At 42.4% G+C, this 72,089-nt stretch overlaps 2 protein-coding genes across 2 annotated transcripts; both read left to right on the forward strand.

The window, feature by feature from the left end:
• Nucleotides 1-5,524: 5,524 nt before the first annotated feature.
• Nucleotides 5,525-13,007, forward strand: LOC102908958 (BPI fold-containing family A member 2). Its single transcript, XM_006997436.4, has 7 exons — nucleotides 5,525-5,645; nucleotides 7,740-7,881; nucleotides 8,449-8,556; nucleotides 9,548-9,700; nucleotides 11,773-11,854; nucleotides 12,444-12,507; nucleotides 12,970-13,007. The coding sequence occupies exons 1-7, from the start codon at nucleotides 5,525-5,527 to the stop codon at nucleotides 13,005-13,007; spliced, it is 708 nt and encodes a 235-aa protein (XP_006997498.1).
• A 20,540-nt stretch (nucleotides 13,008-33,547) lies between these two features.
• Nucleotides 33,548-44,019, forward strand: LOC102928414 (BPI fold-containing family A member 2-like). The gene is made up of 7 exons (XM_076568737.1): nucleotides 33,548-33,820; nucleotides 35,192-35,273; nucleotides 37,524-37,665; nucleotides 38,232-38,339; nucleotides 39,329-39,481; nucleotides 41,527-41,608; nucleotides 43,858-44,019. The coding sequence occupies exons 1-6, from the start codon at nucleotides 33,794-33,796 to the stop codon at nucleotides 41,546-41,548; spliced, it is 534 nt and encodes a 177-aa protein (XP_076424852.1). The 5' UTR covers nucleotides 33,548-33,793; the 3' UTR covers nucleotides 41,549-41,608; nucleotides 43,858-44,019.
• The last annotated feature ends 28,070 nt before the right edge of the window (nucleotides 44,020-72,089 follow it).

Genomic DNA, 72,089 nt, shown 5'->3' on the forward strand with positions numbered 1-72,089 from the left:
ACCCTAGTCCTTTGCAAATCAGTAAAGGCTCTTTACTGCTGAGACAACTCTCCAGCCCCAAGGGGCAGTGTTTTATGTATACAAATAATATTTCACCATGAGAGTGTCAGCATTGCTGAAAGTGAACTGAAAATCTTTAGACTCTAAGATTATAGAGTTTAACTAATTGCTACTTTTAGCTGTGATAAAATTGCATGTGTTTGAATTTTTGTTTTTTACTTTTGTTTTTCTAATGTGTAAAGACTTCCCTGCTAGTGGTTCCAATGTGAGAACTGGGGTAAAGTGGATGAATTCTCTTTTTGTCTCTCTGTCTCTGCCTCTCTGTCTCTCTATCTCTCTGTCTCCCTGTCTGTCTGTCTCTCCCTCATTCCTAAAAACATTGCAGCTGGGTTGTAGCTCAGCAATGGAGAACTTGCAAAAGTGCAAAAGGCATTGCATTGGTGAGTGGTGTTTCAGATTAGTGTATTCTGTCCTGTGAGGAGGGTCTGGGGGCTGTTTGGTCCTTGTGGGTAAGGGAAGTCTAGGGAGCAGCGCCCCTAAGCTGTGTGACCCCAGCCCCACTGCTTGGCCTCTCTGGTCTCAGTAGCCTTTTACAAACAGGCAACTGAGTTGTGTTTGGGAACAAATACCAGCTCATTGCTTAAGTGCTGGGTTCAGTGGGGTCAGGAAGTTGCCATGACTGGGATTAGCAGTCATGTCAGGGATAAGAAATCTTAGTCTGGGACAGATAATCCTTAATACCTCACTGAATATTTTTCATGAGAAATTCATCCCATGACCATTATGGGCCCAGCATTTATCCACAACAGAAAAGTACTTTACATTCTAGGAGACTTCCTGTACACAGAGAGGGATGTGCTTTCCCAGGTGATGCAGAGAAGCCAGCACAGACCTGGGATGGCCTCTGACAGCCTGGCCTCTCCCCAACAAGAGGTCATTATGTGTGCTATGTGATGTAATCACAGACATTACTGTCAGCTGTATGTGAGGACAGTGCTATGCAATGTAATTGCAGACATTACTGTGGGCCGTGTGCACAGCCTGCCCAGTGTGAGGACATTCACATGTGTTTCCCACCTGTTTTCTCTGCACATGGATAGCAGGGAGGTGGGGAGCAGTTTCCAGTCTCACTTCACAGAGAAGGAAGAAGCTCCACCCCAGGTCATGCAGCCAGCATTGGGAAGAGTGAGGATTTGAACCCAGGTCTTCCTAGTCCCAGTGATAGGCTCTGACCTGACTCCTTGAAGTACCCTCACCACCTTCATGATGCCCCAAGCACTTCCAGGCCCACCATGCCAGTACCATCTAGGTACAAGTTGTTAGTTGACTTATTTAGCAGCTGGGGCAACTAGGACAGACCCAGCACCAGGCCTGAGGCCACCACCTCCAACTCCTACACCCCCAGGCTGGTCCTGGGGTGTGAAAACCCCTCTTAAAAAGATTTCAGCATGGCCCTTTTCCTCTGTGTCTATAGCTGGGAACAGGGTTTTCATGGGTTTGTGGGACATGGTGGCAGGCAGTCAGGAAGAAGGTTTGCATACAGAAGCAAGCCGTGGAAAGGCCATAGCAGAGATCTGCCTTCCTGAACTATCAGAATCACAAGGTCATAATATCCTTTGCTATTGTCTTCATTGTGAGGGCTGTCTGCCATCTCAAAGCCCAGCTCCCACCTGTTTCTGTGCTATTCTGGCTTGACATGGACTCTGGGCTTGGTAGTGAACTCAAACAATGGGGCCTATGGAAAACAGGATGTACAAACCTAGGGACAGTCCTGCCCTGCCAACTGGCTGGGGCCTGATGTAGGTGGGAGGACCCAGGCACTGGATTTTTACCCTTGTGTGACCTGGACACCTGTAGGCCTCTCAGAAACCTGTTTCTTCCACTGGAAAATGAGGCTTCAAACCTGCGTTTTGATGATTAGCTGGCTCAATAAAGAAGTGTATCTAACCTGAAGCTCAGACAGCAGGCAAATGGCTATGTCTACCCCAAGGGAGGACGAGTACTGCTCACTGCTGCCCTCAAGAGGCTGTGTGTGCTGGAACAGCTGCTCCTGTGTTCTGTTGGGGCACAGACCCTGCCTTCTCATCTCAGCAAAGCCCCTTCCTGTCTGAACCTCCTTCAAGGTCACTGGGAGAAACAACAAGACAAAGAAGGACAGTTCCTGGTGGCAAATAAAGGACACTGGTCATTACCAGTTGTCTGCTCATAGAGGCTTGTGCTTCTGCAGTGCACACTGTGAAGGGCTGTGCACATGAGCCCCAGGGTTTGGAGGTGGAGTTGGGGCTCTGAAATGCAGAGTGGGGCGAGCTCACCAAATGTGAGATGGAGGTCAACCATGAGTCCTATTGTTCAACTGTTTCTGTCCCTGACATTCTGGGGAGGCTGTATACCAACTTCGGTCAGAGTCCAAGAAACATAAGTCTTTTATTTTTGTTTTTAGTATTTTGTGTTTGTGTGTGTATGTTGGTCATGTGTGAGTGCAGGTACATCTGTGAAACAGTTACCAGTTGAGGTCAGAGGATAACTTTCAGGAGTTGCTCCCTTCTTCCACTTTTCTGTGGGCTCTGGAGAGCAAACATGGGTCATTAGCCCTGTGAAGCAAACGCCTCTCCCACTGACCCATCCTGTTGACTCAGGAAGAGACATGGGCTAGCATGAATAAAACATCCATTATCTGCCTACGAGATGGAGTCTCCACCATAGGATTGCTTTGGCTTCTCACTGATGGAAATAAGCCACCTTTCTACCCACACAGGAGGTGGGTTTCCACACACCCCTTATCTGTTTTCATCCATAAAAATTTTCAATTATGTTTATCTGGCAAAGTCCACCAGAGAATGAATCCAATATTAAGAACATGGAAGCATTTGAGGTCCTGGATCCAGCAATACCCAGAGCCAGATAAAGGTTATGAGTTTTTCACCTCAAATCTTAGTTCTTACTAGCTTCTTTGGTCTATTCTCTTAAAGCAGGGGAACTGGATTCCTTCTTTTCAGCCTACAACCATCCTGACTTGTACATTCACACATCATATGCCTCCTTCCCAATGGTAATGTGTGGGTCACACAGCCACACTATAAAGATGGCTGATATCAAGGTAGGAAGGATGTGAATCATTCAACAAGCCTTATTGGCTCCATAAAGAAGAAGCACTCCTCCATAGCCATGAATTAACTTATTTTCCTCCTTTTAATTTACTGTTGCTGGGATTTTCTACTCTGAGAAATAATCACCTGGGGGCAGATTAAACAAAATCACATAGGCAGCTAGTTTATTATACAGATGCTTCAGTCAGCGAGACTGCAAGGGGGCTTCATTATCACCCCCTAACAGAAGCTGTCACAGTGGCTGACTCTGTCCAGGAGAGATTATTAGAGCACTTAGATAGAGGGAGAGTGGATGGGAGGATGGGCAGAGGAACCTGAGAGCCACAATTCTACCCTATTCACCGGACAACCAGAAGCTGGTGGCTTCTCTTCTATGAGTTCTCAAATGATGACCGGGCTAGCCTTGGCAAACACTAGGAGACTTTGCAACAGAACATTCTCCCACTGACCCATTCTGGGTCTTCTTCCCAGCACTTACTGAATGGACCCCTTGTTGGCAGCCTCAGGTTCCACAACATGGGGCCTTAGTCTTGGCACAAAGTCTGTCATTGCCACTCAAGCATCCTGGGTGACCTTTTGGGTTAGAATAACTTGGCTAACCTTAGGTATTTTCTTTGGAGTCTCCTTGGAACATCCTGGAAACTGGGCTTGCATCTCATCCTGTCATTACAATATAAGGGCCGCTGTCACCTCCAGCATCCCTGTAGAGAAGCAAGCATTTCCTGTGCATCCTTCTCCAACCTGTGAGTATGAGTTCCCTTAGAGTGACCCCTACCAGGGGCTTCAGGAGGCTTTGGGGCAAGAGGCAGATGAAAGGTGCTGTTTGTGTTGGGGAAGTTTGGACTCTAACAAATTTGAAGACATAGATGATATTATGTCAGACTAACGACAACCTAGGTTCATGTGGGTTCCATTGAGTGTTCTGATTTTATTCATCAGTGAATTGTCTCAGTGTATGGACAAAGGCTTCTTACTGGCATCCAGGCTTAACAGTGACACAAGCCATAGCTATTTCCCCAAGGCAGTGATGCCCTAAGCTTGGTGGAGTCATGGTAGTGGGATCCTCAATCTGGTCTCTGGGAAGGGACCTGGAGTTGGCTTCATGGAAGGTGTGAAGTTTCACTGAATCTACAGAACAGATTTAGGTTGCAAAGCGAAGAGGAAATATATTTCAAGCAGAGAAGGCAGCAAGCATAGAGGACCTGAGCTTATAAAACTTAGCCTAGAGTCAGCTTGTCTTTCCAAGCTCTGTCCCTCCATTCCCTGACTGTGTCCCATAAGTTTCTTTACCTTCCCCATCTTGCCTGCTCATTTTCTTAAGTTATAATTGTATTTAATTATGTTTATGATTTTTAAATTTACCATACAAATTAGTGGGTTTGCTGTGGTATTTCCCTACATACTTAGTTCCTCTCCCTCTCCCTCCCCTGCTGTCCTTCCCCATCCCCCCTTGCTAATGGCTTCCTCCTTTTTACTTCCAAGTCACATGCATTCCTTGCTCTCTCTTTCCTCATCTTTTCTTCCCTTAATATTTTTCTTCTCCTCTCATGATTTCCTTGCTTTATGACCTCATACACATTCAATAAATTCATATATATGTATGTATATATATACAAATTGGAATCTCATTTGCACTTGGCAGAAACTAGGGTATTTTATCTTTCTGAATCTGGCTAATTTTGCTAAGCACAATGGTTTCAGTTCTATCTGATGTAGAATATGATTTCAAGGTGTGTTACTTTTGTTTATGCTCTGGAACATTTGTTTAATGATGCAAAGATGTGTTTGATTAAATAAAATTCACCTGCAGTCAGGAGGCTGAGTCAGCAACTAGCTGACAGGAAGTGGTAGGGAGGAGCCAGGTGAGAAAGGGTTTATACAGAGGGCGAGGAGCCGCACAGGGGGTTTTTGGAGGTTGTGAGCAAGGAGAGGAGGTGAGCTACTTGTTATTCAGCCTCTGAAGAGCAGATTTCTACCTTAACCTTTGAGTCTTGGAGGTTCTTTGGAGGGACAGAGGTTTAATTAAGTTCTCTTTGTAGCATTGCGAGAGTTGGAGCGGAGGGAACAGATTTTCCTCCATCTCCAGCCCTTGAGGCCTCACTGCTGCTGGTAGCCTCGGAGTTGCAGTTGCTGCTTCAGACAGCCGTGGCTTAAAAGGCAGCAGCCATTTAAATAAAGGACAACATCTATTTATTTCCTGAAATGTCATGACTTCATTTTTTTGTTAAGACAGAATAAAATTCCTCATTTTCTTTATCTACTCCTGAGGGTGGGCATCCCTGCTGGTTCCTTTTCTTACCTATTGTGAACAGAAGCACGTCTGTCTTGTAGGAAGGTCAAGTGTGAGAGCGACAGGCATTCACTGTGGGTTCTTTCCTCTTCTTCCTCCTGTGACCATCCAGGTGTCAGGACCAAAGATGTTCCAACTTGGGAGCCTTGTTGTCTTCTGCGGCCTGCTCATTGGGACCTCAGAATCTCTTCTGGGTAATGTTGTCAGTGCTGTGGATAATTTGAACGTTCAGAATCCTGTGTCTGGAGGTGAGTCAATATGGGTCCCACCTGCTTGTTGGTCCCAGAAGTAATCTTAATAAACACTATGACTGCAATAGCAAAGGCTGCTGGGAGGGAACAGTGTTGTCCTCTATGGGCAGCTTACTGAGAAATGTGCAGTCATTCAATTCCTGTCTCATTTACTTATTTTAGAAATAAATAGTACCAACATTATATCCTAATAGAGTCTTGACAATATATGTACAGGATAGATTTATCAAAGTGAGATTTCAAAATTTTAATTAATATGAATATCTTAAATAATGGCATCTATCCCACTTTCTCTAGTAGTCTGTGGGAGCGTGTCCCCCAACCCTGCTTCCTTTTAAGCACTAACATGGACAGCATTAACTGGTTTGCCATTATCAGAAATGAGAGGATGTAACTCATCTCACTTTGCATTTCTCTAATTCTAACCATCCTCTCATTTTTCATATCTTTAACACTGGTTTACATAATTTAGCTAAAGTGTTGTGTCAGAATTATTAGCATATGTTTCCATAGTTAGTTTGACCTTTTCTTACTGATCTGTGTTGACTGGCTGAAAGTAATATCAACCTACCTGGCTTGGATGTCTACAAACCACACAACTTTCTATTTAATTGCACCTCTGTTTTTTGCTATAGAGCTGGGCTAACTGACAAACAGGTATTATAGAAACAGGAAAGCTCTGCACATGCTGCCTTCAAACCTTGCCAATGTTTAGGGAACTTTCAAAGATGAAGAAAGGAGCCATCCTCTCATTCCACAGCTGGGGAATCAAAGAAGAGAGAAGGGGGTGTCAGGTTCAAAGTTACTAGGGAGTTATATTGCTTAGAGATGGAGATCTCTAAGCAATGCTTGCTGAGGTGGCCTTGTATGCATTGTTATAACAGGTAGATCCTGTCCATCACAGGGCCAGCTTGCAGTATTGTGATTCTATCTATTTGACTAAAAGTGTTCTTAATATTTTATTTTCAGTTGTATGAATTTATCCCTCTTATATATCTGTGTGTGTGTGTGCCCCCAGAAGCCAAAAAAGGGTGTCAGATCCCCATGGGAAACACATGGTTATCAGCCATCCAACATGTGTGCTGGGAACTGAACTCGAATCTTCTACAAGAGTTGCAAGCACTATTAATGCTAAGCCATCTCTCCAGTCTCACGACTGCATTGAGAACACAGGTAGTATGTGGTCGGTCATGCACTACTCAGTACAGACAGGAAAGCAGTCCAGAAACAAAGGTTAATCTTCACAGTTGTGTGATTTCAGTAGCTAACGCTGGAGGATGGACTAAAACACCACTGTACAAATGGGACAAAACATACATGACAGCAAGTTTCTAAGCGAAAATGCTTTACACCCAGAAAAATGAAACAGGGTACAAAATGTGGAAAAATTAACAGGCAAAACCTTGTTACCATAAATATTTTAAGGTAGCATTTTAAGCCATGTGCCCTTTTGAGAATAAGGGATTATTGTTGTTTTGTTTGGTTTGTCCCTGAGTTAATAATTGCTTTTTTTTCCACAGTAGAGATATTTTCTACACAAACAACCCTAACACTTCACACATTCCTTCTGGCACATGGCACTTATTCTGTTAATTCCCCAGTTATTCTTCGAGATCCTCTGTTAGGACACTCTATCTCCTCCTCCAATGTCAATTCATTTTTTCTTGGCCTGATTGCCAGCTGTCATTTTGGGACCCCTATTTTCCACTTTCACTGGTTGGAGCAATACTTTCCCTCTATACTCTTTCCTTCATTCTAGATTTTTCCATTTCTTGGTTTATTCTCTCAAGTGCTTAACTAAGTTTCTCAGACCCATGTGAGCATCTCATTAAGAGTAACAGATCCTCAAGTTATTCCTGAAAACAGGTATACATAATGAACTTCATCAGTGCACATATTCATCTCTGTAGACATATTCCTTAGGAGTCTTGGGTTCATCTCTTGTATGATGGAGATGGTAGCAATCTTTTCTCACTGAGATGTTGCAGAGACTGAATGAAGCAGTGCAGAAAAACTGACTTCTCTGAGCCAGGAGGATGGGAGCTCATTCCCTGGTGGTGCAAACACTGATTGATGACTGCTTTTTGACAGATGTCCTTCAGAACCTGAATCTAGATGTGGGGTCACTTCAGGAAACCAAGGATTGGTCATCAGCCAGTAACAACATTCTAGGAGTTTTGAACACACTGGACCTTGGCAAATTAAACCTCCTTTCATCTCAAAAAGGTTTAGGGTGAGTTGGTGCTTCTTTGCTCCCAGAAAAGGAACTACCTGTGTACCCAGTTTCAAAGAAAGATGGATAAGCCTTGTCTTCCCCTACAGAGTTGAGGAGTTCTGACATAAGGTTCATTAGAGCTTGAGTAAGTCTGAGGAGGGATACAGGGCCAGTCTGGACAGTTTACACATCCGGGTTCCCACAGTCTGTAATTTCAGGCTGAAAGTGACTGTTCCATTTGTCCTAATATCCACTTGTATCTTGGTACCTAAAGCATTTCTCTAAGAATGACACTGTTCTTCTTCAAATATAGCTAGGAGTAAAAGTACAAGTTCCTTCAAGGGACAGAAACCTGGAATCCACACCCCTTAGTCCCAAGCATGGCTTCATAGAGCTTTGAGTCACACAGTCCTGGGTTCAGGTTCTATCTCTGCTGCCTATTGTTTCCCTGGCTCAGTCCACTGCCCCTGAGAGTGCAAATGCTCACATTTCTGAAGAGGATGTAGTGAGGACAAGAGGGTGATGAGGAGAGGTGCAAGTGCTTCAAGGAAGAATGACAAGAGGGAACTTATGGATTTTGTGCAGATTGCGAATCAACAAACTCAGCCTCCTGGACCTGCAAGTTGGCCTGTCTTCCACCGGCAAAGGCATCGACCTGAAGCTGCCCGTGGTTGTGGATGCCTCTGTGTCTCTGTGAGTATGTGTTGCTTGGATTTAGGAGGTGGAGTGCAATATGGACTATTTGAGTAGGCACTTAATTCCCAGCTACTCTTTGGCCTCTGACCAAATTTCCCAATCTGTAAAAGATGGGATCCTCTGAATTCTAAATCCCAGTCTTTAAAGTATTCTACTGAAAGCATGCCATGTTAAGTAAATGAATGTTGTATACAATATGCTTTTGTGTGCATGCTGCATGTGTGCACTTGTGTGTATAAAGTTTTATGTGCACTCACATGTGTTTGTGGAGTTCAGAGGTCAACATCATGAAACTGCCTCAATACGATGAGTATGCCAGGTTAATTTTTGAGATAGAGTCTCTCACAGTACTTAGAACTCATAGATTGGGGTAGGCTTCCTGGATAAGTAAAATACAATTTTTAAAGTTTTTCAATTTAAAATGAGAGGAACAGAAAAACAACGAAGTCAAGAACCTGTGCAAAAGAATCTCTGGAGATTGGGTGTATCCTTCACAGACAGCCCTTTCTCAGTATGTGTGAGTCTCTGGCCTCAATCACCCACACAGGGCGGAGGGGTGTTTGTATTTGATACATTTATGAAGCCATGAGCTGTGACAGTTACTTTACTTTTCTATGACCAGTATTTAGTGCTAAAAAAATGAGAGTGATTTATGTACTAGCACCGTTATAATGCTTAGATTGATTATACCAGGTATAATACTTTAAATTAATGCCCACAGGTAATTTGTGTTGTAAAATGTTATTAATTAATTTTTGTTATTAGTTTCATGCCAAGTAAAAATCTTGCATGTGATAGAGATGCATGGCCCAGATAAGTCTGATTTAAACATGCAAATTTTGTAGAGTATATGTAACATGTTGACATTACTGTTATGATGTTAACATTGCCCATAGACCCTGAACTGTGTGCACCCACATAGATGAAAACCAGTGCAGCCTACAAAGCTTTCTAGACCTGTGCCTGGTGTGACTCTTGTTTTCTGCAGGCCTATCATTGGCTCCGTGGTCGATGTTGCTATTTCCTTGGACCTTATAACTTCACTCACTGTTGAAACCAATGCCCATACTGGTCTTCCCACACTGTCCATTGGAAAATGCTCAAGTAACTCAGACAATATCTCCATTTCCTTGTTGGGCAGGTAAGGCTCATCCATCCCAGCAGAGCTGAGCTTTCGGGAGACTTTAGGACCCTGACTTTCATCCTGTTCCTACACCTGGGAAGAAGCATGGTGTACAGTACAATCAGGCTAGACTCAAGTATCAACTCTGTCACAACTATCAGCTCAGTCACTCTGCAGCTTCATCTTTTGAGGCCTCAGTTTACACATCTGTGTATGAGAACAGTAGAGATCTGTACTAATCAGTTTCTGAGATGAAGACATGAGAAAATACACATTGTTTAGCTGAGAGCCTGGAACATGCTAAGTGCTCAAGAGCCATGATATCTACACTGGCTCTATGGACTGTTCCTTTCCACTACTGAGGCAGGAGGATGGACATTTCCTGCCATAATCATGCATTTCCCTATGGTACCTTTCAATTGGGTCAATGTGCCTCATGCCATAGAAGATGTTAACATTGCATCTACCTCCACTGGGAGGCAGTTGGTAAATTAGGTGCTAGCATGGGATCTGATTATCCTGAAGTAATCACAATCCTCTGGAAAATTCCTAGAGTGAGATCCTGACATCCTAATCTTGTCATTTTCCATCACTGATTCCAATTGATCCTCAAAATCTACATCTTTAATTGTGCATTTAATAAAGCATGTTTGGCTCAAACAGGGGTTGGAGGAGGTGATGCCATCCAATGTCTAGAGAAGAAACCTCACCTGTAAGCCTTGATCAGAATTAGAGGGATGGCCTCTGTTCCTAGTCTTGATAATCGTGTCTTGAGTCCATCCATCTCCCTGTACCAAAGACCTGATATGATATCAAAGACAGGACCACAGTCTGCCAAGCTGTGGAAACTCTTGTGGAGTTTCTGCCAGGAAACTCATGTTGTTGCACTGGGTCTGAATATCCATGGCCAAGAAGACTCTCATGATGCTGGTCTGTCCTCACTCTACTTTCGATGCATTGGCTTTTGTTCTGTGCCTCAGACAAGCTTTTTCCTACCACAAAACACCTTACCTGAATTGAAGGTATCTTTTCATCTTTCAGGACCCTTGCTAGATTCCTTCTCTTTTCTTATAAGAATGTACTCTTAAACTTCAGATTACCTGTGTCTCTTGTCATTGTGTACTCATATTTTGAGACAAGGTCTCACTTTAGAGCTTTGGTTAGCTTCAATCACAGAGATCTACCTGCTTCTGTCCCTGAGTTTTGGGGTCATAGTGGGTGGCACCAGACTGGGTATGACACTGTCTATTTAACTAGACCTGTTCTTTGTTTATGTTGTGTGTTGGGAGATGGGATGTTCTGTGTGGGCACACATGCACATGTGCCAGTGGCTGGAGATCACCAAGTAGGCTAAGCTGGCTGAAGAATCTACCTGTCTCTGTCTTCACCGCTCTGGATTATATGCGTTTGCTATCAACTGGCTTTTCCTTCTTGTTTTAAAAATATGGCTACTAAAGATGGAACCTGTGTCCTCATGCTTACAAGGCAAATACTTTGCAGACTAGGCTATCTCATTGTCCCACTTCACTCATTCTTCTAGTCAAAAATCTATTTTCCAGGCAGATATTGTTATGAGCCCTGGAGAAGGAAAATATCACGAGGAAAAAGCAGGCAGAGGACTATTTGGTCCATCATAAATTTAAGGAAAAATGAGAAGCCCTACACAGACCACCATACTTAGCACGGCACAAGGAGAGAAAATCCTCCCTTCAGTGAACACTCAGGATGGGAACCTCAGGATAACTGGATGAGAATTGAAGGGGAGGAGGCAACCTCCATGAGACTTGTTTATGAAGGAGGTGAAAGGCTGGTTGTTTTTTGCCCAATGCCCAAAGCTGAGCCTGGTGCTCTGTAAATAGAAGCTGAGTGAATGATGCTGTGTCAGGGCTGTAGTGAGCACTCAGGCACTGAGGAAGTAACTATTAGGAGTGAGATGCTCAGGTGCTCAGTGGTGGTCCATCCTGATATAGGCCACTGGGCCACAAGCTGAAATGAGTCCACAGAGCAGAGTTGTGGGTCACCTGATTTCCTGAGGACTCTCTCAGCTATGCTGAACTCTTGACCAAGCTTTGCAATCCCCTCTTTTCCAGACGAAACACCTTGGTCAACAGAATTCTGGATAGTGTATCTGGTCTCCTTACAAATACTGTAACAAGCCTGCTGCAAAACCAAGTAAGTCCTCAGCTCTTGGCACCCAGAGCCAGGTCTCGTGAGGATCACAGAGGTATCTGTTGGTATGACTGTTTGCTTAGGACACTGTCTCCTGTGATGTCCAGATTTCTCTTTGGGAAGTCTGTGGGCACCTCTTTTCCCCCCTCCCCCAGTAGCTGAACTGCATAGAGAGGAGGCAGAAATCAGATGATGCCTTGAGCTGTTTACCACATCCATGCCCCACCTGTCACTTTAAGATAATGGTTCCTTGTAATCAACACACTTTCATTTAAAGACTGTGTTTGAGCACCTGTGAATGGGAATCTGCAGGGAACTTTGAATTAGGCTCCCCAAATTCAAAGGACCTTGAAATTCCAGGGTTCAAGAGTTTAAGGTTTAAGGAGTCTAGATGCTAGTTCTCAGCAGCCTGTGATATAGCTGGGTCATGCGCTTCAGTTCATAGTTCTAGGTAGCTAAGGTTAACTGTTCTCAGGTCCTAGAAATGAGCCCCTCTGTCAGGAAAGAGTGGTCAGTGTGTTGTCAGCAAAGTCTCATCTGTTTTCTATCTCTCTCCCCCTCTTTTTTCTCTCCATTTCTATCTGGCTCTCAGATATGTCCTGTGCTCCAGTTCCTCCTCAGCAACCTGAACATCAATCTTACTCAAGACCTCCTTTGTAAGTCACAGCTTGGGGACTGGAGAGCCTTCCATGGGCCAAGACAACAGCTGTGGGAGTTGCCCCAGGCAGGGACCTTGAATCCTGACCAAGTTGGGCTCTTGGCTTCTCTCCCCCTCATTGGGGCCTCCTTTGAGGCTTATGCTCCTCATGACTTGCTGGGGCAACAGGAATCAGGCACCCAGGATGTCAGGCCCTGGAGGTGGCCCTTCTGTGGTTATGCCCCTTTACACATCCTTCTGTCTCTTGTATGCACTACCTCATTGGGTCCTCAAGAGAGTCTGTTCAGTCATTACACACTTTTAGGGGCACTGTTACCCACTTTCAGGTGAAAAGTGACATACTTGAGGTCACAGAAGGGACAGAATGATGAGCAGGAGGGAGGTAATGAGTTGGGTGGGCTTCTGTTCAATTTCCCATGGCAAATACTGAGGTTTTAATCTTGAGTTGGTTTTTTTTCAGCTAATGTACTGACAGGACAGTTACCAGTCTCCCTCTGAAGAGGAAGGAGCAGAAGGAGAAATGCTGTGACACCCGGATGGTACAGTGTCCTCGTTACTTTTTTATTGCTGTGAGAGAACAACATGACTGAGGAAAATTATAATAGAAAGGATTTATTTTGGCATTCACAACTCAAGAGGGTTAGAGCCCAGGACTGTCATGGTGAGGAGCATGGCAGCAGATAGGCAGGCATGGCACTGGAGCAGTAGCTGAGAGCTCATGTATTGAGACAAAATCACCAGGCTAAATGAGCTAACTAACATGGCCTTTGAAATTTTAATACCCATCCCTAGTGACACACCTCCTCTAACAAAGCCATACCTCCTAATCTTCCCAAACAGTTTGTCTAACAGGGGACCAAGTAGTCAAACACATGAGCCTATGGTGGCAGTCCTCATGAAACCCCACAGGTAGACTCTTTGTCCTTGCACAGCAGCCTGTCAGGAAGCTAGGGGCAGGCTTGTTTTACTTCTGTCAGAAGACAAGAGAATCTCAACCCTGATCCTGACTCCGGGCTGAGCTCTGAATTTGAGTACACCCTGAAACCTGGGCCTGGATCAATAATCCAAACTCAGCTTGGGTCTTTGTTACTAAATGAATTTGGACTGAGTCCAAATTTTGAGCATAGACACTTGTCCTTGGCCTGCCTCCTGACACTGGCTTTGTGGGCATGGCTTCTACTCAGTCTTTTCCCATCTGCCATTGTTCCAGAGGAAAGGATGAGAAGGGGTCAGGGCCAGGTGGAAGAACAAGACCACAAATCTACAGCTTTCTCTCTCTCCTCTCCATGGGCTAATCTATGCTGGAACTTCAGGAATGAGTGGAAACAGGGAGGGCAAGCTTCTGTGGATCTACTCAATGTCCAATGAAAGCCAGCTCCCACTGCTGCTGTGACATCCAATGTCCTCACACCCTGTGTTCTCATTCCAGGTTAGTCCCCAGTGGCTTCATCTGACTTCCTGTGGCATTTCTCTCTAGAAAGTGCTACCACCATCCACACAAGGTCTGCGTGAGCCCACCTGAAGGACCCTTCCTGACTCCCTTTTTCTCTCAGTGGTCTCCACCCTTGCTATCACCACCCCAGCATTAAAAACCTAACTGCATCCCAGTGTGTGGCTTTCTTTAATCCTTGTGTAATAGAAGTTGTTGGTAGGGTGTGGTGGTGTATGTGTGGGGTGAGATTGCAGCTTAGTGGATGAAACAAACCCACAGCTGGAAGTTCCACCAGTGTACAACTTACAGCTTTATTTTATGCATAGAGCCACAGAAGCATGGAGAGAGTAGCCACACAGCCACTGTGTGACTGTGGCAGGACACCAACCACCAGCTACAAATGCACAAGTGTGTATTTGCACCTGCTGTGTGCTAGCCTGGCAGTGGAATTGAGTTATCTTGGGTCACAACCTTACTCAGAGCTTTGCCATGACACCTCAATGGTCATGAAGACTGGCATAGAATGAGGACCACCCCTGTCCAATGAGGCCCAGAAGCACAGATAGAAAAGCTCAGGTGACTGTGACCTTTCTTCTCTGTCTTTTACTTAGGAGCACTCAAGCTCTTATGCTCTCCAACCAGACTTAACCCTCCATTGATACTCAGTTCCTTGATACCACTTCCAGAGTGATATATGGGAATCTTAGTCTCTTTGGGGATGCCATGGATCATGGTGACACCCAGTGGTTCCTGATACCACCCTAGTTAGGGAGTCTGCAACTAAAGGGGTCTTCTAATTACTTCACTATATCCTAATGCCATGACCTTGAAGTACATGCTCCTGGGGCGGGGTTGCTCGGGGACCCTGAAGACCTGGAATGCACATAAGTGCTGCTTTCTCTTTACTCCCTGGTGGTTTTGGATCCTGGGACACACCAGGCAAATCTCAGGTGGAAGAACAGCATGGCATCATGCCTAACCTTTCCAAGGTCCTGTAACAAATTCCTCTATTCTGTCTTGTGAGTTTTCTTTCCCGAATAAATTCCTTTGCCCTTACAGCAGACTCTGTGGATTTCTCCCATCACAGAGAGAGATGGCAGAGACAGAACACATATTGTTCAGTCACAGATGTACGCTGAAACCTTTACACTCCCTGGATTATGAATGGCATTGGGGCTTAGTCTACTGTTAAATTTTTGCCTCCTCTGGACTCCCAGAAGAATAAAGAAAGGATAAAGAGAGGCTGTCAATAAAGTGGTCCAGGACAGACAGTGGCCAATCAACAACCCCTGCTCTAGGACTTGAGGCTCAACCCCCAGCCCTGCTCTCCTCCCATCGGTCCTGGGAAAAGCTGTTTCAGCCGCTCACATTCTTGCTAGCTTTCAGAACACTAGAAGCCTCTTTCCCATGCTAGGCACATCCTGCAGCAGAGCAACAGCCAAATAACCAAAATTCCCAAAGGGAAGGAACAGTGCAGGTGTCAATGTGGTGACAAACCAGGGCATGGGAAATCTAGACCGGTGAACTCTGACCTTAACATCACTGTGCACGTCACTCCTCCCTTCACTCACCTGTGCTGTTGTACTTAAACATCTGCAAGGTTCGGAGTCACTGCTCTAGATTCTAAGTTCACTACAATGAAGAGCACACACAAGGCTCTCTGTGTCCCCAGGGATGGTGTTCTGTTCTAGTCAACTGACAACCAATAGAGAAATGCAGAGCCCACCACATCACAGAGAGGGCTTGGTATTTTAGGAAGACAAAGCAGGAGGTTATGAGAGGAGGAGGTGGGAACTGGTAGGTTGACAGAAGACAGAAGGCTGTTTGAGGGTGAGAACTTCAGGATGAGCCATGTGGTTTAGCACAGGAGCTGTGCCAGGGCACAGGCAAAGGATGTAGAAAGGGTGTGAGGCAGCCATGAATGAGTTTTCTTTAAGCACAGAAAGCAGGAAAAGTGCTTGGTGTATAGAGGGAAGTCACTGTGATGGGACATTTACAAGAGTGATGTTGGGGTTGCTTCCCCAAGAGGAGCTGGCACTGTTCATCTCTGGGGTCATTTATTTATTTTTGACTTCTCTGTGCTGGTTACATTCTTCTCAGATGACACAATTTGAAATCCCTTAGAAAGACGCATCAAAGCTTGGGATAAAACTTAGCACATAAATTGCTTGCCATGCAAACCTGAGGACCTGAGTTTAATCCCCACCACTCCTATCAAAAAGTCAGGTGTTGTGGTGCACACTTGTAATTCCAATGCTGGGGAGTAGAGTTGTGGGGATCTCTGGGGTTCACTGGCCAGCCAGTCTTGCCTAGCCAGTGAATCTTTGGCCAAGTGAGAGACACTGTCTCAAAATTAAGGTGGATGGGATCCAAGCACCAACATCCAAGACTAATCTCCAGTCTCCATGTGTTCATACATGCCTGTTCACCTGCAAGTACACACACACACACACACACACACACACACACACACACACACACACAAACACCACCACCACCATCACCACCACCACCATACCGTCCGTCCATCCGTCCACCCATCCATCCATCCATCCATCCATCCATCCATCCATCCATCCAGTTTCTTCTGTGGTTTACTGTTCTTTAAAATGCTCATTCTTGTATGACTTCCTACAGTCTCCTCTGCCCTTTTCTTTCTCCTGCACTTGAATATGGGCATGTTTAGACAGAAGATATAAGCCATTTGCTGTTTGATGTGAAATGCCTGGATAAACTCTCAAGCTCTAGACTGGTGAGAAAAAGCATTTGATGCATCTGGTTACAATTAGGTGCCCTGTGCTGGGTTCTGTGGAAATAGATAAAGGAGCCCAGCAGCCATGCCAGGGGCTTTGGCAGGTTTACTGAGGTGGCTGGGTCTGATGGGTTTATAAGGATGACTAGGAGTTCTCTGGAGGAAGTCCCATTGTCACAAGAGGTTACAACATATGCAAAGCCACAGGTAGGAGAGGTGTGGTTGAATGGTGGAGAGATTCTCTGAGGATGATCCTAGGCATTGTGGAATGGGTCAGACTCCTGTGGGGCGTGGGCTTGATTTGATAGTCTTCTGTGCACCTGCTGTGTCAAGAGAGGGTGTGTATCATGATAGATTGTGTCACTAAAAGTATATCCCATGACAAGAGACATAAGAAGCTGAATGTGAACAGCTCAATTGAATCTGTTTTCTTGGTTGCACAGCTCAGCTATGTCATTTTCTACATCCATGCTACCCATGTGATATATAACAAAAGGTATGCATGTCATCTTGATTTTCTATTGATTTTCTAGTGGAACGATGATTCTGGGAGCATAGCTCAATGGAAAACTATTTGACTAAAGGATTTGAGGCCCAGGGTCCAAAAATATATTTTCCTTTCCTAATATTGCAAAGTATGTTCAATTCAACATGTCATCAATATGAAAATTTAAGGGCACATACTACATTCTATGTTTCTGCTCTGGCTTGGAGGTCATGTGCATTTCATGTGTGGTGCACATTTGCATTGAGTCATCTGAAGAGCTATTATCTGCTGTTCATCCTGACCATTATGGACAGTGAGACTCTAACTAAACAAACTAATTTGCTATCATTGGCAAAACTCTGAAAGTCTTATAGCATCTCCCTTTATCCCCACATATACCAGTATCTACCAATGCCATCCCCAACACCTTATGAGCTGTGACTCCTATGATAGATAGCCCACATATGAATTTGGTTTAGCCAAATAAGAATTTTTTCAATGTGAACAAGTTGCTGGCATTAAAAACAAGAAATAGTTGATGGTCAGTAGGTAATTTGGCAATGCCTTGAATACTTGTGTCTTGAAGTAGACAAAGATGAAAGAGAGGGCACTTTCTGCTTAGGCAATCATGGAGAAATATTACCTAGGACTGGATGAGTTCAGCACCTTGGAAAGTACAAGACTATAGGAGTGAGAACAGAGAGGATGGCACAGACTCTCTTGTGGCATCCTGTCTATTCAGTAAGAGTATGATGCTGACTGATTCCTTGAGCTCCATCTCTGGGACACACAAAAAGTCAGATTGCTTGACTGCCATCTGTGATGCCAGCATTCCTACAGTGAGATGAAAGGGAGGATGAGAATAAAGCATCAAACAGAAGCTCACAAGCCAGCTAACCTGGAGTGGAAGAAACTACAGTCCAAGCTCTGTCACAACAAGATGGAAGGAGAGAACTGTGTCACAAAAGGTGTCTAATCTGCACAAATGTGCTGTGGCATGTGTCAATCTATGCCCCCCCTCTCTCACACACACTCACACAGAGGGAGGAGAGGGAGGGGAGAGAGAGGATATTATTAGAGGAATTAGTCAATATGACTCAATGAAATCTTTAGATGGCCAAATTCATTGATAAAATGATGTAAACTGGTTGACTGGATTTAAGAAATAATGTATCAAATTGTCTATTTTCTTTAAGAAACAAAACTCATTGATAATGAGACATACAGAGTGAGAGTCAAAGAATGAAAGTCAACCTTTCAGGCCAAATTTAGTTATAGGAGATAAAGAAATCTGCTTCATATAAACAAAGGAACATTTCACTAGGAAGTATAACAATTGTAAATATAAATGTACCAAATATGGGGGCTCTCAATGTGATAATTTGCAAGTGGCCATAAAAAGTGAGATAGATTCTGATGTGGTAACAGACTGACATCAATATACTACTTTTATTTATTTATTTTTATTAAGAAAAAATTTCCATTCATTTATACACCAAAGATCTCCCTCTTCCCTTCTCCCATCTCCCAGCCTCTCCCTCCCAACCCATCCCCCACTCCCACCAAAAAGAAGGCAAGGCTTCCCATGAGGAGGCACATCCAGTAGAGGCAAGTCCAAGTCCTTGTCTCAAGGCTAGACTTGGATGAGAGGTGTCCATCATAGGTAGTAGGCTCCAAAAAGCCCACTCATGCACCAGGATGGATTCTAAATCCACTGCCAGGGGACCCAGCAAGCAGATTAAGCTACACAACTGTCTTGCCATGCAGAGGGCCTAGCCCAGTCCCATGCAGGCTCCACAGCCATTGATCAAACTTTCATGAGTTCCCACTGGCTTGGTTTGGTCATCTCTGCAGGTTTCCTCATTATCATCTTGACACACTTGCTCATAGAATCCCTCTTCTCTCTCCCTGAATGGTCTCCTGGAGCTCTGCCTGGTGCCTGGCTGTGGATCTATGCATCTGCTTCCACCAGTTGCTGGAGAAATGCTCTGTGATGACAGTTAGGGTATTCACTGATCTGACCTCTGGAACCAGCCAGTTCAGTTCAGGCACCCTCTCCATTATTTTTAGTAGTCCTAGTTGAGGTCATCCCTGGTGATTCCTGGGAACTTCCCTAGTACCCTGTTTCTCTCTTTCCCCATGATGTCTCCCTCTATCATAGTATCTGTTTCACTGCTTTCACACTCCATCCCTGTTCCAGCTTGACCATCCCATTCTCTTATGTTCTCATCCTCCATCCCCTATCTTCCATTGCCCACCACTCATCCCTAATTTACTCATGGAGGACTCATCTGTTTCCCCTTCCCATGGTGATCCATGTGTCCCACTTTGTGTCTTTCTTGTTAGCCAGCTTCTCTGGAGTTGTAGGTTGTAGTCTGGTTATCCTTTGCTTTACATCTAGTATCCACTTATGAGTGAGTACATTTGTCCTTCTGAGTCTGGGTTACCTCACTCAGGATGATATTTTCTAGTTCCATACATTTGCCTGCAAATTTCATGATATCATTGTTTTTCTCTGCTGAGCAGTGTGTATATGTATCACATTTTCATAATCCATTCTTCAGTTGAGGGGCATCTATGTTGTTTCCAGGTTCTGGCTATTACAAATAATGCTGCTATGAACATAGTTGAGCATGTGTCCTTGTGGTATGATTGAGCATTCCTTGGGTATATGCCCAAGAGTGGTATAACCAGGTCTTGAGGAAGATTGAGTCCCAATTTTCTGAGAAACTGCCATACTGTTTCCAAAGTGGCACTCCCACCAACAGTGTAGGAGTGTTCCCCTTGCTCCACATCCTCTATCCTACTTTTATTTTTAAATGAGTCACCCCAAATAGGACACCAATAAAGAAACTGCAGCACTAAGCTGTGCCATAGAACAAATAGAACAAACATATCTGTGAAACATTCCAATCAACTGATATACAATATACATTTTTCTCAGAAGCTTGTAGAATCTTCCATAAAACAGACAATGTTCTAGGCAACAAAATGTATCTTTAAAAGTATAAGATATTTGAAATAATTTCTTGAATCCTATCATATCATAATTGGAAGAAACTTGAAATGTCTAGTCTGAAAAGCTACATAAATACTAAGAGACTGAATACTGCATTCTTGAGTGACCAATGGTCATTGAAAAAATTAATGAGGAAATAAAAAGTTCCAAGAATCAAATGAAAAGAAAACCACAAGTTACCAGAACCCTACTGACCTATCATTTTGATGTTGAAAATGGTGACCACTCTTTTGTTCTTTGCCTGGTGATCTGTTTCAGAGGAATTGTTCACACTGCAACCCTGCTGTACCAATAAAGTCATCTTGGATCAGGGACAGAGTCAGTGATTAGCTGACCAGAATTAACTATAGAGTTGTTGGAAGACTGAGGAAGTGGAATAGAGAGGGACAGGAAGAGAGAAGGGGGGGCGGCTGGTGGGATTTCCAGTGTTTTGGGATGAGAGAAACACAGAGATTAAGGTCAGCCCCTCTACTGTTCTTTGAATTTATCAGGTTTTTTTTTTAAATCTCAATTTCTGACTCCTGAGTTTTTCTTAATGCTAGAACAATTTAGGTAAATGCTATATCTAGTATTCAACATGTGGCCTTAGATGATGCCTAGGTGGCAAAGCTGCCACAGCCACACAAGCTCTGACTCTGATCCCTGGCAGACTGTGTCCTGTAGGCTGGCCTACACTGGAACACGGTGTCCCCTCAGCCCTGCTGCTGCATGATCGGGTGTCTACAGCCCAGGTGTGTGGTGCCAGGGCCAGGTGGCTTGGTCCTCTCCCACACTATGTTCTATGCTCCACTTGTAGCAGCAGGTGGCTTGCTCCTGTCTTGTGCCTTGTCCTCTACCATCAGTTTTAGGTGGCTTGGTCCTTTCCACACCATGTCCTAGCCATGTGGGCTTCTTCTATGTCCCTTTCTAGCCCCACTGGGAGGGATCCCCTTTTCCAAGTCCCCCCGGCAGCCCCTGAAATCCCCGCGCCCTGCCCCCACGCCCATCTGCCCGAGACCCCAGCCACTTCCTGAGACTTAGAGACTGGCCTCCAGCTCCCATCCTGCCCCCGACTTCCCTTCTGGACCAGAGGTGAGTATCCGGGTCCAACCCGGACCCCATCCCTGGGCACCAGCCACTCCAGGAAGACCTGCCCAACTTGGCCATAGGTTCTGGCCACCGGGCGGGTCCCCTTATAACCCCACCGGGAGGGATCCCCTTTTCCAAGCCCCCCTGGCAGCCCCTGCAATCCCCGCGCCCTGCCCCCACGCCCATCTGCCTGAGACCCCAGCCACTTCCTGAGACTTAGAGACCGGCCCCCAGCTCCCATCCTGCCCCTGACTTCCCTTCTGGACCAGAGGTGAGTATCCGGGTCCAACCCAGACCCCATCCCTGGGCACCAGCCACTCCGGGAAGACCTGGCCAACTTGGCCATAGGTTCTGGCCACCGCGCGGGTCCCCTTATAACCCCACCGGGAGGGATCCCCTTTTCCAAGCCCCCCTGGCAGCCCCTGCAATCCCCACCCTGCCCCCACGCCCATCTGCCCGAGACCCCAGCCACTTCCTGAGATTTAGAGACCGGCCACCAGCTCCCATCCTGCCCCCGACTTCCCTTCTGGACCAGAGTTGGACAAGAGAACTCCCTTTTGGACAAGAGAGAGAGACTTCCTGAATCTGTCAGCTCTTTCTGAAACAAGTACACTGATAAGACCAAGAAGGAACCACAAGGAGATGGGCAGACGTCAAGGCAGAAGTACATACAACAAAATGAAGAGCAATACAGCATCACCAGAACCTAGCCTGCCTCCAACATCTAGACCTGAACACCAAAAATTAGAAGAAGCAGAAGAAAGTAGCCTTATGAGTAACTTCATGAAGAAGGTAGAGGCTTGTGTAGAGGAAAAGACAAGAAAATTGGAAGAACACTGTAAACAACTAGAGGAAAGGACAAACAAATTAGAAGAAAACAATCAAGTCCTGGAAGAAAACAATAAAGTCCTGCAAGAAAACAATGAAGCACTGAAAGAAAATCATGAAAAAGTAATGAAACAAACAAAGGAAACAGTCCAAGAACTGAAAAGGGAAATTGAAAAAATAAAGAAGACACAAACAGAGGGAATGCTGGAAATAGAAAACCTGAGTAAAAGATCGGGAACTTCAGATGCAAGTATAACCAACAGAATGCAAGAGATGGAAGAGAGGATTTCTGGCATTGAAGATACAGTAGAAGAAATAGTTTCATCAGTCGAAGGAAACACTAAAGCCAACAAAGTCATGAACCAAAATGTCCAAGAAATTTGGGACACCATGAAAAGACCAAACCTACGAATTATAGGGATAGAAGAAGGTGAAGAATACCAACTCAAAGGCACAGAAAATATATTCAACAAAATAATAGAAGAAAACTTTCCCAACTTAAAGAAGGAAATGCCTATGAAGATACAAGAAGCCTATAGAACACCAAACAGACTAGACCCCCCAAAAAAGTCATCTCGACACATAATAATTAAACAACTAAATGTACAGAATAAAGAAAGAATATTAAGAGCAGCCAAGGAAAAAGGCCAAGTGACCTATAAAGGTAAACCCATCAGAATAACACCCGATTTCTCAATGGAGACTTTGAAAGCCAGAAGGACCTGGACAGATGTAATGCAGACACTAAGAGACCATGGATGTCAGCCCAGACTAATATACCCAGCAAAACTTTCAATCATCATAGACGGAAGGAACAAGACATTCGAAGACAAAGCCAGATTTAAACAATACCTATTCACAAACCCAGCCCTACAGAAAGCAGTAGAAGGAAAATTCCAACTGAGGGAAGTCAGATACACACACGAAAACACAGGCAATAGATAAAGCCACAACAGTAAACCCCAAAGAAGAGAAGCACACACACACTACCACCAAAAATAACAGGAATGAAGAATCACTGGCCATTAATATCCCTTAATATGAACGGACTTAATTCACCTATAAAAAGACATAGACTTACAGAATGGATACGAAAGCAGGACCCATCTTTCTGCTGCATACAAGAAACACATCTCAAATTCAAAGTCAGACACTACCTAAGAATAAAAGGCTGGGAAAAGACTTTCCAATCAAATGGTCTTAAGAAACAAGCAGGAGTAGCCATCCTGATATCCAACAAAATAGACTTCAAACTAGAGTCAATCAAAAGAGATCAAGAAGGACATTACATCCTCATCACAGGAAAGATCCACCAAGATGAAGTCTCAATTCTGAACATTTATGCCCCAAACACAAGGGCACCCACATATGTAAAAGAAACATTACTGAAGCTTAAACCACATATAAAACCCCACACATTAATAGTGGGAGATCTCAACACCCCACTTTCACCACTGGACAGATCTCCCAAATCGAAACTTAACAGAGAAATAAAGGACTTAACTGATGTCATGACCCAATTGGACCTAATAGATATCTACAGAACATTCCATCCTAACAAGAAAGAATATACCTTCTTCTCAGCACCCCATGGAACTTTCTCTAAAATCGACCACATACTTGGCCACAAAGCAAATCTCAACAGATACAAAACAATTGGAATAACCTCCTGTGTTCTATCAGACCACCATGGTTTAAAGTTAGATTTCAACAACAACAAAAACTACAGAAAACATACAATCTCATGGAAACTGAATAATGCTCAACTGAATCACCAATGGTTAAGGAAGAAATAAAGAAAGAAATTAAAGACTTCCTAGAGATCAATGAAAATGAAGACACCACATACCCAAACTTATGGGACACTATGAAAGCAGTGCTAAGAGGGAAATTCATAGCACTAAATGCCCACATAAAGAAGTTGGAGAAATCCCACACTAGTGACTTAACAGCACACCTGAAAGCTCTAGAACAAGAAGCAAAGTCTCCCAAGAAGAATAGACGCCAGGAAATTATCAAAGTGAGAGGCGAAATTAATAAATTAGAAACTAAGAGAATAATACAAAAAATTAATGAAACAAAGAGTTGGTTCTTTGAGAAAATCAACAAGATAGACAAGCCCTTATCCAAACTAACCAAAAGACAGAGAGAGAGAATCCAAATCAACAAAATCAGAAATGAAAAGGGGGACATAACAACAGACATTGAGGAAATCCAGAGAATTATCAGGTCATATTTTAAAAACCTCTACTCCACAAAACTGGAAAACCTAAAAGAAATGGACATTTTTTTGGATAGGTACCACATACCTAAGTTAAATCAAGACCAGATAAACTATTTAAATAGTCCAATAATCCCTAAGGAAATAGAAACAGTCATTAAAAGTCTCCTAACCAAAAAAAGCCCAGGACCAGATGGTTTCAGCGCAGAATTCTACCAGATCTTCAAAGAAGAGTTAATACCAATACTCTCTAAATTGTTCCACATAATAGAAACAGAAGGAACATTACCAAACTCCTTCTATGAGGCTACAATTACCCTGATTCCTAAACCAAACAAGGATGCAACAAAGAAAGAGAACTACAGACCGATCTCCCTCATGAACATTGATGCAAAAATACTCAATAAAATACTGGCAAACAGACTCCAGGAACACATCAGAACAATTATCCACCATGATCAAGTAGGCTTCATCCCAGGGATGCAAGGGTGGTTCAACATACGACAAGTCCATCAATCTAATACACCATATAAACAAACTCAAAGAAAAAACCACATGATCATCTCACTAGATGCAGAAAAGGCATTTGACAAAATCCAACATCCCTTCATGATAAAAGTCTTGGAGCCATCAGGAATACAGGGAACATACCTAAACATAATAAAGGCAATATATAGCAAACCAACAGCCAACATCAAATTAAATGGAGAGAAACTCAAAGCAATTCCACTAAAATCAGGAACGAGGGAAGGTTGTCCACTCTCCCCATACTTATTCAATATAGTACTTGAAGTTCTAGCCAGAGCAATAAGACAACATAAGGAGATTAAGGGGATTCAAATTGGAAAGGAAGAAGTCAAGCTTTCCCTATTTGCAGATGACATGATAATATACTTGAGTGACCCCAAAGATTCCACCCAGGAATTGATAAAGCTTATAAACACCTTCAGCAACATAGCAGGATACAAGATCAACTCAAAAAAATCAGTAGCCCTCCTATATACAATGGACAAAGAAGCTGAGAAGGCAATTAGAGATACATCACCCTTTACAATAGCCACAAATGACATAAAATACCTTGGGGTAGCACTAACCAAGCAAGTGAAGGACCTATATGACAAGAACTTTAAGTCCCTGAAAAAAGAAATTGAAGAAGATGTCAGAAAATGGAAAGATCTCCCATGCTCATGGATAGGCAGGGTTAACATAGTAAAAATGGCAATCTTACCAAAAGCAATTTACAGATTCAATGCAATCCCCATCAAAATACCAACACAATTCTTCACAGACCTGGAAAGAATAATACTCAACTTCATATGGAAAAACAAAAAACCCAGGATAGCTAAAAGAAACCTGTACAATAAAACAACTTCTGGAGGCATCACAATCCCTGACTTCAAGCTCTACTATAGAGCTACAGTAATAAAAAACAGCTTGGTATTGGCATAAAAACGGACATGTGGACCAATGGAATTGAATTGAAGACCCTGACATTAACCCACACACCTATGGACATATAATTTTTGACAAAGAAGCCAAAAGTGTACAATGGAAAAAAGAAAGCATCTTCAACAAATGGTGCTGGCATAACTGGATATCAACGTGTAGAAGGCTGCAAATAGATCCATATCTGTCACCGTGCACAAAACTTAAGTCCAAGTGGATCAAAGACCTCAACATAAATCCAGCTACTCTGAACCTGCTAGAAGAGAAAGTAGGAAGCATTAGCATAGGAGATCACTTCCTAAATATAACACCAGTGGCACAGACACTGAGACAAACAATCAATCAATGGGACCTCTTGAAACTGAGAAGCTTTTGTAGAGCAAAGGATATGGTCAACAAGGCAAAGTGACAGCCTACAGAATGGGAAAAGATCTTCACCAACCCCACATGTGACAGAGGACTGATATCCAGAATATATAAGGAACTCAAGAAATTAGACATCAAAACAACCAACAGTCCAATTGAGAAATGGGCTACAGAATTAAACAGAGAATTCTCAACAGAGGAAACCCAAATGGCTGAAAGACATTTAAGGAATTGCTCAACATCCCTAATCATCAGGGAAACGCAAATCAAAACAACTCTGAGATACCACCTTACGCCTGTCAGAGTGGCTAAGATCAAAAACACTGAAGACACTTTATGCTGGAGAGGATGTGGAACTAGGGGAACTCTCCTCCACTGCTGGTGGGAATGCAAGCTTGTACAACCACTTTGGAAATCAATATGGTGCTTTCTTAGAAAATTGGGAATCAATCTCCCCCAAGATCCAGCTATACCACTCCTGGGCATATACCCAAGAAATGCTCAATCATACCCCAAGAGCACTTGCTCAGCTATGTTCATATCAGCATTGTTTGTAATAGCCAAAACTTGGAAACAACCTAGATGCCCTTCAACTGAAGAATGGATAAATAAACTGTGGCACATATACACAATGGAATACTACTCAGCAGAGAAAAACAATGACATCATGCGGTATGCAGGCAAATGGATGGATCTAGAAAAAATCATCCTGAGTGAGGTAACCGAGACTCAGAAAGACAAATATGACATGTACTCACTCATAGGAAGATGCTAGATGTGGAACAAGGATGACTGGACTGCTACTCACATCACCAGTGAGGCTACCTGGAAAATGGGACCCCAAAAAAGACACGGAGAAATGGACGAGATCTACATGAACAGCCTGGTCATGAGTGGGAACAATGAAGGGCGACGGTTGAGGGAAAGAGAGTGGGAGATCCTAGCTGGATCAAGAAAAGAGAGGGAGAACAAGGAATAGGAGACCATGGTAAATGAAGACCACATGAGAAGGGGAGGAAGCAGAGAGCTAGGGAGGCCCACGGAGATCCACAAAGATTCCCCCGGAAAAGACTGCTGGCAATGGTCGAGAGACGGCAGAAACTGACCTACTCTGGTGATGGGATTGCCAGACACCCTGATAGTTGTGCCAGAAACCTCATCTAAGGACTGAGGAATCTGGATGCAGACATCCACGGCTGGGCCCCTGGTGGAGCACTTGGAGTCTAATTAGTGAGAAAGAAGAGGGTTTATATGAGCGAGAATTGTTGAAGCCAAGGTTGGATAAAGCACAGGGACAAATAACCAAATGAATGGAAGCACAGGATCTATGAACCAAAGTCTGAGGGGCCCCCTGAATGGGTGAGACAGTCATTTGGCTTGATCTGTTTGGGAGGCAGCTGTGCGTTGGTGCTGGGTCCTGGGCTCGTTGCATGTGTTGGCTGTTTGAATCCTGGGACTTATGCAGGGACACTTGGCTCAGTCTGGGAGGGGGGGGGAATGGACATGCCTGGACTGAGTCTACCAGGTCGATCCCGTTCATCAGGGGAGACCTTGATCTGGAGGAGGTGGGAATGGGGGGTGGGCTGGGGGGAGGGGGAAGGGGGAGAGAGGGGGAGAACAGGGGAATCTGTGGCTATTATGTTGAACTGAATGGTGTTGTAAAATAAAAAAAAACCCTTCCTTTCTATTTGGACAAAAAGGGAGAATTGTTTGCACTGCCACCCTACTGTGCCAATAAAGCCATCTTGAATCAAGGATAGAGTTAGCAATTAGCTGACTGAGATTAGCCATAGAGTTGCTGAAGACTGAGGAAGTTGAGTAGAGAGGGACAGGAAGATAGACTGAGGGACTGGGGGGTGGCATTCCAGGGGTTTTTGGATGGGAAAAACATAGAGAGTTTTTTTTTTTATCAGCCCTCCACTGTTCCTTGGATTCATCAGGTTTTTATCTCAATTTCTGACTTCCAAGTTTTAATTAATACTAGAACAGTTTAGGTAAATGCTATAGTGACCATCACTTTTTCCTCTGACCTCGTGACCACCATATAGTTCTGTGTTTATGGGAAATTTTTTGTTTTCAGATCTCACCTGTGAGCAAGCTTATACATCATTTGTCTTTCTGCCTGGATGTTTCCCTCTAGTCAATGACCCTTCCCCATCACTCAGCTCCTTCTCCAAGAAGACTTGGTGCTGAAGAGGCTAGTGAGCTCATATCAGTGGTGAGCTGACTACTGGGCTTCATTGACTGTCTAGGAGGTATCCCATTACAGGGACAAGAACTTGAAATCTTCATTGTTGACTTGAACAGAGCATTCAGCCTCAAGTAGAAGCTGACAGACAGTTATAAAAATGATTAATGGCTCCAGTGCAAGATACTCTAGGATGAACAAATGGAGGAAGGAACAGATAGATGCATAAAGGCAGGTCCAGTCCCCCAGGAGGGACCTGGAAGCTGACATAGGGCAAAAGACAGAATACAGGCCAAATCTTGGAGAGTCAGACAAGTATGCAGAAGAGCTCAACCAACTGGCCATGGCCATGGGTTTCCCAGCAGAGCCTTCCCATTGCCAGCAGCTAAACAGACAACCAAGGGTAATAAATTTGCAGAGCCCTGTTGTGATATGGAGAGCCCAGGGACAGTGGGGTCCAGCCTTCACTTTGAGTGTAGACACTCTCAGGCATGCTGTCCTCACCCCTATTGTCTCTGGCTACATTTCTCCTTTCTCTGCTTCCCTCTGTTCATTAGCTCTTCTCTCTTTTCCTTCTTTTCCTCTCTCCTTTCCTTCCTCACACCCTGCCTGTCATTCTTTCTTCCCCTCTCTCCATCTCCCTTCCTCTCTCCATCTCGTCATCTTTCTTTTCTCTCACCCTTCTTTCCTCCCACAAACACTTGTCCCCAACTGCAGCTCAGGTGCCAGCTGTGGAGAAAAAGATGGAAAAAGCAAGACACTCCGACATCTAGCATCTCAGAGGACCCAAGATCCACCTAAGAAGTCATTCTAGGTCCACTTTCTGGCTTCTTTGAAAGCTTTTAGCAAATGCTCAAGAAACATTTCACTGAAAAAGAAGGATTAAATCCCAGTCAAGTGTGAACAAGACCATTGGTTAGGTCCTGTCTTCCAGTCCAAGACCTGGAGGCTCTGTGTAACCCAGATTCAAGACAACAGCTTGGAGCAATGTTTCGTTTTTTAAATTATTTATATTACATGTAAATATTTTTGCTTGCATTGGTTTATGTGCACCATGTGTGGGCAGTTCCCTGAGGAGGTCAGAGGAGGGTTTGAATTCCTTGGGATCTTTGTTACAGGCAGTTGTGAGATACTACTTGGGTCCGAGAATCAAATCTTGTTGCTCTGCACATTAGTAAGTGCTCTTTGCTGCTGAGCCATTTCTACTGCTGCAAGGGCATTGTTTTAGGTATACAAATCATATGTCATCTGAAAGTCAACATTGCTGAAAGTGAAATACAAAATCTTCAGACAGTAAGGTTATACAGTTTCACTAATTGCTGTTTCAGCTGTGATAAATGGCAGTGCTTGAGCATATTATTTTTTACCTTTGCTTTTCTTATATGCAAGGACTTACCTGCTGGTGGTTCAACTGTGAGAACTGGGGTAAAGTGGATGGATTATTTTTCCCTCTTTCAGTCTCTCTGTCTCTGTTTCTCTGTCTATGTCTCTCTGTCTCTCTGTTTCTCTTACTTGTGTGTGCTCCCTCTTTCCTTCTCTTTCAAAAAAAACCATTGCAGTGGGGTTGTAACTTGGCAATAGAGAACTTGCAAAAGAACATTGCATTGGGGGGTAGTGATTCAGGATAGTTTATGCTGTCTTGTCTGTGAAGATGGTCTGAGACCTTATGGGTAAGGAGAATTTAGGAAGTAGAGCCTCTAAGCTGTATCCAAGCCTGGTTCCTATATGACCCCAGCCTTACTACTTGGCCTATCTGGTCTCAGTAGCCTTTTCCAAAGAGGGGTTGAGTGGTGATTGGGAACAAATACAAGCTCTTTGCATAAGTGTTGGGGTAGGGGCACCAGGAAGCTGTTATGGCTGGGATTAGCAGTCATGTTGGGGTATGAAGTCCTAGTGTGGAACAGATAATCCTTAATATTTTACAGGAAATTTGCAATGAGAAGTTCATTTCATGACCCTTATAGCCTATCCTTTCCCCCTGATAGACAAGTGTTTTGCATTCAAGGAGACTTCTTACACACAGAGAGGGATGCTCTTTCTAAGGGGACTCGGAGCAGCCAGCAAAGACCAGGGATGGCTCTAACAGCCCAACCTCCCCTAACCAGAGCCCTTTGTCCACATTGTGTGATGTAACTGCAGATTTTACTGTCCCCGTGTGCACAGCCTGCCCAGTGTGAGGACAGTGCTGTGTAATGTAATTGCAGACATTACTGTGGGCTGTGTGCACAGCCTGCCCAGTGTGAGGACAGTGCTGTGTAATGTAACTGCAGACATTACTGTCCCCGTGTGCACAGTCTGCCCAGTGTGAGGACAGTGCTGTGTAATGTAACTGCAGACATTACTGTGGGCCGTCTGCACAGCCTGCCCAGTGTGAGGACAGTGCTGTGTAATGTAACTGCAGACATTACTGTCCCCGTGTGCACAGCCTGCCCAGTGTGAGGACAGTGCTGTGTAATGTAACTGCAGACATTACTGTCCCCGTGTGCACAGTCTGCCCAGTGTGAGGACAGTGCTGTGTAATGTAACTGCAGACATTACTGTGGGCCGTGTGCACAGCCTGCCCAGTGTGAGGACATTCACATGTGTTTCCCACCTGTTTTCTCAGCACATGAATAGCAGGGAGGTGATGTGCAGTTTCTAGTCTCACTTCACAGAGAAGGAAGAAGCTCTATCCCAGGTCATGTAGCCAGCCAGCGGGAAGAGTGAGGATTTGAACCCATGTCCTTCCAGTCCCAGCGATAGGCCCTGAACAGACCACTGCAAGTCCCTCACAACCCTCACGATGCCCCAGGCACTTACCTGCCCATAATGCCAGGGAGATCCAGGTATAAGACATTCACCCATGTAACAGCTGAGACAACTCTGGCAGGCCCAGCAACAGGCTTGAGGTCACAACTCCAACTCCAGGACACACAGGCTGTGTTCCTGGGCTGTGAAAACCCCTCTTAACAAGATTTCAGGGTGACCCTTGGCTTTGTGTCCACAACTGGGTACAGGGTTTTCATGGGTTTGTGAAACATGGTGGCAGGCAGACAGGAAGAGGGTCTGCATACAGAAGGAAGTCATGGCAAGGTGACAGCAGGGTTCTGACTACCTGAGCTCCCAGAATGACAAGGTCATAACTCATAATGTCCTTTGCTACAGTCACCTCAGTTTAAGGACAGGCTCTCGGGCTTACTGAGTTGCAGTGGCCCAGCTCTGTGCTGTCCCACAGCCCAAGGCTGAGGGCCTACCTGTGTCTGTGCTGCTCCGGCTTGACTTGGGCCCAGGGCTTGGGGACTAATTCAAACAATGGGGCCTGTGGAAAACAGGAAACAGGATGGACAAGCCTAGGAACAGTCCTGCCCTGCCAGCTGGCCTTAACCTCAAGCAGCTGGAAGGATCCAGGTAGTGGATTTCTTACTCTGTGTGACCTTAGCAGCAACTGAGTCTAAAAATCCTCTTTCTTCTAATGGAAAATCAGGCTCTCAAACTAACCTCCTGACAAATAACAGGCTCAGTGAAGAAGTATGTCTAACCTGAAGCCCAGAAAGCAGCAAATATCTGTACCTACTCTTGGGGAGTAGTGGATGGGATGCATATTGCTCACTGCTGCTGCGCCCCCCCTCCACAGGCTATGTCCTGGAACAGCTACTTCTGTGTTTAGTGCCTAATCATCTCAGCAATGTCCCTTCCTGTCTGAACCTCCTTCAAGGTCACTGGAGAAACAACAAGAAGGATCAGGACAGCTCCTGGTGGCAAATAAAGGACAGTGGTCAGTGCCAGTTGTCTGCTCATAGAGGCTTGTGCTTCTGCAGTGCACACCGTGAAGGGCTGTGCACATGAGCCCCAGGGTTTGGAGGTGGAGTTGGGGCTCTGAAATGCAGAGTGGGGTGAGCTCACCAAATGTGAGATGGAGGTCAACCATGAGTTCTGTTGTCCAGCTTTTTCTGTCCCTGACATCCTGGAGAGGCCGTACAACAACTTTGGTTATAGTCTACAATCTATTTAACCTAAGAAACATCAGTGTTTTATTTTGTTTGTTTCTATTTATTATTTTGTGTTTGTGTGTGTATGATGCTCATGTGTGAGTGCAGGTACATATGTGGCTGTGTACCTGTTGAGATCAGAGGATAACTATCAGGAGTCATTTCCTAGTTCTACATTTCTGTGGGTTCAGGAGAAAAAGCAGTCATCATTAAGCCCGTGAAGCAAGTGCTTCTCTCATTGACCCATCCTGCTGATTCAAGAAGAGACATGGGCTAGCATGAGCAAAACACACATTTTCAACCTAAAAGATATCTTCCATGGCATAGGATTACTCTAGTTTCTCACCTATGGAAATAAGATACTTCTCTACCCATCTGGGAGATCTGTTTCCACATACACCCTTGTCTGTCTTCATTCATAAAATTTTCAGTTACATTTATCTGGCAAAATCTACCAGAGAATGAAACCAATAAAGAAATTGGAGAAATTGGTTCTTCTTTAAGAAATTAAGAAAGTTAGAAAAAAAAGCATTATTTGAGGACATGGATCCAGTAACCCTAATGCACATGGAGTCTATGAGTTACAAACTCAAATCCTAATTCCTTTTATCATCTTTGGTATAGTCTCTTAAACCAGGGGAGCTGGATTCCCCGCCCCCTCGACCCACAACCTTATACTGGCTTGTGCATACACACCTTTTGCCTTCTGTCCAATGGTAACATGTGGGTCACAGAGCCACACTATAAACATGTCTGATTTCAGGGTAGGAAGGATTTGAATCATTCAGTCATCCTTGCTGACTCCATAAAGAAGAATGACTACCCCACGGCAGCACAGTGGCCATATACCCACTTATTTTTCTTCTTTTATTTTTTAGGGTTGCACTAATTTTCTGCTCTTAGAAACGATAGTCTTGGGGGGAGGGATTAAACAAAATCAAATATAAAGCGGCTCCAAAGTACAGATGCTTGAGTCAGTGATATGGTAGGGAGATGTCACTATTGCCTCTTCACAGCATCCCTCACAGTGGATGGTGGTGCCCAGGAGAGATGATTAGGGCACTCAAATGCAGGGCAGGTAAATAGAAGGATGTACATAGCCACTTGAGAACCACAATTCTACCCTACTTATTCTATGACCACAATCTAGTTACCTCCCCTCTCTAAGTATTCAGTGATAAATGGTCTAACCTAGGCATGCACCAGGAGCCTCCCCAAGAGAACATTCTTCCATTAATCCATTCTGGGTCTTCTTTTCAGCCAATACTGAACTGATCTCTTTTTGGCAGCCTCAGGGCCTTAGTCTTGGCAGAAGTTCCTCTCCATCCATCACTGCCACTCAAGTGTTCTGGATGACCTTTGGGATGGAATATCTTGGATAACCTTAGGCATTTTCTTTGGAGTTTCCTGAGAATGTCCTTGAATCTAGACTTGCTTCTCATCATGTCACCGCAATATAAGGGCCATTGTCACCCCTAGCAACCAAGGATATTGTGCAGAGAAACAAGCATGTCCGGTGCATCCTTCTTCAAACCAGTGAGTAGGGGCCACCCCAATATGACCCTCCGTATCATGGTCTTTAGGAGTCTTTGGGGGCAGGAGGCACTGTTTGTGTCAGGGAACTTTTGCTTTTTTGGGTTTTTGAGACAGGGTTTCTCTGTGTAGTTTTGGAGCCTGTCCTGGATCTCGTTCTGTAGTCCAGACTGGCCTCGAACTCACAGAGATCCACCTGGCTCTGCCTCCCAAGTGCTGGGATTAAAGGCGTGTGCCACCACTGCCTGGCTGAGAAATTTTGACTCTAACAAATTTGAAGACATAAATGGTTTGTGTCAAAGTGATGACAACCTAGTTTTATGTGGGTTCTGCGGACTGTTCAAATTGTATTCTTCAATGACTTGTCAGTGTACGGAGAAAGGCTTCTCACTGGAGCCTAGGCTCAGCAGTGACACGGGCCATAGCTATGCTCTAAGGACAGTGTTGTCTCAAGCTTGCTGGAGCCAGGCAGTGGGAGCCTCCAACTGCTTTCTGGGGAGGGGTCTCAAATTCGCTTCAGGGAAGGTTTGAAGTTTTTCTGAAGCGAGACAACAAATTTAGGTTGCAATGTGCAGAGGAAATAGGTTTCTAGCAGAGAAGGCAGTAAGCACAAAGGACCTGAGCATAAAGAGCACAGGCTGGATTCACTTTGGCTTTCCATGCCCCGCCCCTCCACACCTGGCTGTGTCTCGTAAGTTTATCTCTCTGCCCCACCTTTCTTGTTCATCTCTAGAACAAGTCAACTGTTTTTCCTCAGTCATAATTGTATGTAGTTCTGTCTGTTATTTTTAAATTCACTATCCAAAGTAGTGGGTTTGCTGTGGCTTTTTCTTACATACTTAGTTCCTCTCTCTTCCCCTCCCCTGCTGTCCTTCCCCATCATCACCCCACCTTGCTAATGGCTACCTCCTTCCTTTTACTTTCCTGTCACATGCATTCCTCACTCTCTCTTTACAATCTTCTCTTCCCTTAATATTTCTTCTTCTCTGCTCAAGGTCTTCTTGTTTTATGATCTCATAGACACAATTCAACATATTCATATATATACATACAAGAAATTTTAAACTCATTTTTACAATTACAAAATTGGGTAATTTTGGTTTCAAGTCTGGTTGATTTTGTTAAGCACAATGACTTCCACTTCCATCCATTTCCTGAAATTTCATGGTTTCAATTTTCTTTTTTCACTGAATAAAATTCCCTTGTGCACTTGGCCTCAATTTCTTTATCTACCCTTGAGGGTGGGCATCTCTGCTGGTTACATTTCTTACCTATTGTGAACAGAAGCACATCTGTCTTGTAGGAAGGTCAAGTGTGAGAATGACAGGTATTCACTGTGGATTCTTGTTTCCTTTTCCTCCTGTGATCATCCAGGTGTCAGGACCAAAGATGTTCCAACTTGGGAGCCTTGTTGTCTTGTGCAGCCTGCTCACTGGGACTTCAGCATCACTTTTAGGTAATATTGGCAGTGCCTTGAATAATTTGGACTTTCTGAATTCAGTCTTGGAAATGACTCAATAAAGGTGATATTAGATGGCTGATCCAAGGAAGAACAAACTAATCACTAAATCTGTAATTGTAGAGGCTACTGGGAGAGAGTGGTATTGTATTTAATAGGTGGCTTACTGAGAAATATGCAGCAATTCAATTCCTTTCCTACTCACTTATATTTTTAGAAATAAATGCTGCTTCAAAGCAGAAAGAAAAAGGTGTCAGATCCAAGGCTACTAGGGGGTTATGTGGCGAGATGGAGCAATCTAAGCAATGCTAGCTGAGGTAGTCTTGTCTGCATCATTGTAACAGGTAGGTCCTGTTTGTCACAGAGCCAAGTTTCAGTATTGTTATTACATCAATTTAATTAAAATTGTTTTTAATGCTTTATTTTCATTTATGTTATATGTATCTCTTGTATATGTCTGTGTGTGTCCAGAAGCCAGAAGAAAATGTCAGATTTCCTGGAGTTACAGATGGTTATGAACTTTCCAACAAGGGTGCTGGGAAATGATCTTTAGTTCTCTGCAAGAGCAGCAAGCATTCTTAACTCATATTGGAATGCCTTTTTTTTTTTAAAAAAAAAATGATGTCCATACATATGTATCACAAACAGCATTAAAGGAACAAATGAAGATGTTCAACATTACTTAAAGATGCTCAATTCAGAACAGGAAAGCAGGCTACAGAAACAAATGCTAGTCTTCACAGGTGTATGATTTCAGCAGATGAAGTTGGAGGATTGTAGCTAGAGTTTTCCTGCCTTGCCCACAGTCAGGACAAATCTTTGTCACCCGCCAGTCCCACAGCTGCTCAGACCCAACCAAGTAAACACAGAGACTTTTATTGCTTACAAACTGTATGGCCGTGGCAGGCTTCTTACTAACTGTTCTCATAGCTTAAATTAATCCATGTCCATAAATCTATACCTTCCACGTGGCTCACCGGCATCTTCACATGCTGCTTGTCCTGGCAGCGGCTCGCAGTGGCTCCTTCTGCCTTCCTGTTCTTTCTTTTCTCCTCTCTGTTAGTCCCGCCTATACTTCCTACCTAGCCACTGACCAATCAGTGTTTTATTTATTGACCAATCAGAGCAACACATTTGCCATACAGAACATCCCACAGCAGAGGATAAACTAAAACACCACTGTATAACCATAGCAAAAACATATACAACATCACAATTCTAAGCCAGACTGTTTTACACCCAAATGCAATGAAATAGGTTACAAATGGTGGAGAAATTAGCAGGCACAACTGAGTTGCAATCAAAATTCTAAAGCATCTTGTTAAGCCATGGCTCCTTTAAAAATAAGAGGTTGTTGTTGTTTCCTTTTGTTTGTTTCTGAGTTAGAAATTGTTTTGTTTCACAGTAGAGATATTTTCTACTTCCACATTCTTAATTTTCACAGATGATATCTGGCACATGCCATTTATTCATTTCATCCCATGGTTATTCTCTAAGAATATTAGGACACTCCATACTCCTGTTCCAATGTCAATTACTGTTCCCTAGGACTGATTCCAAGCTGTTATTTTGTGACCCATATTTTAGATGTTCACTAGTTGGAGCAATAGTTTCCCTCTGTTTTTTCCTTTGTTTGAGAGTTTCCCATTTCTTTTTTTTTTGTTTTTTTTGTTTTTTTTTGTTTTTTTTTTTTTTTTTGTTTTTCGAGACAGGGTTTCTCTGTGTAGCTTTGCGCCTTTCCTGGAGCTCACTTGGTAGCCCAGGCTGGCCTCGAACTCACAGCGATCCGCCTGGCTCTGCCTCCCGAGTGCTGGGATTAAAGGCGTGCGCCACCACCGCCCGGCGAGAGTTTTCCATTTCTTACTTTATTTTCTTAATTGCTTGACTAAGTTTTTCAAACCTGTATGACATCTCAGTAAGAGAGACAGATCCTCAAGTCATCACTGAAAACAGGCATACACAATCAATTTCAATTGCTTGGCATATTGATCCATTGCTTTGTTGAGAAACGCTCAACATATGTTAGTATAAAGTCATCCTGGAAACAGTGCATGGACCCAGCTGTATGGACACATTTCCTAACCTTAGGAGTCTTGGGTTGCTCTTCTGTATGATGGAGATGGTGGCAATCCTTTCTCACTGAGATGTTGCAGAGACTGAATAAAGCAGTGCAGAAAAACTGACTTCTCTGAACCAGAAGGATGGGAACCTGGTGGTGCAGACACTGATTGGTGACTGTTTTGACAGATGTCCTTCAGAATCTGAACCTAGATGTGGGGTTGCTTCAGGAAACCATGGATTGGTCGTTAGTCAAGAACAACATTCTAGAAGCATTGAACACACTGGACCCTGACAGATTAAACCTCCTTTTATCTCAGAATGGTTTAGGGTGAGTTGGTCCTTCTTTGCTCCCAGAAAAGGGACTACCTGAGTACCCAGTTTCAAAGACAGATGGATAAGCCTTGTCTTCCCCTACAGAGCTGAGGAGTTCTGAGGCAAGGTTCTTTAGAGTTTGAGTAAGTCTGAAGTGGTCTACAAGGTCAGTTTGGACAGTTTACACATCTGGGTTCCCACAGCCTGTAATTTCAGGATGAAGGTGGCTGTTCCATTTGTCCTAATATCCATTTGTATCTTGGTACCTAAAGCGTTTCTCTAAGAATGACACTGTTCTTCTTCAAATACAGCTGGGAGTAAAAGTACAAGTTCCTGTCAAGGGACAGGAACCTGGACTCCACACCCCTTAGTCCCAAGCATGGCTTCATGGAGCTTTGAGTCACACATTCCTGGGTTCAAGTTCTGTCTCTGCTGCCTATTGTTTCCCTGGCTCAGTGCACTGCCCCTGAGATTGCAGATGCTCACATTTCTGAAAAGGATGTAGTGAGGACAAGAGGGTGATGAGGAGAGGTGCAAGTGCTTCAAGGATGAATGACAAGAGGGAATGTGGGTTTTGTGCAGATTGCGAATCAACAAACTCAGCCTCCTGAACCTGCAAGCTGGCCTGTCTTCCAATGGCAATGGCATCGACCTGAAACTGCCTGTGGTTATGGATGCCTCTGTGTCTCTGTGAGTATGTGTTGCTTGGATTTAGGAGGTGGAGTGCAATATGGCCTATTTGAGTAGGCACTTAATTCCCAGCTACTCTTTGGCATCTGACCAAATTTTTCTAATCTGTAAAAGATGGGATCCTCTGAATTCCAAATCCCAATCTTTAAAGCATTCTAGGGAAAACATGCAATATTAAGTAAATGAATGTTGTATACAATAAGCTTTTGTGTGCATGCTACATTGTGCACTTGTGTGTATAAAGTTTTATGTGCACTCATATGTGTTTGTGGAGTTCAGAGGTCAACATCATGAAACTGCCTCAATACGATTAGTATGCCAAGTTAATTTTTGAGATAGAGTCTCTCACAGTACTTAGAACTCATCGATTTGGAGTAGGCTTCCAGGATAAGTAAAATACAATTTTTAAAGTTTTTCAATTTAAAATGAGAGGCACAGAAAAACAACCAAGTCTAGAACCCGTGCAAAAGAGTTCCTGGAGATTGGGTGTATCCTTCACAGACAGCCCTTGCCCATATGTGTGAGTCTCTGGCCTCAATCACCCACACAGGGCGGAGGGGTGTTTGTATTCAATACACTTATGAAGCCATGAGCTGTGACAGTTACTTTACTTTTCTATGACCAGGATTTAGTGCTAAAAAATGAAAGTGATTTATCTCTTAGCACCATTAAAATGTTTAGATGTATTTAACCAGGTATAATACTTTAAATTAATGCCCACAGGTAATTTGTGTTATAAAATATTAGCAATTAATTTTATTATTAGTCTTATACCAAGTGAACTCTTGCATGTGATAGAGTTACATTGCCCAGAGAAGTTTAGTTTAAACATGTAAATTTTGTAGAGTACATGTTACATGTTGACATTACTGTTATGATGTTAACATTCCCAATAGACACCCTGAACTGTGTGCACCACATAGATGAAAACCAGTGCAGCCTGCAAAGCCTTCTAGACATGTGCCTGGTGTGATTCTTGTTTTCTGCAGGCCTCTTACTGGCTTCATGGTCCATGTTGCTATTTCCTTCGACCTTTTAACTCCACTCACTATTGAAACAAATGCCCAGACCGGCCTTCCCACGCTGTCTGTAGGGAAATGCTCAAGTGATGCAGACAGTTTCATCACTTCTGTGGTGGGCAGGTAAGGCTCATCCATCCCAGCAGAGCTGGGTTCTCAGGGAGGCTTTAGTACCTCTGACTTTCATCCTGTTCCTACACCTGGGAAGAAGCATGGTGGGATACACAGCCTCATGTATCAACTCTGTCACAATTATCAGTGCTGTCACTCTGCAGCTTCATCTTTTGAGGCCTCACTTTGCACATCTGTGTATTAGAACAGTAGAGATCTGTACTCATTAACTTCTGGGATGAAGACATGAGAAAATACACGTTTAGCTGAGAGCCTGGAACATGCTAAGTGCTCAAGAGCCATGATATCTACACTGGCTCTATGGACTGTTCCTTTCCACTACTGAGGCAGGAGGATGGACATTTCCTGCCATAATCATGCATTTCCCTATGGTACCTTTCAATTGGGTCAATGTGCCTCATGCCATAGAAGATGTTAACATTGCATCCACCTCCACTGGGAGGCAGTTGGTAAATTAGGTGCTAGCATGGGATCTGATTGTCCTGAAGTAATCTCTACCCTCTGGAAATTTCCTAGAGTGAGATCCTGACATCCTAATCTTGTCATTTATCATTACTGATTCCAATTGATCCTCAAAATCTACATCTTTAATTGTGCATTTAATAAAGCATGTTTGGCTCAAACAGGGGTTAGGGGAGGTGATGCTATCCAGTGTCTAGAGAAGGAAACATCACCTGTAAGCCTTGGTTAGAAATAGAGGGAAGGCCTCTGTTCCTAGTCTTGATAATCATGCCTTGAGTCAATCCATCCTCCCTGTACCAAAGACCTGATATGATATCAAAGACAGGACCACAGTCTGCGAAGCAGAGCCAGGAAACTCATGTTGTTGCACTGGGTCTGAATATCCACAACCAAGAAGACTCTCATGATACTGGTCTGCTCTCACTCTACTTTTGATGCATTGGCTTTTGTTCAGTGCCTCAGACAAGCTTTTCCCTACCATAAAACACCATACCTGAACTCAATGTATCTTTTCATCTTTCAGGACCCTTACTAGATTCCTTCTCTTTTCTTATAAGAATACCTGTCTCTGTTGTCATTTTGTGCATATGTATTTTGAGACAAGGCCTTGCTTTAGAGCTCTGGTTAGCTTCAATCTCAGAGATCTACCTGCTTCTGTTTCCTGAGTGGTGGGGTCATAGTGGGTGACACCAGACCAGGCGGGACACTGTGTATTTAGCTGGACCTGTTCATTGTTTATGTTGTGTGTTGGGAGATGGGTTGTTTCTGTGGGTGTACACATGCACATTTGTCAGTGGCTGGAGATCACAAAGTACTAAGCTTGGCTGTCTTCACCGCTCTGGATTATAAGTGTTTGCTATCAAATGGCTTTTCCTTCTTGTTTTAAAAATATGGCTACTAGAGATAGAATCCAGGTCCTCATACTTACAAGGCAAATACTTTGTGGACTAGGCTATCTCATTGCCCCACTTCACTCATTCTTCTAGTCAAAAATCTATTTTCCAGGCAGGCATTGTTGTGAGCCCCGGAGAAGGATTTGTTGAAAGTGAGTAGGCTCTCTATCTCCTGCAACATGTCAGAGGAAAAAGCAGGCAGAGGACTATTTGGTCCCTCATAAATTTAAGAAAAATGAGGATCCCTACGTAGACCACCATACTTAGCAGGGCACAAGGAGAGAAAATCCTCCCTTCAGTGAACACTCTGGATGGGAACTTCAGGAGATAACCGGGTGAGAGTTGAAGGGGAGGAGGCAACCTCTGTGAGACTTGTTTATGAAGGAGGTGAAAGGCTGATTGTCTTTTGCCCAGTGCCCAAAGCTGAGCCTGGTGCTCTGTAAATAGAGACTGAGTGAATGATGCTGTGTCAGGGTCATGATGAGTACCCAGGCACTGAGGAAGCAGCTACTTAGATGTTGAGATGCTCAGATGCTCAGTGGTGGTCCATCCTGATATAGGCCACTGGGCTACAAGCTGAAATGAGTCCACAGAGCAGAGTTGTGGGTCACCTGATTTCCTGAGGACTCTCTCATCTATGCTAAACTCTTGACCAGGCTTTACCAGTCCCTTCTTTTCCAGACTAAACAGCATTGTCTACTGAAAGCTGGATGGTATATCTTGTCTCCTTACAAATACTGTAACAAGCCTGCTGCAAAACCAAGTAAGTCCCAGCTCTTTGCACCCAGAGCCAGGTCTGGTGGAGATCACAGAGGTATCTGTTGGTGTGACTGTTTGCTTAGGACACTGTCTCCTGTGATGTCCAGATTTCTATTTGGGAAGTCTGTGTACACCTCCTTCCCCCCTCAGTAGGTGGACTGCAGAGAGAGGAGGCAGAAATCACAGATGATGTCTTGAGCTGTTTACCACATCCATGCCCCACCTGTACACTTTAAGATAATATTTTCTTGTAATCAACATGCTTTCATTTAAAGACTGTGTTTGAGCACCTGTGAATGGGAATCTGCAGGGAAGTTTGAATTGGACTCCCCAAATCTTGAAATTTTAGGGTTCAAGAGTTCAAGGTACCAGGTGGTGGTGGCACAAGCCTTTTATCCCAGCACTCGGGAGACAGAGCCAGGCAGATCTCTGTGATTTCAAGGCCAGCCTGGGCTACCAAATGAGTTCCAGAAACGGCACAAAGCTACACAGAGAAACCTTGTCTCGGAAAAAAAAAAAGAGTTCAAAGTTTAAGTTGTCTGTAGTGTTAAGGTTCTGGATGCTAGTTCTTAGCAGCCTGGAACAGATCTGATTCATGTTGCTACAATCCATAGTTCCAGGTTGCAAAGGTCAACTGGTCTCAGGTCCTGTTAATGAGCCCATCTGTCAGGGGAGGGTGGTCATTGTGTTGCAAAGTATCATCTGTTTTCTTTCTCTCCTCCTCTTCTTTCTCTCTATTTCTATCTGTTTCTCATATATGTCCTGTGTTCCTGTTCCTTCTCAACAACCTGAATGTCAATCTTACTCAAGACCTCCTTTGTAAGTCACAGCTTGGGGACTGGAGAGCCTTCCATGGGCCAAGACAACAGCTGTGGGAGTTGCCCCAGGCAGGGACCTTGAATCCTGACCAAGTTGGGCTCTTGGCTTCTCTCCCCCTCATTGGGGCCTCCTTTGAGGCTTATGCTCCTCATGTCTGTTGCTGGGGCAACAGGAATAAGGCACCCAGGGTGTCAGGCCCTGGAGGTGGCCCTTCTGTGGTTATTTCCCTTTACACATCCTTCTGTCTCTTACATGCACCACCTCATTGAGTCCTCAAGAGAGTCTGTGCAGTCATTACACACTTTTAGGAGCACTGTCATTACCCACTTTCAGGTGAACAGTGGCATACTTGAGGTCACAGAAGGGACAGAGTGATGAACAAGAGGGAGGTAATGAGTTGGGTAGGCTTCTGTTAAATTTCCCATGGCAAATACTGAGGTTTTGATCTTGGTTCCTTCAGCTAATCCACCAACAGGACAGTTACCAGTCTTCACCTGAAGAGAAGAAGCAGAAGGAGGAATGTCGTGACAACCTGCTTGTATAGTGTTCCAATTACTTTTCTATTGCTGTGACAGAACAACATCTTTGAGGAAAATTATAAAAGGATTTATTTGGGATTCACAACTCAAGAGAGTTAGAACCCATTGGCCATCATGATGAGGAGCATGACAGTTGGTAGGCAGGCATGGCACTGGAGTAGTAGCTGAGAGCTCATGTATTGAGACACAATCACCAGGCTTAGTAAACTAAGAAAGGTATGGCCTTTGAAATCTTAATACCCATCCCTAGTGACAGCCCTCCTCCAACAAGGCCACATCTCCAAATCTTCCCAAACAGTTTGTCTAATTGGTGACCAAGCATTCAAACACATGGGCCTATGGTGGCCGTTCTCATCAAACCCCACAGGCAGACTCTGGGGCTGGTGCTCAGCAGCCTGTCAGGAAGCCAGGGCCAGGCTTGTTTTGCTTCTGTCACAAAACAAGAGAATTTGAGACCTGACCTGACTCTGGGATGAGCTCTGAGTTTGAGTACACCCTGAACCGTGGGCCTGGATCTATAACCCAAACTCAGCTAGTGTCTTTGTTACTAAATGAATATCCTGGTAGTTTTTGTCTGAGTCCTAACTTTGAGCATAGACACTTGTCCTTGTTCTGCATACAGATCCGGGCCTTGTGGGCATTGCATCTACTCAATCTTTTCCTATCTACCATTGCTTCTGAGAAAGAAATAAGAAGGGTCATGGTGAGGTGGTAGAACAAGACCGCAAATCTCAGCCGTCTCTCTCCTTTCCACAGCCTAATCCATGCTGGAATTTCATGAACCAGTGGATATAGTGATGCCAGGGTTCTGTGGATCTACTCAATATGCAGTGAAAGCCAGCTCCTACTGCTGCTGTGACAGCCAATGTCCTGATGCCCTGTGTTCTCGTTCCAGGTTAATCCCAATGGCTTCATCTGACTCCCCGTGGCATTTCTCTGTAGAAAGTGCTACCATTGTCTAAGCAAGGTCTGCCTGTGCCTAACTGAAGGACCCTCCCTGACTCTCTTCTTCTCTCAATGGTTTCTTCTCCTGTTATCAGCATCCCAGCATTGAAATCCTAACTGCACCCTGGTGTGTGGCTTTCTTCAGTCCTTGCATTAAGAATTATTGGCAGGGTGTGGTGTATGTGTGGATGACACAGCAACTGAGTGGCTGTTTCATTCTGATTGTGAATATTAGTGCAGAATGTGGTCCACCCTGTCCAGTGAGACCCAGGAGCACAGACAGACTAGCTCACGTGGCCATGGCCTTTCCTGCCTGTCTCTTCCTAAAGGGAATCTCAATCATTTTTGCTCTGCAGCCTCATTTAGCCTTCCCATTGCTAATCAGTTCCTGGACATTACATTCAGACTACAGGAATATTATTCTCCATGGGGAGGTCCGACATCCTGGTGACACACAGGGTTCCTGATTACACTTCTATCAGGGAGGCTGCAAATAAAGAGGTCTTAATACTTCACCACATCCTTATGCCACGAGGAAGAAACTAAGGTTCACAGAAGCAAAGTGATTCATCCAGGTCATGTAGTAAGCAAGGGCCAGAGCCGGGATTACACTGACCCTTATTTTCAAGTTATGTAATAGTGTTTTTTTCCTTTAAAATGCTATCCCTGAGCTTCAGCACCAGGAGATCCCAGGTATGAGCTCACTTCTAGTCACCAGCCAAAATAAAAGAAGTCTTATCCTCTTCCTTGTTTAAATAGTGTGAAGGTCTGTATCTTTCTGAAGTGGGTAATATCACTTCCCCTATGTGCTATGAAAGGGATGAGAAAGTATTCTTGGGGCAAGATTTGTAGACATTCCACCTCTTCCAGAAAGACCCTGTCTGGATAAGCTTACAACTCAGGGACAGTAACTGTTGATCTAGTCCTTGAAATCTTGACAGGGCTCCTATAGTTTGAATCTGCAATGCTCTCCATGGGTCAAATGTTTGAACACTGAGCTGTCTCCTGGTAAAACTGTGTTGGAGACTGTGGAACCATTGAGACCAGAGAACCTAGCAGATGAAGGTTGTTTGACTCCATTCTTGACATAATATGCCTCTCTGGTTCCACTTACAGCTATCTGATTTGTCAAGCTAAGAACCAGACATGTTACAAGCTGGCACCACCACAGACTGTGCCCCTCTAGATGCCATGTTCTTCCCAGCATGACAGGCTTACAGCTCTGAATTTGAAACAAAACAAACTCTTTCTGCATTAAGTTATTTCTGTTAAGTCTCTGATCACAGTGACAAGAAAGCACTTGATGCAGATAATAAATACCAGAGTGAGGTCTATTTCTCTGGGATGTTTGGCCATGCCTTTATGCCTTTGGAACAGATTTATAAGAGATGTATAGAAAAATCTAAACCTGTGGGATAGAGAAATGCCACAAAACTTTAAGAATAGTTTAATACACTGTACAGATGGGAGTTGTAAAAATCCAAATGCTCACACAAAGCAGACAGGAAAACCTGATGGTTCAGAGTTTCAGAGGGGATAAGAACGAATCAATGGACAAAAGAGCGAGAAGTCATTCATGCTACATTAGGAAAAGGATCTGACTGTGCTTGGCCCATGTACTGAAAATCTGAATGAAACCAAGTTTTAAATTAGTGGAATAACTTATTTCTCAGAGCAAATTTCAAGACAGTACACCACTCAGGCTATGACAATATTCTGACCCGCTTTTTTTAGTCAGCTGTATGGTGACATTCCAGAGCAAAAACCAGAGCATAAATATATGAAAAACATGTAGTTTAGTGAAGTAATGGAGTGGGTTTCTATGTGGACTGGTCATAAGGCTGAAGGTGAAGTCTAAGTTATACTTATACTTAGATACAAGATGTTGGCAATGTCACAACAGCAGAATGTCTGCCTAGATAGACCTGCAGACACCACTTTCAGTTTGCTCATTGCTGCAACAAAATACCTGACTAGAAACCATTTAAGGAAGAGGTTAGCCTGGCTTACAGTTCCAGGGGGGAATATTCTATGGTGGCAAGGAAAGCATCTTGGGCAGGAGCAGGAGGCCATCTGGTCCCATTGCATCCACAGTCAGGAATCAGAGAGTGACCAGAAGGAAGGGACAGGCTATAGAACCCAGGGCCCTCTTCCAGTGATCCACTTCCTTCAGGCAGGCTCTATCTTCTAATGATTCTAGTCTTCTCATACAGCACCAACAGGCTGGGGTCAGGAGTTCAAACAAATGAATTTTGGCTGCTCATTTCACAGTGAAATCATGGCAGCATGTAAGGAGAGCCCTTGTGTGCAGTAAGAGGTGTGGCCACCAGGGCAGGGATACTTAGGTAGATAAGGAATCCTTTATTTGAGGGATCCAAAGAGGATACAACAAACATTTGTGAAAATTGCCTGTCAGTGGGAGCTGCAGTTTTTACAGTTGGGAGACCGAGGCAAGGAATGATGGTGGGAGAATTCCAGTGTCAGATAGCAAGGGCTGGGCGGAGCCTGGCTGACACTGAAGGCTCCAGGGTCACAGGCCAGAGACCTGCAGCTATGATCTCCTCCTCCTCCACAGAACAGGGGTCAGTGTCCCCTGCCAAGGTCTCAGGATCCCTATGGCTTCTATGCCTAGGGCAGGATCTCAACACTCAGCCCTTCTGGAAGCTCTTCTCACTTCAGTTAGCAGACATTTTCTGGGAGGTCTCAGCAGCCCTTCTTTTGCCACTTAAACTTGTGGCTTTGAACCTCATGGGAATAAAATCACTGAGATCCAACTGTCATGTCTTCTGTCTTACCCAGGAGAAAGCAGGATAGGAACCCAGAAACAGAGAGTTGTGTGTGGAGTCAGCTCAAGGCTCCTGCAGCCTCTCCAGCTTATGATGCAGGAAACTAATGAGAATGGGTTCAGTAAAAGCCCTGAGGACCTAAGTTTACTCAGATTCAGAAAGAGCAGAGAAGCTCAGGCAACACCCTCTCTTCTCCAGTGGACCCATTTTAGATATGGGTATAGGCAAATGAGGGCTATTTACAATAATGCAGACTTTCACTCTACCACTCAAATGGATCAGCAGCTAAGAGACTGGCTCCTCTTTGTAACTTGGGAAGAAACCATTGCTCTTATCCTGTTGTTGACATCACCAACACCTGGTGTTCAAACACCTCCACATTCCTTTGTAGGGAACACTAAAAGAAAGTAGTTTGGGCTCAGAAAAGTGTAATGGATAATCTTGGTTGTCATTTTGACTATATCTGGAATGAGCTAAAATCCAGATATGGAGGGTGCTCCTGTGAGAGATAATTCTGCTTGGTTTGAAGTATATTAATTCATTTCTATTCTGGACCTCTGAGGTAGGAAGACACACCTTTGATCTGGATCTCGAGGCAGGAAGTCACTGCAATAAATCCCACAATGTCATTTGATTTCTGGTCACACTGTGAACCCTAAGATTGTGTTATTTAAATAAAATCAACCATAGGTTAAGAGGCAGAGCAAGCAACCAGTTGACTAGAAGTAAACACAGAGAGTGTGGGGAAGTCAGGAGGGGTGTGTGTGTGTGTGTGAGTGTGAGTGTGTGTGTGTGTGTGTGAGAGAGAGAGAGAGAGAGAGAGAGAGGAGAGAGAGAGACAAGAGACAGAGGCAGAGAGAGACAGAGATACAGAGAGCAGACAGAGACAGAGACATAGACAGAGACAGAGAGAGCACTAGAGAACACTAACACAGATTTTGGCATCAGGTGTGGTTCTAGAGAAACAGAAGTTTAAGGATGAATCTTTTAAGTATCTGGAATAGATTTTGAATTCTGCAGCACATTCACTAGCACCTTCAGCTACTGGAACCTTTTCAATCACTCCCTCTTCTGGGATCTCAGAGAGTACTGAAAGCCCATGGTGTGAAGTATATTACAGACTGGATGAGACAAATGCATTTGGTTATCTTGATTCACCAGTTGTGAGTGGCAATATATTTGGTGGCCTTGTATATGCAACTTTTAAAACTTTTATTGATTCTTTTCAGATTTCACATCATGCATCCCAAATCCTACCCATTCCTCTATCCCCCCCCATATCTTTTCTTCACCCTTGCAACCTCCCCCTCAAAACAAAACAAAGTTTAAAAGGAAAACCAAAAGGCAAACAAAACAAAACAAATAAAATAAAAAACATAACAAAAAAACCCATACCAAAACCAACATAACACAAAAAAAGAGAAGAGTCTCATCCTGGAAGTTTTGGTGTGACTTGTTGAATCACACAGTTAAGCCTTTAGACCTCTCATCTTCTCTTGCAAGTATTCATTGCCATTGTCATTGGTCTGGTTCAAGGCACTCCTGCTATACCGTCAATAATAGGCTCTCCCTGGGGCTTCTCTTAGATATCCTGCTGCTGTCCTGTGTTGTAGGGACCTGTAGTTAGAATCTTAGATAGTCTTATAATAAAAATCTCGGAGCCAGATATTGGGTGAAAGCTGAAAGATTAGAGAAGCAGAGCAAGCAAGCCACAGCCAACCTCTCCAATGCCAAGTCCTTGGCTGACCCTGTTTCCACAAATTCTCAGACTGAAAGTCTCTGAGTCCTCACCTGAAAGGCATCAGCCAAAAAGAGAGTTTGTTCCTGTTTCCTCACAGCTTATATACCTTTATCTACCCTGCCATATTATTTCCAGGGATTAAAGGCATGTGTGCTTCCCAAGCAAAGGCATGATATCTCAAGTGCTTGTATTAAGGGTGTGTGCCACCACTGCATGGCTCTGTTTCTCTCCTATACTGGATCAATCTCATGTAGCCTAGTGTGGCCTTGAACTCACAAGATCCAGACAGAACTCTGCCTCCAAAGTGATAGGATTAAATGTGTGTGTGTGCCACGACTGACCTCTATGTCTAATCTAGTGGCTGGCTCTGTCCTCTGATCCTCAGGTAAGTTTATTAGGGTACACAATATATCACCACATTGTAGTGGTATTTGCTCTATCCATGACCTTGGGCTATACGGCTCAAAGGAGGCAGTGCTTCCTGTCATTGTACATGACCTCTTTTAAGGAGGTGGAGTAGGGTCACATGCCCCTTTTCCCTGCTCTGGCCTGTGAGGTGGAATTGTTTCCAGTCAGATCAGAGGACGAATTCTGCTGTATACTCCATTCTGTAATCATGAGTGTATTTCCTCAATTTACATCTTAATAAATTCTGTTACCCTTTTAATAAACTCACATGGATTGATCATAATAAAGGGTGCCCACATGACTAAAAGACCCCACACTCCCTGTAGCTCCTGCCCACAGCCTCTGCAGCAGTGGTAGCAGGATGGCTCAGAGGCTGGTGTACTCACCGCAGGTTAGCCTCGCTAGCACCCCTGAGCTACTCTGTCCCAACCACGTGTATCTGAGCCCCATGTCCCCACTAGGGCTACTTGCGTGACCAAACGCTAATGCATGCATGCAGCTGCTGGTGAATTTATCTGTCCTACAGAACCTGAGCAGCCCCCCCCCCCCCAGGAGAGGGCTGACCCATGCTCAGGTGACCAGCTGCACACAGCAGCCTGGAAGAGAGCCAGTAGACCAGGCAGCCCATGCAGCCTGTGAGTCAATCACTCTCTGGCCTGTGACTCACAAGGCAGCACTAGGTGCCTTTCTAGTTCTATTCTATTAGCTTCAGGATCGGTCACAGTTTTCCACCTGGTTAGAGATTACCAGCAGACTGTTCCTTTACTTTTAAAATTGTTCAGTGTAGCAGCTGCAATTCCAGGACACCCTGGGGCTTCGCCCTTGAGAGCACACTCACTCACCCACTCGCCAGCTTCCATCAGTCCAGCTGAGTCCTGTCATGGCACCACACCCTTGCCCACCACTACCATCACCAACCCTATAGCACCAAACAGACTGGTGGCTCATGCCAGGTGTGTGACTGTGCCTGAGTCCTTCCAGCTCATTGTTGTAGTGCCTCACTTGTTGTATACAATCTGTTGTGGTTCCAGCAATGCTACCTAGTGCTCAGGGGTTGCCTGGTAAGTGTTTAATTCACAGGAGCCATTCAGGGACCTCAGTCAGCTGGCAACAGACCTGCTTTAGCACTACACCAGTGACACATGCTGGCCAAACAGCGCTACTACAACCCCCCTCCCCCCGCAAAAAAACATAGCAAGGATGAAAACACAAGCAAGCAAAAATTTCATTCTTGATAATTTTACACCTTAATATTGATTAATAAATAAACAAATTAATAAAAATTTCTTTACAAATTTTGAATATTTCTCAAAACATGGCAGAAAATATTACTTCACAAGATTTTAAAAACTTTTTTGCTTGTATGATGAATGAAAATTTAAAGGACATATGCGACCTACCTGGGATGTATATATACACCATTTTGGTATTTACTATAATAATTCACATAGCATTGAAAAAATGGTTTAATAATAATAACAAAGATGTGTCATTATTGGGACTGGTACAGGTTTTGCAATGTAGCGATAAACTTACATAAAAAGATTCTTTCTCTGGAATCTGCTACTGAGGATTTACAAAGTAACACTAAAGACTTGAGTAAACAGATTCTTCTTCTGAAATCTGCTAACCAGGCTTTACAAGATAGAAATGAAGACTTACATAAAAAGATTATTTCTCTGGAATCTGCTACCAATGATTTACAAGGTAAATCAGACTCCTTAGTTTGAAATCTGCTAACTTACTACAAGAACTTCAGTCCATTACTAATAAATGTATAAACAGATTTGATTTTATTGTCTATAAATATGAATAATTAATGGATAGAACAATATCTCTCTAGGGTGAAGTTGTTGCTTCTCAAATACTCTATAAGGAGGAAAGATTTTTGTTAACTGATTAAAATAAGGTCTATGGAATCATGTATTTCAAAAGAACATAAAAGGTTTCATAATTCCATGAAATCTCTGGAATCCCTTACAGCAGAGTAGGTTCACTCATTGGAACAGACCCTGGGTGCTTGTCTGCAAACCCTAGAGGAAACTCTCAGTAAAGATGACAAGGGACCTAATAGGCAGAAGGGCAAGGCCATAAAGTCACAACATCTCCAGATGGCTCTCATACAATGGCTTATCCTGTCATCATCCATGAGAGGCCAACAGATGATAGGCATCCTGGGCCATATGTGGAATATATGATGCAACCAATTCCAATGAGAGAGTAAAAAAATTAAGGAAGTGATGGTCACCTATGGTATACACTCAGCATATGTAAAACAGATATTAAACACATAGTCTACCACAACTAGAATTATATCAGATGATTTAAATCAGTTAATCTCAGCTGTTCTATAATATAGCCAGGAGTTACAATGGAAAAGCTGATTGAGAGAGGAAGCAAGGGTTCTAGAAAAACAGGGTAAGACCAGAAGTTTTGAGATCTCCCAAGATCAAATTGTTGGTGAGGGGTGTTTCACTGATAGCAATGTACAAGTCACTTATGATGAGCATACAATATCCCTATGCCAGAAGGCAGCTCTAAATGCTTGGGGAAAAATTCCAGAACCAGGAAAGCCTACTGAGCTATACACAAAGATATTCCAAGGACCACAAGAACCTTTCACTGATTTTTTACAAAGGCTGAACACGGCTATAAAAAAAAAAAGCTGTGCTAGATAAAGAATTAAGACAAGTATTAACTGAGTCCTTGGCGTTTAACAATGCTAATACAGAATGCAAAAGAATACTTATGCCATTAAGAGTCAGATCAGCTCCTTTTGAAGAATGGATTCTGTATATTAATGGTGTTGAGTCTCTTAACTATAGTAATGAGGCTTGGATAGGAGAGGCAATTTCCAGAGGTAGAAAAAGGCCTCAGGGTACCAAAGGTTATAACTGTGGTACACCAGGTCATATAAGTAGAAACTATACACAGGGTGCTCCTGAAGCAATATAGCCTCCAGGAATAACCCAAACGGGACACCCCAAGCTTCTGGATTATGTAGAAGATGAGACAAAGACTGACATTGGACCAATGAGTGCAAATCAACAATAGACATACAAGGCAACCATTTACCAGCGGTAAATGCCTCAGGGGTCTCTTGCAGGTCCCCAAATCAAACATGGTCCAAACATTTCCAGCCACTCTGGAGGAAATCCCTCTCCAGGACAATTAGCCCAGTGTCTAACGTCAAGAATGACGTCAAGAATGTCCTGGATGATAGAACAGGTATGATAGATGAATCAAAAGTTCCAAAGAACACAATAAAATGAATATTTTGGCAGACTTCCATAAATGAACAAAGACAAATTCTCAGACTTGGAATTAATGGCATTGTTCTAGAGGGCATGGTAGACATTAGTGTAGATGTGAATATAATTACACCCAAATCATGGCATCCAAATTGACCTCTTCAAGAGGTAGATGTCCAGTTTCTAGGGATTATAACCTTATCTCAGGCAAAACAGAGTTTGAGATGGATTGAATGAAGAAGGCCAGATGGACAGAGAAGAAGCCTGAAGCCATATGTAGCAAATGTAGCAGTGAATCTTTGGGGCCCAAGATCTGTTACAGCAGTGGAATACCCAGATTAAAATTCCTACAATCTCAAAATGAGAATACAGGCCAAGGCATGTTTCTAGGAATAATATTATAACATATTATAAAAAACAGCCACCAACCATTCAGGCTGTACATAAACAGAGCACAACTGTGGTTAAACTCTCAGAAGTACCAACAGCCCTACCTTTAAAATGGCTAACTGCCAAAATATATAGAGAACTCAAAAAGCTGTACTTCAAAATACTTAACAATCCAATTAAAAATGGGCTACAGAGCTTAACAGAGAATTCTCCACAGAAGAATTTCAAATGACTGAAAGACATTTAACGAATTACTCAATATCCTTAGTCAAAAGGGAAATGCAAATTGAAATGACTCTGAGATACCATCTTACACCTGTCAGAATGGCTAAGATCAAAAACACTGAAGAGAGCTTATGTTGGAGAGGATGTGGAACAATTGGAACGCTCCTCCACTGTTGGTGGGAATGCAAACTTGTTCAGCCACTCTGGAAATCAGTATGGCGGTTTCTCAGAAAACTGGGAATCAATCTTCCTCAAGACCCAGCTATACCACTCTTGGGCATATAACCAAGGAATGCTCAATCTTACAACAAGGACACTTGCTCAACCATGTTCATATCAACATTATTTGTAATAGCAAGAACCTGGAAACAGACTAGACACCCTTCAACCGAAGAATGGATAAAGAAAATGTGGCACATATACACAATGGAGTACTACCCAGCAGTAAAAAACAATGATGTCATGAAATTTGCAGGCAAATGGATGGAACTAGAAAATATTATCCTGAGTGAGTTAAACCAGATTCAGAAGGACAAATGTGGTATTTATTCACTCATAAGTGGATAGTAGATGTAGGGCAAGGTATGGCCAGACTGTAGCCCATGGCTTTGCAGAGGCTAGCTGACAAGGAGGGACCCTGGGAGGGACACATGGATAGCCCAGTGAAGTAGAAGTGGATAGGATCTGCATGAGTGGGCTGTGGCTGGGAGGTGGTAAAGGGCAAGGAATGGAAGGTGAGAACATAGGCAAATGGAAGGGTCAAGCTGGAGCAAGGACAGAGTAGAGGAGCAGGGAAGGAGATACTGTGATAGATAAAGATATCATGGGAGTGGGAAGAGGCAGGGTGCCAGGGAAGCTCTCAGGAATCCACAGGGATGACCCCACCCTGGACTGCTGGCAGTGATTGAGGGGATGCCTGGACTGATCTACTCTGGTAACCGGTCTAGTGAATACCCTAACTGTCATCATAGAGCCTTTATCCAGTGACTGATGGAGGTGGATGCAGGGATTCATGGTGGGGCACCAGGCTGAGCTCCAGGAATCCAATTGAATGGAGAGAGGAGGTATTCCACGGGCAGGGGACTTTGAGACCATGATGGAAAGACATGCAGAGATGACCGGCCACACTGGTGGAGACCCATGAACAGTGGACTAATGGCTGTGAAGTTCCCATGGGACTAGACTCTGGATTCAGGAGACAGCTTTTAGCTCGAACTGTTTGGTGGACACCCATGCAGGGGAATTGGGATCGATCCCTGGTGCATGGGCAGGCTTTTAGAAGCCCAGTGCCTGTGGTGTGGCACCTTGAGCAGTCTTGGTGCATCAGGGAGGGGCTTGAACCTGCCTCAGCTCTGTGTGCCAGGCTCTGCTGACTCCCCATGAGAGACCTTGATTTGGAGGATGTGGGAATAGGGAGTGGCTTGGGAGGGAGAGATGGAGGTGGGAGGAGGTCAGATCTGTGGGTGGCATGTAGGATGAGTAGAAAATTTCTTAATTAAAAAAAGCATAAAAAAATGGCTAACTGATAAACCTGTCTGGATTTGACAATGGCCTTTGACAACAGAGAAGCTACAAGCTTTAAAACAGCTGGTTCTATTGAACAGTTAAATGCCCAAAACAATGAAGAATCTACCAGCCCTTGGAATTTTCCTGAATTTGTTATTAGAAAAAAGACCAGTAATTGGAGAATCCTGACAGTTCTGAGAGCTATTAATAAAGTAATTCAGCCTATGGGTTCCCTACAGACTGGGATGCCCTTGCCCTCTCTGCTACCCAAAGAATGACCTATAATAGTTATTGACTTAAAAGACTGTTTCTTTACCATACCTTTACAAGAAAATGATAGAGAAAAATTTATCTTTACAGTATCTAATTGTAACAATTCCCAGTCTGTTAAGAGATATCAATGAAAAGTTCTCCCACACAGAATGTCAGATAGCCCAACCTTCTGCCAATATTTTGTATGACAGCCATGGGAAGTAATGCATAAACAATTTCCTCAATCTATACTTTACCATTACATGGCTGACATTTTACTAGCTGATACCAATGTAGATACTTTAGAAAGAATGTTTGAAGAAGTAAAGAAAAATTTGCCTTGTTAGAGATTACAAATTGCTCCTGAAAAGAGACAAAGAGGAGATTCTATTGATTATTTAGGATATAAAATAAGTCTACAAAAAATTAGACCCCAAAAGGTACAAATTAGTAAACATCAATTTTGGACTCTTCATAACTTTCAAAGATTATTAGGAGACATTTCCAATCTATGGACCACTATTGGGGTAAAAAAATGATGAACTGAGTAATTTGTTCAAAAATTTAGAGGATGGCAAGGACTTAAATAGTCCAAGAGAATTATTGGCTAAAGCTAAGAGAGAATTGGCCTTTGTAGAAAAGAAAATATAGGATGCACATGTGTATCTTTTGGATCCAAAGCTTGGTTGCATCTTGGTTATTTTACACCCTAAGTGTTCTCCTACAGGAATTTTAATTCAGAGGGAAGATATTATATTGGAATGGATATTTACACCAAATAAACAGTAAAAAAATTAAAACTTACATGGAGAAGATCTCTCAGTTGATTTTAAGAGGAAAATTGAGACTTTTTCAATTAGCAGGAATAGAACAAGCTAATTGTAGTACCTTTAACTAATGATCAAATTGACAAATTATGAACAGAAAGTTAACCTTGGCAAAGAGCTTTCAGTAATTTATTTGGGAGACATTAACAACAAATATCCCAAAATTGATAAAATTAAACTCATAAAAAGAACTTACTGGATCCTGTCTCACGTTGTACAGGAAACACCAATATCTGGATCCCATACATTATTTATAAACGCAAACCAAAAAGGAAAACAGGTTACAAATCAGAAAATTTAAGTAAAGTGGTTCAAAGTCCTTATAATTATGTCCAAAAATCAGAATTATATGCCATGTTAATGGTATTAATGGATGTTTTGGGAAGCTCTCAACATAGTTACTGACTCTCAGTATGTTGAATGAGTGGTCTTGCATATTGAGACTGCAGAATTTATCCCTGATGAGTCAGAATTAACTTTGTTATTTATTCAAGAATAGGAATCATTCCTTATATATAACTCACAATTAATTCCATACTGGTCTGCCATGCCCTCTAGCACAAGGTAATGAAGAGATTGATAAACTCTTGATAGGAGATATGATGGAAGCATTAGAATTTCATAAAAGACATCATGTCAATAGTAAGGGATTTTTCCATAACTTGACAACAAGCCAAGGAATTTATAAGGAAATGTCCTCCTTGTTCTTTATACAATCAAACTCCTCTACCAGCAGGATGTAACCCAAAGGATACTCAGAGGAATAAAATCCAGCAGATGGATGTGTTTATTTTGTAGAATTTGGAAAATTTAAATATGTACATCACACCCTTGATACCTACTCAGGATTTCAATTGGCAACTACTCTGGGTCCTGAAAAGTCTGATTCTGTAATCATGCATTTGTTAGAAATTTTGACCTTCATGTGTATATCTGTACAAATTAAAAGTGACAAAGCTCCAGCATATGTCTCTGGTAAAATGAAACAGCTTTTTGCTTATTACAAAATAAAGCATATTACCGGTACACCACACAATTCTGCAGGCCAAGCAGTCATAGAAAAACCAAATCAAACTCTAACAGATATGCTAAATAAACAGAAAGAGGTAGAAAAAAAAACAAAAGAAATGATTACATACTGCTTTATTAACTTTTAATTTTCTCAATGCTAATGAGAAAGGAATAAAAGCTATGGAGAAATATTGGATAATAGAAAAAACTACAAAATTAAATCAGCCTGTGTACTTTAAAGATGCACTGACCTCAGAATGGAAATTAGGATATGTGTTGCATTGGAGACAAGGTTTTCCTTTTATTTCCATATAAGAAGAAAAGCTATTGATACCGTCAAAATTGATAAAAGTTTGATTTGGACAAGAGAGAGCTCTTAATTAGAAGAGGTGATAGTTCATCAACCAGCCTGACTATTCAATGTAAATTAACTTATACAACTAACAAATGCTTTTCATTTGATCAAATATAACTTACTAAAAGGAAACCTCCCCAAAGTTAGGGTTGGGGAAGGGGTTTTGTTTTTGTCTTTCAGGAGAATGAGGAACACTGGACAAATGAGACATCTGAAGAAAAAGAACAAATCAACATGAAAAAATGTCCCAAGCTATTGATGTAACTAACTGTCTTATTAAATAAGAAACACAGAAACAATGTAAAAGAGAAAGCTGAGAGGTCAGAGCTCAGAGCTAAAATCTCACCCTTCCTCCTGCTGTCCCAGCTTCGTGAAAGAGGGCTACTTCCTGTCTGTATGCCTTTTTTATAGTATTATTGTTCTGCCTTCTCATTGGTTGTAAACCCAAACATGTGACGGCCTCGTCACTGTCTGAATGTACAGCCCCCTAGGTCTTAAAGGCATATGTCTCCAATGCTGGCTATATCCCTGAACACACAGAGATCTATGGGATTAAAGGTGTGTGCCACCACCGCCACACTCTTGCTATGGCTCTAATAGCTCTGACCCCCGGACAACTTTATTTATTAACATACAATCAAAATCACATTTCAGTACAATTAGATTACCACCACATTTCCCCTTTTCTATTTTAATAAAAAGAAAAAAAGCAAAAGGTTATAACTAACAAAAGAAAAACTATATACAAAAGTACAATAACTATATACAATATATACAAGTAATAAATACCTAAACAGGTATTTGACAAATCAGAGAAAATAATTCCATTATCTATCCTATTTTGGTAATTCCAAGATGTATCTAATGTACTTTCTATCCTAATTAATTTTTAACTATAACTAACTAATCTTCAACCATAACTAACTAATCTTCAACTCCCTCAGAGACCCAAGAAGGGAATAATATTAGCTAACAAAAATAAAAACAGGAAGTGCATGCAAGCAACTTCCAAAAAATTTGTGAGTTGACAGAAACAGCCAGCTGCCTGGGCAGTCACCTGAGGTTTCTCCGAAGTGTTGGGGCATCGTCTTCAGCCTATAGGCTTAGTGTATCTGACAGACTCAATTGTGATGTAGGATGTACACAAGGTCAACAGTTCAACCTCACATTGGGTGAGAGCAGTCCATGTACCAGAAACACCTGAATTCCACTAGTGTCCTGTCATGATTCAGGATTTTAAATTCTGGAAATTGTTGACAGTTTTTAAATTCAGCTGTCCATTCTTCTTGGCTGTGTATATATGGCTTCATCTCAGCATCCCCTTCTTCTCCACATCCCTCTATTAAATGCCAGTCTACTTTCAGAGGCATGAGCTTTCAGCTGCTGTTCCATTGTACAACAGAAGCCATCGGCCCTCTGCCTGTTAAGCTGCCTTCGAAGAAAAGGGCACCGTACCTTTTCCAGATGCGAAGGCCACTTCAGGGATGGGGCCATATTGTCCTGGCCTCAGAAGATGCCTTTTGATAAAGCCATAACCACACTTGTTTTGGCAAGGATCAGTAGTCCCTTGTTTCGTGTTCTGTCTGTCCATCTTGTCCTCTTGATACGAGGATACTTTGTTGTCCAGTGGTTAACTTTTGCCACAATGAAAGTTGACTCCATATGCAGTTTCTTCAATGCCCATATTTTCTCTGAAGTAGATTGGTACTGCCAGGAGCCGACATGTCTCAAAAAAGAAAAATTTTCTAAGTTATTAAAACATTTTAAATGCCATATTCTGTAAATCTCTGAAGGGTTTGAAGATGACCTGTCTAAAACATCTCTGCTCAATTTTTAAAACATATCTAATATGACTACAAGTGTGGTGATATTTTATTTGTACTGAAATGTTATTTTAATTTTATGTTAATAAATAAAGTTGCCCTGGGGTCAGAGCTATTAGAGCCATAGTAAGAGCGTGGTGGTTAGAAGAGCTAGGTAGATTTCTGTGTGTTCAGGGATACAGCCAGTATTGGAGACATACGCCTTTAAGACCTGGAGGGCGGTACTTACAGGCAGTGATGAGGCAGTCATGTGGTTGGGTTTACAACCAATGAGAAGGCAGAACAGAAAGATTATTTAAACAGAGACACAGGAAGTACCTCCCTCTCTCGGGGAAGCTAGGAACACTGCAGGAGGTAAGATTTTATCTCTGAGCTCTGACCTCTCGGCTTTCTTTTTTACATTGGCTCTGTGTTTCTTATTTTAAAAAGAGGATTGGTTACATCTACATACAAGTTCTATTGTAATGTCTAACTACTAACTTTCATTTCTTTATATCCTAATAGTTGGTAATAATAACATTTAAGGATCAGAAATTTGTATTACATTGTTAAATGAATGGTATAAATACAATTAGAAATATACATATAGCATTTTCTAACCATATCAATTTCAAATTTGTATACAATATAAAACAATTCAATACAATGTAAAGTATTTAAAACTAGTAATTGTCTTTTTCATTTCTTTCTTTTTCTTTTTCTTTCTTTTTTTTTTTAAACAAGAACCTTAAATCTAATCTCCTTTGCTTAGCCTTTTTCCTAACCCTTGACAATAACTTGTAACCAACCCCCCTAAATACTGAAAATTATCCCAGACCCAAAACCCATTAAAAAGACCAAAAAACCACCCGCCCCACACCACCTCTTTGGGAATGTGGGCGTCGTATTCTTAAAATTGCTTCCTGCTGGGTATGGGCGAAGTTTTCTTTATCCTGAAAGAAACATTTTAGGTTAATTGTCAAATTCTAGGAAAAGTAACTATATCCTTCATTATCCAGTCTGTGTAAAATGCCAAAGTTCAGGGTTTATCTCAAGTCCTTATTCAAGTAGTCTTTGAGACTGGATCATCTCAGCTAGTCATCTCAAAATTGCTCTGAGCACCTTGTAGTTCAAAGCTGATCTGTGGATGATGTTTGTCAGCTTAATGATATTATTATTGTCCACGTGGAATTGTTGTTGTGGGGCCCCATCTTCTTTCTGGAGACTTCAGTTGATGTTAGGCCTGGCCGTGATTTCCTGCAGAAAACTGATAAGAGACTCGAACACAAAAACATATATATGCAGCTAGCCTTTTTTCTAGGATTAGTTAGTACTCTATATGACCATTCATATCTTAACAAAGTTTAAAATGCATATATATATATATTAATCTTGTAAATTTTGATATAAAATTCATACTTTGAGAAAAGTTTAAAGAATCAGAATAGAATCAAAGAGTTGAGATTAGTAATAGAATAGTCCCTTAATTAATTTTGCTTTTGTCCTGTACCATAGCAGAAGATGGCTCTTTTATTCTGGCATGATACAGGGAGTTTGCATTTTCCTTTTAACAACATGCTTGATTTTAAAGAAGGAGAGAGCCATTCTCCAACTCCAAAGTCAGCTTTAAATTTTAATTGAACTGGAACTATTAGAAGACCAATAGTGTTAAATTTTTAGAGAAAAGCAGAAACAAACATTTAGGAAGACATAAAATTTTTTAGATAATATATACCCATACATCGTTTCATTCTGTTTCTTGGGATAGATGATTTGTCCCTTTTCTTCAGTTGTCTCATTTGTCCAGTGTTCTTCAGATTCCTTAACCTTCTTTCTCCTAAAAGACAAAAACAAAAACCTTTCCCCAAGACTAATATTGGGGATGTTTCCTTTTGACAAGTTATTATCTGATTAAATGAAAAGGCATGTGTTATTGATACAAGTTAGTTTAAATTGGATGTTCATGCTGGTTGATGAACTATCACCTCCTCTAATTAAGAGGTCTCTCTTGTTCAAATCAAACCTTTATCAATTTTGATGGTACCCACAGCTTATCTTCTCCTGTAGAAACAAAAGCAAAACCTCGTCCCCAATGTAATACATACCCTGGTTTCCATTCTGAGGTCAGCACATCCTTAAAGTATATAGGCTGATTTAATTCTGTAGGTTTTTCTATTATCCAATGTCTCTCTGCAGCTGTTGTTCCTTTCTCATTGGCATTCAGAAAATTCAAAGTTAGAAGAGCATTATGCAGTCTATTTCTGGGAGTTTTTGTTACCCATTTCTGTTTATTTAGCATATCCTTTAGAGTTCTGTTTGATTTTCTATAACTGCTTGACCTGTAGGATTATGTGGTATGCCTGTAATATGCTTTATATTGTAATAAGCAAAAAACTGTTTCATTTTAACAGAGACATATGATGGAGCATTGTCAGTTTTGATTTGTGCAGGTATACCCATGATGGCCATAACTTCTAGCAAATGAGTGATTACAGAATCAGCTTTTTCAGAACTCAAAGCAGTTGCCCATTGAAATCCTGAATAAGTATCGATAGTGTGGTGTACATATTTCAATTTTCCAAATTCTGCAAAGTGAAACACGTCCATCTGCCAGATTTCATTTCTCTGAGTACCCTTTGGGTTACATCCTGCTGGTAATGGCATTTGATTGTAGAAGGAACAAGTAGGACATTTCTTTACTATTTCTTTGGCTTGTTGCCAGGTTATGGAAAAATCCTTTTTTAAACCTTTACTATTAACGTGATGTTTTTTATGAAATTCTGAGGCCTCCAGCACATTTCCTATTAATAATTTATCAATCTCATCATTGCCTTGTGCTAGAGGGCCTGGCAAACCAGTATGGGATCGAATGTGAGTTATATATAAAGGATGATTCCTTTTCCTGATTGTATCTTGTAATTGAAAAAATAGTGAAGTTAATTCTGAAGCATCAGGGATAAATTCTGCAGTCTCAATATGTAACACCACTCTTTCAGCATACTGATAGTCAGTTACTATGTTGAGAGTTTCTGAAAAATCCATTAATACCAACAGAATAGCATACAATTCTGATTTTTGAACTGAATTATACGGACTTTGAACCACTTTACTTAAATTTTCTGATTTGTAACCTGCCTTTCCTTCTTTGTTGGCATCTGTATAAAATGTACGAACTCCAGATATGGGTTTTTGCCGTACAATTCGAGGCAAGATCCAATCAGCTCTCTTTATAAGATCAATTCTATTGCTTTTGGGATATTTGCTGTTAATTTCTCCCAAAAAATTACTGCAAGCTCTTTGCCAAGGTTCACTTTCTGTCCATAATTTTTCAATGTCCTCCTTAGTTAATGGTATGACAATTTCTGCTGGGTCTATGCCTGCTAATTGACGAAGTCTCAATTTTCCTTTGTAAATCAAGTCAGAGATTTTTTCCCCATAAGTTTTTAATTTTTTATTTGGTTTATTTGGTAAAAATATCCATTCCAATATAATATTTTCCCTCTGCATTAATATTCCAGTAGGAGAACGCCTAGAAGGTAAAATAACCAAAATGCAATCCAGCTTTGGATCAATACGATCCACGTGTCCTTCATGCACTTTCTTTTCTACCAAGGCCAATTCTTTCTCAGCTTCAGGTGATAATTCTCTTGGACTATTTAAGTCCTTGTCACCTTCTAAGGTTTTGAACAAATTAGTCAGTTCATCATTTTTTACCCCAACAATAGTTCGTAGATGAGAAATATCTCCAAATAATCTTTGAAAGTCATTAAGAGTCTGTAGTCTATCTCTCCGAATTTGCACCTTTTGGGGTCTAATTTTTTGTAGCTCTATTTTATATCCTAAATAATTAATAGAATCTCCTCTTTGTATCTTTTCAGGAGCAATTTGTAATCCCCAGCAAGGCAAAATTTTCTTTACTTCTTCAAATATTATTTCTAAAGTATCTGCATTTGAGTCAGCTAGTAAAATATCGTCCATATAATGATAAATTATAGATTTAGGAAATTTTTTCGTATCACTTCCAATGGCTGTTGTACAAAATATTGGCACAGAGTTGGGCTATTCAACATTCCCTGAGGGAGGACCCTCCATTGAAATCTTTTAACCGGTTGAGAATTATTATAAGTAGGCACTGTAAAAGCAAATCTTTCTCTGTCTTTTTCTTGTAAGGGTATTGAAAAGAAACAGTCTTTTAAATCAATAATATGAGAGGCCATCCTTTTGGTAACAGAGTAGGCAAAGGCATCCCAGATTGTAGAGAGCCCATTGGCTGAATTACTTTGTTAATTGCTCTAAGGTCTGTTACCATTCTCCATTTACAAGATTTCTTTTTAACAACAAATACAGGAGAATTCCAAGGGCTGGTTGATTCTTCAATATGCTGAGCATTTAACTGTTCTTCTACCAGCTCTTTTAAAGCCTGGAGTTTCTCTGTTGTTAAAGGCCATTGCTGGACCCATACAGGCTTGTCTGTTAACCATTTTAAAGGTAGAGCTGTTGGTGTTTTTGGAAGATCATCAGTTATTGTGCCCTGTTCTTGTATAATATGGATGGCTGGTGACCACTCATTAGAATAATATCTTCTAATATTTCTCTCAGTAACATGTGCTAGTTTATGATTTGTTTCTGAGATTGGAGGGATGTTAATCTGAGTATTCCATTGTTGCAACAAGTCTCGACCCCATAGGTTCATAGTTATGTTAGCCACATATGGTTTTAATTTTCCTCTCTGTCCTTCTGGACCTATACATTCGAGCCATCTTGCACTCTGTTTCACCTGAGATAATGTCCCAATTCCTAACAGTTGAACGTTTACCTCCTAAAGAGGCCAAGTTGGATGCCAAAATTCTGGTGCAATTATGGTAACGTCCGCACCTGTGTCTACCAGACCAGACAACAAAACACCATTTATTTTTATCGTTAATTTTGGTCTTTGTTCATTAATAGAAGTTTGCCAAAAAATTTTCTTTATGTTTTCTCCTGAATTTTCTATTCTCTCTGTTTCATCATCCTGACCAGCATGATTTATTCCAATAGACATTTGGTTATTTAATCGCTCTCCAGAGCAGGCATTTCCTCTATGGCTGCAGGAAAGGTTTGAACTGGATTTGCACTGGGGGCCTGCACGAGGCCCCTCTGGGATTTTCCTGAAGACTGAGGCAAAGGATTACCCTGTCTGTCCTTTGTTGATCTACATTCGTTGGTCCAGTGTTTTCCCTTACCACACCTTCTGCATACTCCAGAAGGAAGGGGCATTCTGTTGCCATTGTTCCTTGAAGAAACATTGTTTCTGGGAATGACCTGTCTACAGTCCCTTTTCAAATGTCCTTGCTTTCCACATCCAAAACATCTAACACTCCTCAAACCTTTTGAAATTACTTCTCCTACCCATGTATCATCATGCTCATCAGCTTCAACATTAATTGTTTCTCTAATCCAATCTTCCATAGGTGCAGATCTTGCCCTTAATGGCCTGATTATTCTTTTGCATGCTGCATTCGCATTCTCAAAGGCCAAAGATTCAATTATTGCCTTACCAGCTTCTGAATCCGAGACCATTCTCTTTACTGCTGAAGCCAGTCTATGTAAAAAATCTGTAAAAGACTCTTTTGGGCCTTGCATCACCTTTGTAAATGACTCAGATTTTTTTCCTGGTTCCTCAACTCTGTCCCATGCATTCAAGGCTGCCGTTCGACATAAAATTAGGGTTTGGACATCATATAAACATTGTGTTTGTGCTGAAGCATATTGGCCTTCGCCCATAAGCTGATCCTGGCAAACTTGTATTCCTTTATCCCTCCATTGTTTTTCTATGTTTTTAGCCTCCTCCTTAAACCAAGTCAGAAATTGAAGTCTCTGGCTGGGTTCCAGAACACCTTGTGCAAGGTCCCACCAGTCCTGTGGTACTATCCTATTATATGTTGGCCAAGAGTTTAACATTTGCTTTACATATGGGGAATGCATGCCATAAGATACTATTGCCTCCTTAAACCTTTTTAAATCCAACATTTCAATTGGAGCCCAATTATTTTGTGTAGCCATTTGATCAGGCATCTGCTGTACGGTTACAGGATAGATTAAGGGTGACTGTGTGAAAAAAGGCTTTCTTTCTGCAACCTTATGATCCCGACTTGAAACAACTTCACTGTTAATTTCTTCTGTCTGAATTTTTACAGGTTTAACAAGTTCTTCTAAAGCTGTTATCCTGGCACTTAAATTGACTATCTTTTTAAATATTAAAATGTGGATTAGCATAGTGATAAGGTGCATAATTCCACCAATACTAATATTATATAGTTGTTCCATTGCCAGACTGCCTAAAATTTCGAACAAAAACCAATTTTCTTCCAATGTACACATAAAACCCATTTGTTTTTTAATGTGGAAAAAATTCTCTTTTAGATAGTTTCCTTTAAAACATCTGATATGTTATGACTTACCAAATCTGCGTAGAACAGTAGAAATCCGAGGGGATTTTCAAAGCAGCCACCTAGTGTCCCAGGTGTAATTCCAGAGAGAGAGAGAGAGAGAGAGAGAGAGAGAGAGAGAGAGAGAGAGAGAGAGAGAGAGAGAGAGAAGAGCGGCTGTGGGACTGGCGGGTGACAGAGATTTGTCCTGACTGTGGGCAAGGCAGGAAAACTCAAGCTACAAATGGCGCCCAACGTGTTGGCAAGAGTTTCCACCTAAAACCTGAGAAAAAAGATTCTAAAACGGAGCTAAAAACAGTTCCTAATTGTCTCTCTCAAATGAGCGGCAGCTGCCGGTTTGAGTTACTGGCGGGTTCCTGGCGTGTGCGCTTAACCTGCAGTAAGGCGGAAATGAGGCCTCTGCAAGTGGCACATTAAGTTGCATGGTGGATTTAGCCTTTGCTAGTTACAAAACAAAAAAGGTTTCTGGGCTACACGCTGCTTGGATAAAAGCATAGACTCATGATAGCTCCCAGAGCTGGCGGTAAACGTACCACCGCCATGTTGGGAAGCTGAGGTGGGCGGAGCCAGCAGCCATAGCACTGTTTCAGTCTTACAAATGCTGCAGTTTAAAGCAATAGATTCACAATAAGACAGATTCAGATGGAACAAGACTTTAAATGCTTTACAATGTGTGTAAAAATGTACATAGGCTTGGAAGAGAGAGGAAAAGGAACATAGACAGTTATATAAAGAAATAGAAAGTTTTAAAATAATAAAGTCTTTAAAGAGAAAGTAAAGGTAATATAAAAATAAGCTATATAAAGATGGATATCACACAGAGAGTCTGGATTATATTGTCTTTGGGATTTTTAACTGCAGAAAGACATTTGATTGTAAAGACTGCTCAGTTAAATCAATGTGTATATTTTAAAGGTATTTCAGTTTTGAAATTTATGTCTAAGGATGTTTTGCTTTGGAAAGGAGACTCTGCTTTTGTTTCTACAGAAAGCCAGAGGCTATGGATTTGTTCCAGATTAAGATACATCAGGTTTGACCAGCCAAGACCACCTGAAAGGTCTCTGATGACACCATGGCCCAGATGATTCAACATCCAGAATTGTTTCAAGGCAACTGGCTCAGACGATACAGCCTCACGGACTACTCCATGATCCTTAAATATTCTTTGTGTCCCCATAAGATACAGCGCCCCCCTCCAGCAGGAAGTAGTAAGAGAAGCTACGCCCAAATTCCCAAATATACCAAGCTGGCTTTGGAGATGTGTAAAAGTTAAAACCTTCCTTTTTAAAAAAAAAAGAAAAGGGGAAGTGCTGTGGGATGTTAATGTATGTCCTGTGGGAGCCCTTCTTGGGTTCCTTGTGGCGTTACCCAGCAGGTTTGCATAGAGGATGATTAGGACCATGTGCCTGAGTGCAGGTGTCTGAGATGGTCTGCACTTGGCTGTACTGGGTGATGGTCTGTATGTCAAGTTGCTCTGATTGGTCAATAAATAAAACCTGATTGGTCGTGGCTAGGCAGGAAGTATAGGCGGGACTAACAGAGGAGAAATAAAAGAACAGGAAGGCAGAAGGAGACGCTGCCAGCCACCGCCAGGACAAGCAGCATGCGAAGATGCTGGTAAGCCACAAGCCACGTGGCAAGGTATAGATTTGTAGAAATGCATTACTTTAAGATATAAGAACAGTTAACAAGAAGCCTGCCACGGCCATACAGTTTGTAAGCAATATAAGTCTCTGTGTTTACTTGGTTGGGTCTGAGCGGCTGTGGGACTGGCAGGTGACAGAGATTTGTCCTGACTGTGGGCAAGGCAGGAAAACTCAAGCTACAACCTAGTGTCCCAGGTGTAAATCCAGAGAGAGAGACAGAGAGAGAGAGAGAGAGAGAGAGAGAGAGAGAGAGAGAGAGGAAAGAGAGAACGCACAAGAAAGCGTAGCCGGCTAAAGCTTAAATCCAGCCACGTGTTCCCTCTTGTGCTGAGTCAAGGCTTGGGTCTGGCTTCCTTAAGCTCCGACCACGTGTGTTGGCTTTACAGGCAGGGCCCTGTTCAGCAGGGCAGGTCTGAGTTGTTTGTAGCACCGGCTATAAGCAAGCTGCTCACAGACCTAGGCCCGGGCTAGAAGCTGCCACCCGGACTAGGAAGCCGGCAGCTCAGACTAGGAAGCCGGGAGCTCGGACTAGGACGCCGGCAGCTCGGACTAGGAAGCCGGCAGCTCGGACTAGGACGCCGGCAGCTTGGACTAGGACGCCGGCAGCTCGGACTAGGACGCCGGCCGCTTCCTGCCGCTTCCTCCGCCGCCTGCCGCCCTTGCGGGAAAGCGGACCTGCCGTCAAGCCAAGCGGTTTTTAATGGATTCTTGTCACGTTGGGCGCCAGATATTGATGTAACTAACTGTCTTATTAAATAAAAAACACAGAAACAATGTAAAAGAGAAAGCTGAGAGGTCAGAGCTCAGAGCTAAAATCTCACCCTTCCTCCTGCTGTCCCAGCTTCGTGAAAGAGGGCTACTTCCTGTCTGTATGCCTTTTTTATAGTATTATTGTTCTGCCTTCTCATTGGTTGTAAACCCAAACATGTGACGGCCTCGTCACTGTCTGAATGTACAGCCCCCTAGATCTTAAAGGCATATGTCTCCAATGCTGGCTATATCCCTGAACACACAGGGATCTATGGGATTAAAGGCGTGTGCCACCACCGCCACACTCTTGCTATGGCTCTAATAGCTCTGACCCCCGGACAACTTTATTTATTAACATACAATCAAAATCACATTTCAGTACAATTAGATTACCACCACACCAAGCAAAAGAGCAAACTGGCCTATTGGTATATCACATATCTAACAGGATAAAATTTTATAATTCTTCCTAAATGTTTGTTTCTGCTGTTCTCTACAGACTTATAATGCAAATGGTCTTTATGTAGCCCCAGTTCAACTAAAAATTAAAACTGGCTTTGGAGTTTGGAGTGTGGATCTCTCCTTCTCTAAACCCAAGCATGTCTGTAAAAGAAAATGCAAAATCTCTGTTTCATGTCAGAAGAGCTGCCTGATATGGGACAGAAGAAAAACCAAAATTAAGGGACTATTCTATTGCTACTAATATCATAATTCTTTGGTTTTATTTTGACTCTTTATCACTCTTCTTAAGGTATGAATTTTATATCAAAATTTGTAATATATATATTAACCTTTTGTCATGGTATTAATGGCCATATAGAGTCCTAACTAATCCTAGAAAAATGGCCTCATCTAACTTCTTGTACATGATTTTGGGTTTGAGTCTCTATCAGTTTTCTGCAGTGAACCACGACCATGCCTAACAGTGACTTTGAAGTCTCTAAAAGATGATGGGCCCCCATAATGATAATTCTATCAGGACGATGATACTATCACTAACCTGACAAACACCACCCATATATCGGCATTGGACTATGAAATGCTCAGGACAATTTCAAGATGGCTAGCTTAGATTATCCAGCCTCACAGACTACACACGAAACTACTTGAGACAAGCTCTGCACTTTCCCATTATATAGAAACTGGACAACAAATGATACAGCTACCTCCCCAGGACTTGACAACCCAATATTTTTCTTTTCAGTTCCCCTAAAGATGTCTTTGCTCCCCAGACAGCAGGAAGTAATTTTAAAAACATGATGCCTACATTCCCAAAAGGTGGGATGTGTGGTTTTTGGTCATTCAATTGGTTATGGGTAATTTTCATTGCTGAGGGTGGTTGGTTATAAGTTGTTATTGTTAATGGTCAGGAAAAAAGGATATGTAATTGAGATTAGATTTAGGATTCTTGTTTGGAAAAAAAGAAAAAGAACAAAAAAGAGGGTATAGATATAAGATAAAAGGTGGATTATTGAATCTGCTCTGAAAAGAAAAAGATAAAGAAATGATAGATAGAGGGTAGATTGTTGAATCTACTCTGAAAAGAAAAAAGAGAGAATATGGATATGATATGTTAAAAGGTTGATTATTGAATCTACTTTTAGAAAGCAACTACTAGTTTTAAATATTTTACTTTGGATTGGATTTTTGTATATTGTATACAAATTTTGTATATTGATACAAATTTGAGATTAAGTTTGTTAGAAAATACTGTACATGTAATTGTAATCTTGTGCAATGTATTGTACCTATACAGCTCATTTAACAATGTAATGTAAATTCCTTGTCCTTGAAAGTTATTATTACCAAAAAGTAGTATATAAAGAAATGCAAGTTAGTATTTATTCTCCTATTATAATCAAACTTCTAGTCATGCTAGGTATGGCTTCAAGGTCAAACAGAAATATATATTGCTGGGGGATATCTTTCTGTACACTGTGAATATATGTTGTTCCCATTGGTTAATAAATAAGCTGCTTGGCCTATGGCAAAGCAGCTTAGAGGCAGGTAGGAGATCCAAGGAGAAAGAAAGGAAGGAGAAAGGTGGCATCTAGAGAGAACCCAGCACTACCTGGAGAAGCAACATGTGAAAGTACTGGTAAGCCATGGCCACATGGCAACTTATAGATAAATAGAAATGGATTAAGTTATAAGAGCTAGCTAGTAAGAAGCCAGTCATAGGCCATACAGTTTGTAAGTAATATAAGCCTCTGTGTGTTTACTAGGGTCCAAGAAGCTGTGGGACTGTGGACTGGGTGGGACCAGAGGAACCTTTTGGCTACAATATTTAAGATAGACAGGTTATCTTCAAACACTTCAGAGATTTATATAATATGGCATTTAAAATGTTTTAATGGCATAGATTCTTTTTTATGAGTATAAGACATGTCTGCTCCTGGCAGCACCAATCTACTTCAGAGAAGATGATAGGCATTAAAGAAACTCTGTATGGAGTTTGCTTTCTTTGTGGCAAAAGTTAGCCACTGTGCAAGAAAATGCCTTTGCCTTGACTGCTGACAATATGCTGTCCAAGATGGACAAGGAAGACACAAAAGACAAAAGAAAGGAATGCTGCACCTTGCCAAGGTAAGTTATGAAGGCCCTTCAGAAAATCCTGCTTCACAGGTAAGTCTGTCAGATATGCTAGGCCTATAGGCCAAAGATGGATGCTGCAACATTGCAGAGAAATCTTGGGTTACTGTCCAGGCATCCCACTTTTTCTGTCATTTCTCACAATTTTTTTTTGAAAGTCGTTTATTTGTATTTCCTGCTTTCTCAGTTAATATTTCCTTCTCAGGTCTCTGAGTGAGTTGATGATTAGAGAGTTCTAGTTTTCCTTGTTATTTACTGAAGAGGTGTAAATTATATAAGATTGAAAGACATCAAAATATATTTTTGGTTGGTAGTACAATTTAGCATAGAACATGAATTAGGTATAAAACTTTGGACTCACAAAAATACGATAGATAATGGAGTATTTTCTCTGAATTTGTCAAATGTTTATGGACTGGACATTATTAATGTAACTCTTGATTGTACATATCATATATACACTTATTGTACTTATATATAGTTTTCCTTATATTAGGTATAACCTACTTTTATTATTTTATACAAAAAAGGAGAAATGTGGTGATACACTGTATACTCTAATAAAGCTTGCCTGAAGATCAGAAGACAGAGCCAGACACTAGATTAGGCATAGAGGCCAGACAGTGGTGGCACACACCCTTAATCCTATCACCCAGGAGGCAGAGATCCATCTGGATCTCTGTGAGTTCAATGCCACCTTGGAAACAGAGCCAGGCAGTGGTGGCACACATCTTTAATTGCAGTATTGGGAAGCACACATGCCTTTAACCCCAGGAAGTGACATGGCTGGGTGGAGAATGGTATATAAAGTATGAGGAGACAGAAACTAAGGCAATTCAGCTGAGACCCTTTCGGGTGAGGACTCAGAGGCTTTAAATTTGAGGATTTGTGGAAACAAGGTTGGCTGAGGAGTTGTCGAGGTGAGGTTGGCTGTGGCTTGCTGTGCTTCTCTGATCTTTCTGCCTTCACCCTGATATTTAGCTCTGGGTTTTTTTTATTAAAAGACCATCTAAGATTTAAACAATGACTATTCCTAATGGTGACCTTTGAAGTCTCCAAAAGGATGATGGAGCCCCACAAAGATGATTCCACCTGAATTGTGGTAATGCCACTAAGCTGACAAAAAACACCACCCAAAAATCAGCTATGAACTACAATCTTCTCAGGACAATCTCAAAGTGGTTAACTAAGATGATACAGCCTCACAGACTACTCCAGCCAGTACTTCAAGTAAGCCTTGAACATTGTCATCACACTGAAACTGGACAAGAGCTAGCTCTTCAAGGACTTCACTACTATATTTTCCCAGGGTCTCTTAAAGGTGCCATCACCCCCAGACAAAAGGAAGTAATAATAGGATTCCTACATTCCTAAGAGGAGGGGTGGGTGATTTTGGGATGGTCAGTGGGTGATGGATGTTTATCATCATTTAGTTGGGTTGATTTCAAATTGTTATTTGTCATGGTCAGGGAGACACTAAGCAAAGGACATTAGATTAAGGGATCTCTTTCGGAAAAGATAAAAAACATGGGATATAGGAATGATGGGATAAAAGGGTATATTAGTGAATCTACTTTTAAAATAGGAATGATAGAATAAAAGGGTAAATGATTGGATATACTTTTAACATAGGAATGATAGGATAAACGGGCAGAATATTGAATTTACTTTTAAATTAAAAATCAACTACTAGTCTCAAATATTTTGCATGGGTATGGATTTTTGCATATTGATTCAAATTTAAGGTTATTTTTGTTAGACCATGCTATTTGTGCTTCCACTCTTGTTTATGGTATTTTTGTATATTGGTATGAATTTAAGGTTATCTTTGTTATACTGTATATATGTTTTTACTCTTGTTTACGGTACTGTACCAGGTACAGGCTCTCATCATATGCCTATAAGTCCCCTTACCACCCTCACAATTTCCTAAACACTTTACTGCCCTTCATACCAAGGATATTCAGGTATAAGATGTTCACTCACTTAGCAGCTGCAGCAACTGGGGTTGGGGACCAGCAATAGGCTTGATGTCATCATCCCAACTCCAGCACCCCCAATGCTGTGCTCTTGGGGCAAATAAAGCCCTCTGAACATGATTTCAGCAATCATGTTGACTCTGTGCCCCATAATTGGGAACAGGGTTTTTATTCTCACAGGATCTGCCTTCTCATCTCAACCAAGCCCATTTCTGTCGGGGCCTCCTTCAAGG

The sequence above is a fragment of the Peromyscus maniculatus genome, chromosome 4, assembly GCF_049852395.1.
Source record: "Peromyscus maniculatus bairdii isolate BWxNUB_F1_BW_parent chromosome 4, HU_Pman_BW_mat_3.1, whole genome shotgun sequence".
Lineage (NCBI taxonomy): Eukaryota > Metazoa > Chordata > Mammalia > Rodentia > Cricetidae > Peromyscus > Peromyscus maniculatus.

Coding starts and splice junctions, on each gene's coding strand:
- LOC102928414 (XM_076568737.1), top strand. CDS start 33,794: ATGTCCGGTGCATCCTTCTTCAAACCA. Junction 37,666..38,231: donor TTATCTCAGAATGGTTTAGG/GTGAGTTGGTCC, acceptor GGTTTTGTGCAG/ATTGCGAATCAACAAACTCA. Junction 39,482..41,526: donor ATCACTTCTGTGGTGGGCAG/GTAAGGCTCATC, acceptor CTTCTTTTCCAG/ACTAAACAGCATTGTCTACT.
- LOC102908958 (XM_006997436.4), top strand. CDS start 5,525: ATGTTCCAACTTGGGAGCCTTGTTGTCTTCTGCGGCCTGCTCATTGGG. Junction 9,701..11,772: donor TCCATTTCCTTGTTGGGCAG/GTAAGGCTCATC, acceptor CCTCTTTTCCAG/ACGAAACACCTTGGTCAACA. Junction 12,508..12,969: donor TCTTACTCAAGACCTCCTTT/GTAAGTCACAGC, acceptor GTTTTTTTTCAG/CTAATGTACTGACAGGACAG.